At 36.3% G+C, this 72089-nt stretch overlaps 1 protein-coding gene and 1 long non-coding RNA gene across 4 annotated transcripts; both read right to left on the bottom strand.

Moving 5' to 3' along the window:
- Positions 1–22823: 22823 nt before the first annotated feature.
- LOC136218178 (uncharacterized) lies at positions 22824–23467 on the bottom strand. The gene is made up of 3 exons (XR_010683669.1): positions 23348–23467; positions 23008–23209; positions 22824–22926 (listed from the first exon to the last, which is right to left on the bottom strand). It is a non-coding gene; the product is annotated as an uncharacterized lncRNA (long non-coding RNA).
- Positions 23468–52992: 29525 nt separating this feature from the next.
- LOC136216802 (probable methionine--tRNA ligase) lies at positions 52993–58205 on the bottom strand. 3 transcript variants are annotated; one of them, XR_010683383.1, is made up of 5 exons: positions 57812–58205; positions 54106–54196; positions 53877–53983; positions 53677–53774; positions 52993–53167 (listed from the first exon to the last, which is right to left on the bottom strand). XR_010683383.1 is itself a non-coding variant. In XM_066003360.1 (4 exons), exons 2-4 carry the CDS (start codon positions 54191–54193, stop codon positions 53739–53741), a joined length of 231 nt encoding a protein of 76 aa, XP_065859432.1. In that variant the 5' UTR covers positions 54194–54196; positions 57812–58204; the 3' UTR covers positions 52993–53738. The 3 variants fall into 3 exon arrangements, 1 of the variants encoding a protein (XP_065859432.1); XR_010683382.1 differs by having other exon boundaries at positions 52993–53230; positions 57812–58204; XM_066003360.1 differs by having other exon boundaries at positions 52993–53774; positions 57812–58204.
- Between the last annotated feature and the right edge of the window lie 13884 nt (positions 58206–72089).

The following is a 72089-nucleotide window of genomic DNA, read 5'->3' as shown; positions in this document are numbered from 1 at the left end:
GTTCTCACTCCAAAATAATCCAATACAATTTCATATTTCATAATCTGAATTCATATGCATTCTCATCCTACCATGGTATAATTTCACAGCAACATGATTTTAAAAGGAACAAAGTCTTATATCAATAAATTCAACCCTATAGAACATTTGAAACTCCATGTCTCAAATCACCATATATATATATATATAAATCAAGTACCAATTAAATGATAACCAAATACTCAACATTCATTCAACATACATTTAATTATTCTATGACAAAATATCAATAGATACTCACATAAATATATAAATATAAATATAAACATATATATAAATGTAAGCAATTAAGTTTACCTCTCGTCCCAAAACGCTAATTATTTTGTTCGGGTTCTAACTGACTCATTACTGGCTCCCCGGAGTTTCACCGGAGCACGGTGATCGGTCGCCGGAAGTTCACCGTAGATGCTGGAATCGCGAGCCGAGACTATCACGAGATATCCAACGATCAGGTGAGTCTAAAAGTGCACTCCATTCACTATTAAAATCGCCTAAAAGGTCGAGATCTAACACTTTCATGGTGAAAATACCCGCTCCGGTCACCATATTTTTTACTCAGAAAAATATCAATAGTGGTCTTGAAATGTTCCTCACAAAACAAGGAATTTAATGGTATAATTTTCGTTTTAAAATATGGCCAGAATAAGGAATTAAGAACAAAATTAAAGTAAAAAGGAAAAAGAAAAAGAAAGCTGCGCAGGGGAACGTTTTTGTTCAGGAGAAGAAAACCTTTTCTCGCCCTACTCCCTCTAATTCTAATTCCAATAATAATAATAATAATAATATTAAATAAAATGGATAACAATAACAATAATAATAATAAATTATTTCTTAATGGTATAATTATAATAAATACTAAAGTTTTGTTTCATAAAACACCTCTATATAAAATTATGGATGTTACATAATAAGTACTGACATGATCATATTGTTTAGAAGAAAAGAGATAAAAAAAATAGTTTTAGAGAGTGAATGAGAAGAATGTGAGGGAGAGTTGATGTGTGGCGCCTAGGTAGTGTGATAATAATAATATGTGATATGAGTGTGCTAAGTGCTATAGTTATGGATGTGATCTTTCTATGTGCTTTCAAACTTTACTAGATGCTACTACGTAGGGGCAAGTGTACCCCGTCGTATCAAGTAATAATCTGGTTAAGATCGGGTATCGAATCCACGGGATTTATATCTACAAGTATTAAACTACTCGGTTTTATTCGTTATCTAGGCGGTGAATACTTTGGGTTGGTTTGGGTGACAACTACAAACTACTCCTAAACTATGGTGAGACAGACTTATATAACCAAAACTCTACGGGTTATGATAAGATATAAATATGATAAGTAAAGACTCCGAACATATACGATTGGTGGTTTACTCTTGCAAAGACGACTACGTGTAGTTCGGTCTACCCCGTGAAGTACTTAGACGATGTGGTTCTTAGTCAAGGCGTGTCTAATACGGGGGATCAGAAACTAGGGCCCGTAAGTTCCGTGGCTTGTCAATTCATACGGTTTCCGGAATGTTACTCCCGGTAGGGCATCGCCTATATGGTTCCCTAAAGATGACCCGTACAAAGGGCACCGGGTATCGAACTCCCCCTACACAATAATCAATTACAAATATCAAAACAAGTAGCAAACATCAACACGTATAGAGAAACGGGAATTGCAAATCATATATTATGAATGTGGAATGGAAAAAATATGAATACAACCAAGCCTAGTACATAGGAAGAGTGCAAGCTAATCAGCAAGTAAAAAGGGAAGAATCGGCCCTTGGAACTAGCTAACCGGACTCAAGGCCGTCTCTTAGGTCTTGGAGGTGGAACTTCTCGAGCTTGGTGGAGGAGGACGGAACGGAACTTCGACGGAGTGACGGAATAAGTGAACAAGCTCTCAAAGTGGTAGAGTTTAGCTATATAAAAATCTGAATGAGGAAATGAGTGCTAATCACTCTTATTTATACACATCAAGCTCGGGGGTAGAATCGTAATTACACAATTTACAAACAAGAATTCACACTATTTTTGCAGGTTTCACAAGGTACGCCCCGCGTAGAAGGTGGTACACTCCGCGTATCTGCAAAATCAACCCATCCCGTTGATAATTCCTTCCGCGTGGACTAGATTTAGATTTTTTGACTCAACCAAGCCCCACGTATACTGGGATACGCTCCGTGTAGTTGAGCTCCTGGAACTTATTTGCTCAAAATATGCCTTGTACGCTCCGCGTGGTCTGGGTTACGCCCCGCGTAAGTGAGTTCCTGGAACTTTTGTCTTCAATTCACACAGGAGACGCTCAGCGTAGTGTGATTTACTCCCCGCGTAGTTAGTGTTGACCATGTGGGAATGCTCAGTTGACTGCCATGTGTTGAGGATCATTGTTCTACGCCCCGCGTGCCCTGTTTTACACCCCGCGTAACCGTGAATTAGTGCTTGATTGATTTCTTCTTTGTACCTGAAAAATACGATCTTCGAAAACCGAGTTAGCTTGATGTTTGTTTTTCTAAAATTAATCAAAAACTAAAGAAATCAACAAAAAATGTAAAATTGATTTTTATTTCGTAATTTATTTGAAAACATACTATTTTTGTAATTAAACTTATCTATTAAGCTTGAAATTAAACCGTAAATCACACTAAAAGATAGGGAGAAAATGCCCTATCAACCTCCTCGGACTTTAAAGTTTTACTTGCCCTCAAGTAAAAGAAATCGAAAAACAAGGGATTGAGACAATTGAGAAACAAACCTCCGGTTGGTTTTACCAAGTGCGTGATTTCAAAGCTAAAGTTTTACGAAAAGTTTCCAACGAGTACTCACGCAAGCGAATGAGTGACCAAAACTTATTCGAAACCTCCATAATTAAACTTAGTAGGCAATATTAACGGGGATTGGTTATCTTTTGAGAACCCGATTGTACCTCACCAAGGGATTTCACTCTTACGCTCAAACTTTGGTGGGTTGGTGTCTTTGCGCTCTTCTTTGTACTTACTCGAAGTCACCTTGAGTTTGCATTTTCATCCGGGTTTTTTCACCTATATTATGGTTTGGGCAACATTAAAAATGAACCCGAAGGGGGGTCGTAATGCGGGTGGCTTTTTAGTGGTAAGTGGTTACTTGTTAGAAACTCTAGTCCAAAACCTGTTTTCATAATTGCATCGCATTTTCATTTTTTTTTTGTTTTAGCAAGCTTGTAAAATATAACTTGAAATTGCTCGGGTGGAGCTTGAGAATGCCTTTTTGCTCTCTATTTTTTCTTTGTTTTTTCTTTTTCTTTTTATTTGAGAGCGGCACAAAAAACGATTTCAAAGATTTGTTGTGCTTACTTGCTAAGGCTTTGGTTTGTTTCGGGTGGTTACGATGCGATTGATTTTATTGGTATTTGGACAAGAGGAAAAAGGGTTAAATGTTAAAAGGGTGTTAGCAAAGAAGTCGGTTAATAGGCTCGAGGGGGCTTCCTAAAGGTTTATGAAAACGAGAAAAAATAATTTAAGAAAGGAATTAACCTAAGTGGGTCCGTTTTATCATCTATTGACCTTCTTACCAAAATAAGTGTACTTAACAGTTGAGTGAAGTCAAATCTCTCGAAATGTTGTGAAAGAAGTAGAGTTCTCGTACGAACTCTTTTAGGCTCAAAAATACCTCACATGAATTTCGGGTTAAATTGTGTACTTTCAAGTTCTCATAAAATTTTCAAAAAATCCCGTTTTTATTGCCTTTTTAAATTTCATTATAGAGATAACTTGTGGGTTAGGACTCAATACTTTTGTTTAGTACGAACCTTGGCTTTGCATAAATTCCATAGCTTCGAAATCAAGACTTAAATTTCTTAATTAAACTGATCCTTTGTGTTTCGACGTATTTACCTTTGACGACAAATAACAGAACTTTTAATTATTATCCGTAGAAGGTAGTGTGTCGGGTAATTTATGAGATAATAAATTAGTTTAATTATTTTTGTTTATTTTATTTTTATTTTTATTTTTGTTAGTGCAAAACAAACTGTAAGTGCGGGGTTGCACGACCCTCCGCGTGATTAAAATAACGTGTATTCGAAAGACGTCGAAAAAGAAACGAAAACAAAAACAAAATGAAAAATAAAGATAGAATTAAAAAGAAACAAGGACCTTACAGGTCTGTTCTTACGCGGGGCTTACCCAAGGGGACGCTCCGCGTAAGAATTGAATTCTTGTGAATTTCGGGCAGAGGCTCGGATACAAGGGGCGTACCCAGAGAGACGCTCCGCGTGATTCGAGTTCCCAGCCATTTTCCAGGCAGAAGGTTGGTTATGCGGGGCGTGCCTAGAGGGGCGCTCCGCGTAATTCAAGTTCCAAGCCTTGTTCTATTAAATTAACGGTCCTACGCGGGGCGTACCGAGAGGGGCGCTCCACGTGTTCCTTTGGATAAAAAGGGGATTTGGTTTTCAAGGAATGCAAACCGGTGCTACGTTTAGATCGGAGTAGCTCGACTTTCTTGTGCGTGCTTAGGGAGCTTGGAAACGAGTAGATTTCTCGTGAGGCGGGAGAGCTCCTCCTCGGTAGATTTTCAATCATTGGCCATTTACTTTTTGAATTGTACCGTCGGGACTTTGTATATCTATGGCTCTGGATGGATATATGTTGACGACCGTGTGCGGTCCCGACCAGGGGCTTTTCAGCTTTTCGGGGAACAATCGAAGACGGGAGTTATATAAGAGGACTTGATCATCCTTATGGAATTCCCGGAGTTGCACGTGCTTGTCGTGCCATCTTTTTGTATGTTCCTTGTAGAGCTTTGCATTCTCGTATGACCCCAAACGGAGTTCGTCGAGGGTATTAAGCTGAAGGAGGCGATGTTCCCCTGTAACCTGCATATTAAAATTCAAAAATTTCAAAGCCCAATATGCCTTATGTTTTAATTCCACCGGCAAGTGGCATGATTTACCAGAAACCAATCGATATGGAGACATTCCGATAGGCATTTTAAACGCCGTTCGGTAGGCCCAGAGAGCATCATCGAGCTTAAGGCTCCAATCTTTCCGAGAGGCACTAACCGTTTTTTCTAAAATGCGTTTCAATTCTCGGTTAGAGACCTCGACTTGCCCACTAGTTTGTGGATGGTAAGGCGTGGATATTTGGTGTGCAACGCCGTATTTTTGTAAAAGTTGGTCGAATAACCGGTTGCAAAAATGGGAGCCCCCGTCACTAATTATAGCCCGAGGGGTCCTGAACCGAGTAAATATATTTTTCTTAATAAACTTGCCTACCGCCTTAGAGTCGTTTGAGGGTAGAGCCACGGCCTCCACCCATTTGGAGACATAGTCAACCGCTACTAGAATGTAGGTGTTGTTATGCGACTTAAGGAAAGGTCCCATAAAGTCTATCCCCTAAACGTAAAAAAGTTCACAAACTAGGATTCCCTGCTGGAGCATTTCATTTTTATGAGAGATGTTCCCGCTCCGTTGACAAGCGTCACATGATTTGACGAAATCTTGGGAATCTTTGGACATGGTGGGCCAATAAAAGCCGCATTGTAAGACTTTTGCCATAGTTCGACTAGGGCCGAAATGTCCCCCGGCTCTTGGGTGTGACACATTCTCAAAATGTGGCTTACCTCCTCCTCTTGTATGCACCTACGAATGATATTATCAGCGCAAGCTTTAAACAAAAATGGCTCTTCCCAAAAATAATTTTTAGCGTCATGAAAGAATTTCTTACGCTACTCGTAGTTAAGGTGAGTGGGAAGAACATTACCGGCCTTGTAATTTGCCATGTCGGCATACCAAGGTAGAGGGGTTACCGCGTAAAGTGTCTCATCTGGAAAGGTTTCATTGATCTCCACGAGTTCTGGAGATTCGGCTTTCTCGCCTTGTAATCGAGAGAGGTGGTCGGCTACAACATTCTCTACTCCTTTTTTGTCTCGTATCTCAATGTCAAATTCTTGGAGGAGGAGGAGAATCCATCTTATTACCCGAGGTTTGGCATCCTGCTTGTTCATTAAATACTTAAGAGCTGTGTGGTCAGTGTACACGATAATTTTCGATAATACAAGATACGATCTAAATTTATCGAAAGCAAAAACTACCGCTAGCATCTCTTTTTCCGTGATTGAGTAATTTTGATGGGCCTCGTTAAGGGTTTTGCTCGCATAGAAAATTGGGCGGAAAATCTTATCCACCCGTTGGCCCAGACAAGCACCGACTGCCAAGTCACTGGCATCGCACATAAGTTCAAAGGGGAGCAGGGCCGACTCGGGACTACTTGAGGCCCTAGGTGAAATATAAAATATGGGCCCTTATATACAAGCAAAATTATAAAAATAAATAGATGTATTTAAGTATAATATCATCCTCTCTTTTAGCGGAGGAATACCTTACAACTTTTACAAATACATGAAAAAATATATATATATTTATATATGAAATTACAAATTTAATATTCATCTAAAAATTGCTCTAGCCCGTTGAGATGCAAAATCACTAATTAAACTTTTATATTCAATATCCTTTAATGTCTCATTTTCAATAGACAATAAAGCCAATCCATTTAATCTTTCTTGTGACATAGTAGAACGTAAATAATTTTTAATTAACTTTAATTTTAAAAAACTTCTTTCTGCAGACGCAACTGTTACAGGTATTGTTAGTAAAAGTCGATAAATAAAAAAAAAAATTAGGAAACGAGTTTATTCTTTTAATAAAAGATAATATCTTTAAAGGAGAATCATTTTCTATTTCTAAAACTACTTTCAATACTTTTAACTCAGAAAATAAATCATAACCATCAACATCAAATTATCCATCATGCTCAAATAAATCACTTAATTCATGACATTTTTTCTCCAAATCATTGTCATTTAAAGAAGAACTTGTAGTAGAGAAATTTAATTGTAAAGAACTCAATTTATAAGGACTGATCTTGTCTTTTCAAGTTTTTGAACGTTAGAAAACTGATACAATTGAATCTGTTTTCTTTTCCAAGTCTCTGATCAAACACAAAAAGAGGAAATAATGATCTACTTACTAGCATTTAGTCAATTGAGTGGGGCCTCTTTTATCCTTCCAAAAATAAAATATGGCAATATTTTGTACTTTCCAATTTCCAAAACTGACATTTTTTTTTACTTAAAATCTTATATATGTAGCAAATTTATCCCAGCTCTCTTTTTTTACCAATTAACCAAACTAACCTATATATTACTATAATAATATATATGGGGCCCTAATTTTTAGGGGGCCCTAGGCAATTGCCTAGGTTGCCTAGAAGCTCAGCCGGCCCTGAAGGGGAGGCCCCAATTTGGTTTCACCATGATGGGTGCGTTGATTAGTTTTTCCTTAAGCGTGTTGAATGCGTTTGAGCATTCGAATGAAAAATTAAACTTTGCATCCTTGAGGAGTAGTTGTGTCAAGGGGTAGCTATTTTGGAGAAGTCTTTAATGAATCCCCTATAAAAACCCGCATGACCCAAAAAACTCCGGATCCCTTTAACATTAATTGGGGGAGGCAATTTTTCAATTACCTCAATTTTGGCCGGATCGACCGCAATTTCCTCCTCGGACACTTTATGTCCTAACACTATACAATCTCGCACCATAAATTGACACTTTTCCCAACTAAGGGCGAGGTTAGTGTCCTCACATCGTTGAAGGACTCTGTCGAGATTGTTTAAACAATTTTCAAAGGACGACCCGAAAACCGAAAAGTCATCCATAAAGACTTCCATGAAGTCTTCTATCATGTCGGAAAAAATAGCCGTCATGCAACGTTGAAAGGTGGCATGGGCATTGCACAATCCAAATGGCATTCGTCTATATGCAAACGTCCCATAAGGACAAGTGAATGTTGTCTTTTCTTGATCCGAGGGATCAATGGGGATTTGCATATATCCAGATAGTCCATCTAGAGTGCAAAAGAATTGGTGGCCTGCCATCCTTTCCAACATTTGGTCAATGAACGGTAAGGGAAAATGATACTTGCGGGTGGCTTCGTTAAGTTTCCTATAATCTATGCATACCCACCACCCGGTTACTTTTCTTGTGGGGATTAATTTCCCTTATTCATTTTATGTTACCGTTGTGCCTCCTTTTTTCGGGACACATTAGACCGGACTCACCCATTGACTGTCGGAGATAGGAAATATTATACTTGCATCGAGGAGTTTGATTACCTCGGCTTTCACCACTTCTTTCATATTTGGGTTGAGTCATCGTTGCGGTTGCACGGTCGGCTTAACTTCGTCCTCCATGAAAATGCGGTGTGTGCAAATGGTGGGGCTAATTCTTTTGATATCGTGGATGGTCCATCCAAATGCCCCTTTGTGCTTTTGCAACACCGCAATCAGTGCTTCCTCCATTTCCACTGTCAAAAGAGAAGAGATAACAATGGGTAAGAAATTGGGAGGTTGCAAGAAAACATATTTCAAGTTAGGGGGCAAGGGTTTGAGTTCCAAAGCCGGGGGTTCTTCAAGAGACGTCTTTGGCTTAGTCTTGCTGTCCCGGTCCAATCCTTCATATCGGTTCCTTGCCCACAAACATTGTTCTATTTCGGAGGAGTATTCAAACGGCTTATTTAATGGTTCCTCCTCCATATGCTCGCCATTACTTGAAGAGGCTTCTACGGAAGACCTATTACAAAATTCCTCAACAAACATATCAATAGTATCCGTAGAATTTAAAAATTTGCAATCTTCCATGGAATTGGAAGGGAATTTCATGGAATCGTAAACATTGAACTCTACCTCTTCATCTTGCAACCGTAATATAAGTTTACCTTCAAAGACGTCTATGAGAGTTCGTCCAGTTGCAAGAAATGGTCTTCCCAAGAGGATGGGCACCGAGTCATCCTCCGCCATATTGAGCACTACAAAGTCGATGGGGAAGATGAACTTATCCACTTTTACGAGGACATCCTCTACGACTCCTTTCGGTCGGGCGATCGATCTATCGGCCAACTGGAGTGTCATTTTGGTAGGCTTTGGTTCGCCTAGCCCAAGCTTCCTGAAAACGAATAAAGGCATTAGATTAATACTAGCACCTAAATCACATAAAGCTCGACTAAACTCAACTCCCCCGATAGTGCATGGTATGGAAAAACTTCCTAAATCCTTGAGTTTAGGGGGGAGTTTATTCGTTATAATGGCGGAGCATTCCTCCGTTAGCGCTACCGTTTCATTTTGTTCAAGCTTCCTCTTCTTGGCAAGTATTTCTTTAAGAAACTTTGGGCAGGTAGGCATTTGTTCTAATGCCTCTGCGAATGGAATGTTAATGTGAAGTTGCTTAAAGATGTCTAAAAACTTATCATATTGGTGATCCAATTTTTCCTTTTTTTTCCTTTGAGGAAATGGGAGCTTGGTGCGTAAGTCCCAATTGGATCACTAGTTTTTATGTCATTATTTGAGGAAGCTAAAATTTTTGGATCCGAACCGGGGTTGCTTACCTCTTCCGGTTCGTTACTTACCTTTGGAGCGGATTGCACTACTTTGGGAACCGGTGGTTCCAAACCCTTACCGCTGCGGAGTGTTATTGCTTGTGCGGATGTCCAATCTTCTGCGAGCGGTTTTGGTCCGGCGTTCATCGGGGAAGAGCTAAGTCGCCCCTCTTGTTGTTGGCGATTCAATTGGGCTACTTGATGTCCCAAATCCCTATAAAAAGCTTCAGTTTTATCAAGATGGGAAGATATTTCTTTAATGAAATTAATTACCATAACATCTTGTGTGTCGTTAGGGAGTAGAGGGGTTTCTCTTTCATGGACACCGGGTAGTGGGCCCGAATCTTGCTCCATGTACCTGCTTTTATCATTATTGCGGTGACGGTATGTACTCGAGTAGGGGTGAGAATTAGAATTGTACCTTTGGTTACCTCCTACGTAACTTACATTGTTGGAATCACCGGTGAAAGGGCTACCTATATAGCAATTATGTTCGTTATGTTTACCACCATAATGAGTGTGCATCGGAACCTGTGCTCAATTGTGTTATCAAGGCGTCTAACTTGCTATTCAACTTGGCCATGGAATTTGTTGGAGCGTCCTCTTCCATGGTCAAGGCTTGACGTCGTGGTGGCCCGACAAGCCGATCTTCTTGCCATTGGATGCTTTTTCTTGCAAGCTCGTTGATGAGCTCATGTGCTTCGGTTGTCGACTTCCTAAACAGATCCCCACCTGCTGTGGAATCCACGAGTGCACGATTAGTAGCTGTTAAACCGTAATAAAAAGTACTTACCAAACCATGTTTGGGGATATCATGGTGTGGGAAACTTCGGAGCAACTTTCAAAATCGGCCCCAAGCTAAGTGGAGGGCTTCACATTTGAGTTGTCGAAAGGAGGTGATGTCGTTACGCAACTTCACTATTTTGGAGGGTGGAAAGTAGTATGAGAGGAATTCCGTTTCAAGCTCGTTCTATGACGTGATAGTTCCAGCTTCCAAAGAGTGCCACCATTCCAATGCTTGGCCTGTCAAAGAAAAGGGGAAAAGTTTTAAACGTACGGCCTCAATTGGGACACCATTTTACCGAGAGGTGTCGACACACATGAGAAATTTGTCAAGATGTTCATTGGGATCTTCATGAAGTTCCCCTCCAAATTGACCAAGTTTTTGGATCAATTGGATCATGCTAATCTTGATTTCGTATGCTTCGGCTAGAATGGTGGGGATGACAATCCCGCTATGATTTTGGGGTCTATGTGGGGCTAGGATCTCCATCATTGTTCTTGTATCCCTGCCCCCGTTAGTCCGGACATCATCTATGGTTATGTTATTGCAGTTGGCCATCTCCTCTTCGACTCCTACAAAGAAATATTGCTCCAAGATCGGGTGAGTATAAACTATTAGGGAAAATAAAGAAAAATATAAACAAAAAAGAATGTTGTTAGTATATAAACAAAGTATAAACAATTTATACAAAAAAAATGCCTAGACTAACAATAAAATGTTTTGGTCTAATATTGCAAGAAAATATAAATCCCCGGCAACGGCGCCAAAAACTTGATGCGTGGCGCCTAGGTAGTGTGATAATAATAATAATAATATGTGATATGAGTGTGCTAAGTGCTATAGTTATGGATGTGATCTTTCTATGTGATTTCAAACTCTACTAGACGCTACTACGTAGGGGCAAGTGTACCCCGTCGTATCAAGTAATAATCCGGTTAAGACCGGGTATCGAATCCACGGGATTTATATCTACAAGTATTAAACTACTCGGTTCTATTCGTTATCTAGGCGGTGAATACTTTGGGTTGGTTTGGGTGACAACTACAAACTACTCCTAAACTATGATGAGACAGACTTATATAACCAAAACTCTAAGGGTTATGATAAGATATAAATATGATAAGCAAAGACTCCGAACATATACGATTGGTGGTTTACTCTTGAAAAGACGACTACGTGTAGTTCGGTCGACCTCGTGAAGTACTTAGATGACGTGGTTCCTAGTCAAGGCGTGTCTAATGCGGGGGATCAGAAACTAGGGCCTATAAGTTCCGTGGCTTGTCAATTCCTACGGTTTCCGGAATGTTACTCCCGGTAGGGCAGCGCCTATATGGTTCCCTAAAGATGACCCGTACAAAGGGCACCGGGTATCGAACTCCCCCTACACAATAATCAATTACAAATATCAAAACAAGTAGCAAACATCAACACGTATAGAGAAACGGGAATTTCAAATCATATATTATGAATGTGGAATGGAAAAAATATGAATACAACCAAACCTAGTACATAGGAAGAGTGCAAGCTAACTAGCAAGTAAAAAGGGAAGAATCGACCCTTGCAACTAGCTAACCAAACTTAAGGTCGTCTCTTAGGTCTTGGAGGTGGAACTTCTCGAGCTTGGTGGAGGAGGATGGAACGGAACTTCGACGGAGTGACGGAATAAGTGAACAAGCTCTCAAAGTGGTAGAGTTTAGCTATATAAAAATCTGAATGAGGAAATGAGTGCTAATCACTCTTATTTATACACATCAAGCTCGGGGGTAGAATCGTAATTACACAAGTTACAAACAAGAATTCACACTATTTTTGCAGGTTTCACAAGGTACGCCCCACGTAGAAGGTGGTACGCTCCGCGTATCTGCAAAATCAACCCATCCCGTTGATAATTCCTTCCGCGTGGACTAGATTTAGATTTGTTGACTCAACCACGCCCCACGTAAACTGGGATACGCTCCGCATAGTTGAGCTCCTAGAACTTATTTGCTCGAAATATGCCTTGTACGCTCCGCGTGGTCTGGGTTACGCCCCACGTAAGTGAGTTCCTAGAACTTTTGTCTTCAATTCACACAGGAGACGCTCCGCGTAGTGTGATTTATGCCCCGCGTAGTTAGTGTTGACCATGTGGGAATGCTCAGTTGACTGTCGTGTGTTGAGGGGCATTGTTCTACGCCCCGCGTAACCGTGAATTAGTGCTTGATTGATTTCTTCTTTGTACCTGAAAAATACGATCTTCGAAAACCGAGTTAGCTTGACGTTTGTTTTTTCTAAAATTAATCAAAAACTAAAGAAATCAACTAAAAATGTAAAATTGATTTTTATTTCGCAATTTATTTGAAAACATACTATTTTTGTAATTAAACTTATCTATTAAGCTCGAAATTAAACCGTAAATCACACTAAAAGATAGGGACAAAATGCCCCTATCAAGAGTGCGCCATATAACAAACATTTATAAAAATTGTAAAAGAAAAGAATATTTATATAAGAATATTTAGAAAATAAAATAAAATTATTAGAAAAATACTTAAAATGACACGTCATCTTCTAAGTTCCTGCTTTTAATATATGTATAAGATAAATCCAATAGTTAATAAGCACTTAGATAATCACATTTTTTAGAAGAAACGAGGTAGAAACAGTTTTGGAGAGTGAATGTGAAGAATTTGAGGGAGAGTGTGTCCTGTAACAAGCAATTTCTTTTATTAATTAAATTTTAAAAGAAAATAATATGTATATAAGAAGATTAAGAAAAAATAAAATTATTAGAAATATTTTAAAATGACACGTCAATTTCTAAGTTTTAGCTTTTGATATATATGTCCAGAAAACCAATTCCAAGAAAATGATTCTTCAGAATTGGTTAGACAAACTTTTCCGTACGGAACTTAAAAAGCAAACGTAGATATTTTTCAAAAAGAGAGTTGAAGGGATAAGATAAATTGCAATGGTCAATAAAGTACTTAGCTAATCACATTTCTTAGAAGTAGATAGAAACAATTTTGGAGAGTGAATGAGAAAAATTTGAGGGAGATGGCGTCATATAACAAACAGGTTTTTTTTCTTAATTGTAAAAAGTATAGTTAAAGATATAAGATAAATAGAATATTTCGTTTGGTTCACATGAGGTAAGGGAAAAGGAATGAAGAAAGGGAAACCAAAGGAAAGGAAAGGAATAAGCATTGATTCCCCTATGTGTTTGGTTATGTTTAGGAAAGGGAATGCAATTTCAAACCTCTGGAATTTTTGAACTTTCAGATTTCTAGAATTTCAAAAAATTCTTGAACTTCAAAAATTATTAAATTCTAGAAATTTTGGAACTTGAATTTAAAAATTTTGAAATTCTGGAATTTTTAAAATTCCAGAATCCGAAAATTCTAGAATTTTGAAATTTCTGAAATTCCAGAATCTAGAATTTCTGGACAAAAATTCTGGAATTTTAGAAATGCTGAAATTCCAGATATTCTGAAATTCTAGAAATTTTGGACGTTCAAAAATTCTGGAATTTTGAAAATTCTAGAATCCAGAAATTCTGGAATTTCGAAAATTCTGAAATTCCAGAAATTCTGAAATTTTAGAAATTCCAGAAATTTTGGACTTTTTGAAAATTCTGGAATTTCAAAAATTTTAGAAATTCAGAAATTCTGGAATTTCATAAATTTCAAAGATTTGTGGTTCGATAAAACAAAAAGAACAAAAAAATTAGGAAAGGGAATCCAATTCCCTACAAGATTTGGGGTAATGGGTTAACCTAAAGTGGGGTAATCCTATAATCTAAAATGGGTTAAGGGAATGAATTTTTTTTGTTAAACAAACAAGAACAAATGGAATGAAACTCTCCCATTCCCATTCCTATTCTCATTCCCATTCCTAAAGACCCAAAACCAAACGCCCCCTTAGAGTATGTCTAATGGATGGTAACAAAGAATTGGTGCCACCTAGATAAAGTTACACCTTAAAATAACACCATATTAGAGCTATTGTAACTTTTTTACTTTCAGGGGTCAAAAAATAAAAATCTAATTAATTAGGAAAGACTGGAAAGGAAAAATAACAGAATTAAAAATTATTAATTGAAACTCCAGGGTCCACCACTCAAAGTCGAATCTCCTTCTTTTTGAGGCACCAAACAAGCCTTATTTGGAGCCTCCATGTGGTGTACTTTCGTACATCAAAATAATTGGTTGCTACCACATAAAGTAATAAACTAAAAGTAGACATAACCTTCATAGTAGTTGGTTATATCTAATTGATAGAAAGTAACAAAGAAGTTATATGCACTAGAAGTGTTCTTAGATAATCACATTTTTTAGAAGGAAAAAGATGGAAATAGTTTTGGAGAGTGAATGAGAAGAATTTGAGAGAGATTGTGTCATATAACAAATAGTTTTGTTTTTTAAATTTTAAAAGAAAAGAATACGTGTACATAAGAAGATTTAGAAAAAATAAAAAATAAAATTATTAGAAAATCTCCTAAAATGACATGTCAGCTTATAAGTTCGAGCTTTTAATATATGTATAGATATTTTTCAAAAAAAAAAAAAAAGAGTTGAAGTGATAAGATAATCCAAAGAGTTAATAAGTAGTACTTAGATAATCATATTTTTTAGAAGGGAAGTGATAGAAAAAGTTTTGGAGAGTGAATAAGAAGAATTTGAAGGAGAGTGCGTCATATAACGAACAATTTTTTTACATTGTAAAAGAAAATAATATGTACATAAGAAGATCTAGAAAAAATAAAAATAAAAATAATAGAAAATTACCTAAAATGACATGTGGGCTTCTAAATTCCAGCTTTACAGCTTTATTATATGTATAAATATATTTCAAAAAGATAGTTAATAAAGTAAGATAAACCCAAGAGTTAATAAGTAATTAGATAATCACGAAAAAGATAAAAAAAAAACAGTTTTGGAAGTGAATATGAAGAATTTGAAAGAGTGTGTGTAATGTGACAAACAATTTTGTTTTTTTATTAAATTTTAAAAAGAAAATAATATGTATATAAAAATATTTAGAAAAAATAAAATTACTAGAAAATATTTTAAACTGACACGTCAACTTTTAGGTTTCAACTTTTGATATATATGTCCAGAAAACCAATTCCAATAAAACGATTCTTCGGAATTGTTTAGACGAGCTTTTCTGCATGGAACTTAAAAAAACAAATGTAGGTACTTTTCAAAAAGAGAGTTGAAGAGATAAGATAATGAGTTAATAGATTACTTAGCTAATCACATTTTTTTTAGAAGGAAATAGATATAAATAGTTTTGGAGAGTGAATGAGAAAAATTTGAGAGAGAGTGTCATATAACAAACATTTTTTTCTCTTAATTATAAAATAATGATACGTATATAAGAAGATTTAGAAAAAATAAAAAGAAAATTATTAGGAAATTCCTAAACTGACACGTTGGCTTCTAATATATGTATAGATATTTTTTGAAAGGATATGTATATATTGTTGGTCCCGTGTGATTAGTTCCAAGGGGGGGTTAGGAACTAATATAACTTTTTCGCTAATTAATCTTGCTGACTTAGTTATTTCAATAAGTTGAACAACTCAACTTTGGTCAGCTTGGGTGAGCTTAGCGCAAGGCAGCTTTAGTCAGATGCTGACTAAGACTGTTTTACTTGAGAGATGAGAATTGACTCTCTCGTAGTTAGTTTCCAACTCAGCACTTCGATTTACTCAGTGTTAGTTTCTAACAGTTTATATGCTGAGTAAATACAACAATCAACACAAGCACAGATATATATATTTGAGAGAGTTAGAAATTACTCAGTATCACTTATCCTGGTTCGGCCTCTCTGCCTACGTCCAGTCCCCAGAGTCCTCCGGGCTTTTAGAATCCAATACTGAGCTCTTTAAAGGTAGAGCACAAACCGATTACAGGCAGTTGAATATGCAAGAGTACCGTCCTCTATTCTTCTACTCAACTCCTACTAAGCACCACAACCCGGTACTTAGATTTATCTACCACTGAATATTTACAACCAAACACTCAGCACAACACTCTCAATATCTCAATTGATATAATTTGTTCTCTTTCAGAAGAAGATCACCTTAGATGATTACAGACAATCAATCTAGCATTTACACAGGAATAGAAAATGAGTGTAAGATCTTTTTCTTGTTTTGAAGTGCTTTGAACTTGTATTTTTTTCTCTTGTATTTTTCTTTTTGTACTTCGGCAATGATCCAAGGAGTTTGATTGTCTTTATATAGATGAAGACCTGGAGAAGGATCATTTGAAATGATTTAGCCGTTAATTCCAAAACGGCTCTTTTGGGAGACAGATTCTGGTCAGCTTCAGATTTTGCAGGCCAATCCTATCCTTTGAATTCTTCAGGCGTCAGGCTTGTCTTGTTCCTGCAGACGTTGTCTTTTTGTGGCAGTTGTCTTTTAGCAATAATCCATTGACCCATACATCTCGGAATGTGTCTATTGCGTATTTCCGAGGATTCAATTATTGGTGCAGAAGGTTTGCAAAACTTGTCTTATAGTGAACGGATCTCTCATGTTGTCCTGAGAATTTACTTGTCCTCTACTTTATTCATTGTCTTCGTTTGTTGTCAACTCTTATGCTGAGTTCTCTTTTAGTCAGTTTTGTTTTGCACGACAACTAGTGAGAGGGCTTCTAATGCTGCGTTCCATTCAACTTAGCTTTGTTGAATTTCAGGCTTCTATTCTTTGGTACTGAGTTCGATTCTACTTAGTTTATTCTTTGCTCTCATGCTGACTTTGTCCTGTCTTACTTTTTATATCTTTTTGTATTTAAGTTTATACTCAACATTGAACAAACAGATTAGTACAATTAAATCAAAGCACTTAAATCTAATTGTCACTTAATCATGGATGATTTTGTCAAATCAAAATCTTGTGAAACGGTGTTTCAACATATATATTTTCCTTAAATAGAGTTGAAAAGATAAGATAAACTCAATAGTTAATAACTACTTGGATAATTAGAAACAGTTTTGGAGAGTGAATAAAAATAATTTAAATGTCGTGCGTCATGTAACAAACATTTCTATTTATTTTAAAAAAATCGTAAAAGAAAATAATAAGAAAACTACATATCACCTTCTAAAAGTGCCACATTTAGCAATGGTTCTATCTAGCCATAATGAGTTTTTTTTGTATGAGTGAGAATTCATATATAGCATATATATAGTAGGAGAATTCAAATATGAAAAACTTTTTGTCGTAGGATTAATTTATCTTTCTCTTTCCCATATAAATAGTTGGAGCAAACTATCCCCTTTCACATATTCCATTGAAACAAAACATCAATTAGGTTAAATAGAGGTTCTTTTTTATTCCTCTTCCATAATGGAAACAAAAACCTTTAGAGAAGAATAAAGTATCGACTGAATTAACACTTTGTTGCACCTATCAAAGTAAAAGACATAAAAATGGTCCATAATAGCAACTACTTTTGTAAAAAAAAATAAATGTAATGGGTATGCATATGACAAAAGAAGAATTAAATGGTTGGTTGTAGGATTTGTTTTTGGTTCAAAATCTTAGTTTCACGTAGGTGTCTAAATTCCTAGAATTTATATCTTGATATTAGTATATATTATAATTATTGAGTGTGTGAAGTTAATTCAGTGCTATAGGAAAAGTTTGGAGTTAATTCGATAGTTTTATGTGTAAATTAAAAGTTTAGAACACTTTTAAAAGATTATATAAAGATGGAGGATCAAACGTGATATTTACCAAATTTGAGATATATATCTCAAATGGATATCGTTGATCATCATCATTATCTTATCTTTTCTTTTTCTTTTTCTTCTTCTGTCATCTTTATCAGCTCTTATCGTTCTTCGACCGTTTCTCCACCGTTTTTTTATTTACGGAGTCTCGACCGTCCGAATCACTCGAAATTGCAAACATAGCATCCTTATACATAGATCTAAGTCCTAACCGAAGAGTTTTTAAGTTTCGACGGTGTTTGGAGGGAAACGTCTTAGACAGAATTTAGAGAAGAATTGAACGTGTGTTTTCCTCAATTAGTGGCCAAGGTAAGTAACTATCAACTATATTTTGAGTTTTATGTGTGTATATATATATATATATATATATATATAGGGGAGGGATCAAGTGAGAACCCTCCCCTAGGTGAGAACTCACCTTAGGTGAGAACCACCCCAAAACTACGTAGTTTTATACATTAAAAAAACAACAACCTATCCCAATTACAAAACTACAGCGTTTCACTCTTGCAAATTGAGGATCAACAATCGCAGATCATTCTTCCATCATCACAAAATCACGATCAACAATCGCACCTCCTCCATCACTTCGATCTTCATCATTTTTTTGTAATTCAACCTCAGATCTTCCTCATCATCCATCCTCCTTCGTTAATTAGATCAGCCTCCTTCCTCATCATCGTTCCTCATTCCTCATGGCTCTGTCATTCAACCTCAGATCATTTTCTGTAATTCAACCTCAGATCTTCCTCATCATCCATCCTCCTTCGTTAATTAGATCAGCCTCCTTCCTCATCATCGTTCCTCCTTCCTCATGGCTCTGTCATTCAAAAATCGCAAATCAGATTAAAAAGACGATCTACATTCAAACAAAAAGATTGAAAGCAATTGATCTCAATAGCATCAATCAGGTAATGAAATATCCAACAACTATAAATGAATATTATTCTCTGTTCTGTTTCTTATGTTTATAATTATTCAGAAATTTGTTAAATCTGAAACAAATTGGAAATAATTCAGATTCTATCCAGATGGAAACAATGGATTTGCATGAAGACAATGATCTACAGGAGAATGATGATCATCATCAAATTTCTCTGTCTTCAACTATAGAAAGAGGTACATTCCCAATTAACATTCTTCATAATCTAAAAAAGCTAGTTCCAAATAATTGTTCATGTGTTCTATAGATAATAGTACATATTATTCGTTTCTTATTTATAATTAGTTCTAAAAATTGTTGAAAAAATAAAATTGAGTATATTGAAATATATAGTTCAATACATTCTTCAAACTGTACCTAATGTTCTAAACATTTGTTCATATGTTCTATATATTATCACATATGTTCAAAAATTCAACTTAAATGCAGTGTCAAATCAAGAGCAGCCTAATGATTCTACTACTGCAATTATATCCTACACTCAACAAGTAGAATTTGGGCAGACTCCTGAAGGAACAAAAGAATGGAAGCCATGTTGCTCTCCAGAAAAAATACCTACTGTAGGAACAAAATTTAATACTATTGATGAGGGTATTGAATTTTACAAAGCATATGCCACTGAAGCAGGATTTAATATTAGAAAATCTACAGTTAAAAAAAGAAAAAACTCAAATCTTGTCATTTTTCAATACTGTTTGTGCAATAAAGCAGGCCATAGGCAGAAAAAAATTGTTGAAGAAATTGAAGGACACATACCAAGAAGAAGATTAATAACACGTGTTGGATGTCAAGCGCAAATTGTTTTAAAGTACTGCAATGATGGAAAATATATTGTCTTTCGTTTAAAAAAGGAACATACACACCCACTTTACAGTCCACGATGTATGAAATTTCAAAAACAGGGAAGAAATCTGACAATACTACAGAAGAAGATGATTGTTGATAATTCTAAGGTGAGTCATATTCTAAATTTAAAATGTTTACAAACATCTTTACTTGTACATTTCTAACAGTTCATAGTGAAACATAGAACATAACATCTACAATATTTCAAATTGTATTTACTTTCCTTATAAAATCTCTTAATGTCTTTTCTTTAGATGAATGTTGGACCCGTAAGAACATACAGACAAATAAAAGAAAATGTTGGAGGATACAACAATGTAGGTGCATCTAAGCAGGATTTCAAAAACTTCCACAGAGATTTAAAGGCTTACATTTATGAGTCAGATGCCCAAATGTTTATTGACATTTTCAACAAGAAAAAACTTCTATGGTCTGCATTCTTTTTTGACTTTGATATGGATGAAGACGATCATCTCTGTAGAGCTTTATGGGCAGACCCAATTTGTAGAAAGAATTATGCTCTATTTGGTGATATGGTATCTTTTGACACAACATACCAAACAAACAGGTATTATATTATATGTACTGATTTCTTATTGCAATGTTCTAAATATTTATTAATGAATTTCAATATATTATTGGCATGTTCTAAAATCTTATTCTTATATTCTTAATAAGTTTTCTTATTTACAAATTTTTTTATACTATTTCCACAGATATAACATGATCTTTGGCCCCTTTATTAGAGTAGACTACCACAAAAAATGTGTTACGTTCGTTGCTTATTTCATTGCTAAAGAAGATATTGCATCATTTGAGTGGGTTTTCAAAACGTTTCTTAATGCAATGGGAAGCAATGAACCTACATGCTTAATAACAAATCAAGACCCAGCAATGAAGATTGCAATAAAAAATGTTTTCAAAAAAACAGAACATAGATTCTGCATGTGGCACATTATGAAAAAGATGAATGATAAATTAGGTAAGCATTCTAAAACTTTGTTTACAATTAAATTTTTTACTGCTTGACTGTTCTACTATATGTTTTGATCAGGTATTAAATTGTATGTTCCAATATATTATTCGCATGTTCAAAATATTTGTATATTATGAAAATACTAACTCGTTCTTTTAATAGGTCGTACAATTATGCAAGAAACCAATTTCTTAAAAAGGATTCAACCAATTGTTTGGAGTGTTGAGATAGAACCTGCAGAATTTGATGAAAAATGGAAAGCAATCCTTTCAGAGTTTAATTTGGAGAAACATGAATGGCTATGTCAAATATTTGAAATCAGAAAAATGTGGATTCCAGCGTATTTCAGGGACTTATTCCTAGGAGGAATTATGAGAACTACATCAAGGTCAGAGAGTGAGAACAACTTTTTCACTGCTTTTACAAATTCTCATCTAAGTCTTGTAGAATTTTATATGAGATTTGATAGTGCAATGGATGCACAAAGGCATAACCAAGCTCACAATGACAATGATGCCAAACATAAAAGACCTGTATGCAAAACACCAATGGGTATTGAAACACATGGAGCTGATGTTTATACAACCACTGTCTTTTATGAGTTTCAAGAAGAGGTTTATAATGGATCTTTTTTTTTGTGGAATAGAAGGATTCTATAAACAACCTCCTTTTGAAATTTACACTATCAAAGAGCAAAGGACATCAAAAACCTTTCAGGTTATGTACATCAACATTGAAGACGAAACAAAATGTTCGTGCAAGAAGTTTGAGAGACAGGGCTTACTATGCAGACACATGGTGTGGGTTTGGAAGGCAAAAATGCTTGAATCAATTCCAAAAAGGTATGTGCTTAACAGATGGACTACATTAGCAACAAGTCAAAAAAATATAAATCTGCAAGGAAATCTTATGGAAGAATGTGCTGCTACAATTGATAAGAAAACATGGCTGAATCAACTATGGTCAGAGATTAATGTTTGTGTCTATTTAGCTCAAGGTAGTGAGGAAAATATAAAGGATCTTGTGAAGAAGTTTCAAGCAATCAGAATGGATTTAGAAGCTAAAAACACTCAAAAAGACACTGAGAAAAACAAAACTCTTTCAAAAAAATCAAGACATTGAGATATTGATTGGAACTAGCGTACCAACATAAATTAATGTCAAAGCACCGAAAATATCAAAGAACAAAGGTACAGGTGTACATATTCCAAAAGGAAACAGTGATAAAAGATTGAAGGGTGAAAGAGAGAAAGCTGTTGAGGAAAACCAGAAAAAAAAGAGGTTATGCAGAGTCTGTAAACAGCTTGCTAACCATGATAGCAGAAACTGTCCAGAAAAAGAGAACTGATCTCATATATTGATTAGAACATATCATATAAGATTTAGAACATATGATATAAGATTTAGAACATATGATACATGTTTTAGAACATACGATTTTTGTTTGGAACATACAATAATTTTTTTCCAATGTAAGAAGCTGAAACATAAATTTTTTCTTATATGGTACAATATTTTGATGACAAACTGGATCTAACATGTTTATATTGCATCTAAACATGTATAGCACTAAAATTTAACTTCAACCTTCTAATGCTATTCTGATTAATTTACATATGATTACACATATTTTGTTAAACAAGCCACTAACCTACACAACTTTCCACTTTAAACAGATATATACAATCTACTCAAGAAATTCACAAATCCTACACATTCAGTTGAACAAAATAACAATTCAAGGTTTGGCTCAATAGACCTGATTCCACCATTAAATATCTAACTTCCATTTCAACATTCTCTGTAAATTACAATATTCATCACCTGTACCCATTTCCAATCTTCATAATTATCACCCTAATCAATTTTACTGATGTCATTTGGTTCTCATTATATCCTTCCTTTTCAAAACTGAGATATCACATCCAAGAAAAGAAACCACTAATTCATCCAATCCAATTCAAAATATGTGTTTCAAACACTTCATTACTGTTAACAAAATCGTGCATGTTACAAATAATATATTTCATGTTCCAAAATAATATGTCTTACGTTCTAACATATATAATTACAACAATTGCAGAATATACAATTATTTTAATTATTCATTCTTCCATTTTAAGGCCTTCTCATTTACAACAGCAACTTCTTTGTTTCCAGAATTTGACAGAATCTTCCAACAGTATTCAATTCTGAAATTCTTCAACTGATCAACCTACAATATCCCATTCATTATTACTAACATTATCAAAATAATAACAACAGCCTATAATAAATAAGATTAAAAAAAACTCACATTGTTATTTCGAACTCCAATATCCCATTCAGACTCCTCTTGTCCAAAATAGGATTCCATATGTTTCAAAAGTAAAAACACCACAATCATCATTATTGCTTGACTCTTTCCACTTCAACTTCAAATGTTTTGAACCATATGCACTGATATCATTCAAGCAATTAGGGCTCTCTCTTTTTATATAAAGATAATATGCTTTCACCTGAAAAACATAGAACAACATCTTATCAATATTAAAACAAATCATCAACTACTCAGAACATACACTTAGATTTTCTGAACATGACAGTAAATATGTAGAACACAATAACAAAACAAAAAAACAGATAAGTAATATTACCAAAGCCTTTGCAAAACCCTTATATTTACTATGGACTGTTACGCCTTTATCAAGAGCCTTGTTATCAATGACGTCTATCTTTCCAGTAAAATGGTTAATAACGAAAACATAGAAATGGGCAGCATAAACAACTGGAAAGAATACCTACAAAAAAAACCATTAGCAATCATAATAATTACAAACAACAATTAAAGTAAAACACGATTTACTTTTAATATAATTACCAAGTGATAACTCTCTAAACTGTTTATTTTAGCCTCATGAAGTTCATAACTAATTCTCTCAAAAAAAACATTGTGTCTGTCGCTGTACTTGGTACTTCCAGGAACTCCTTTTTCAGTACACAGTAAAACCTATACAAAAATACAACATTCATATTAATATAATCCAATTTCTTTTTAACAAAAAAATATATCAAAATGTAAAAACACATACAAATGGTAGAGTAGAGAAGAAGAATCTATGCACAGAAGTTGGACCCTTGCACTTCTCTTCAGAATTCAATATTCGAGACCACGCATCAACCACATTACTAACCAAATGATTGCTTCCTGACAAGCTCATAATCTCCTCTCTATTTTTTTTTTTGGTAGAAAAGGAAAAGAAAAACGAATAACAACAAACTACCCAGGAATTAGCCTAGGGAAGCTAACCCCAATCCTATCTTCTAAGAGAAGATGAGAGATGAAACTAGGGGAAACAGGAAGGGTAGTAACGCCTAACGTCCCTTCATGGCCCGCCGCCGCCAAGCGATCAGCAACACGATTCTGCTCTCTAAAAATGTGTCTGAACTCTACGAACTCAAAGGAGGAGCAAAGCCTTATAATAGCTTTGATGAGGTTGCGACCGTTAAGACCCATAGAATGATTCTCAGAAATCATTTTGATTGCTTCCAAATTATCAGACTCCACAGAGAGCCTCTTAACACCAAGCCTTTTAGCAAGATTGATTCCAGTAAGAATAGCCCAGAGCTCCGAAAGAAAAGGAAGAACCCAACCCTAAATTCTGGGAGAACCCAGAAAGCCAGACGCCCCCTACATCTCTAAGCACACCTCCAGCCGCAATCTTACCGTTACTGAGGCAGGAACCATCAGTATTCAGCTTCACAACCCCCTCTCTTGGCCTGCTCCATCCCACGAGATGGACATCACAACACTGAGAGGCTCTGGCAAGGGACTCTCCTTTGAAACTATCGATAATAGAGAAAAGTTTTTTCGAGAAGAAATCAGCTAAGTTTGTCATAAAAACAGTTTTATCTCCAAAAATCTCCTCGTTTCTCCATTTCCAAACTTGGTGACAGATAATAGCAAAGAAAATGTCACCATGCTCCATGTATGGAAGCAACTTTCCTCTAACACCATCAGAGAACCAGTCGACCTCAGAATGTGCCATGAAGGAAGAGAAAATATGGTGTGGGAGAATTTTCCTCCAAACCTCTTTACTATTAGAGCAATCTCTAAGAGCATGGCACAAAGTCTCAACATGACCTCTGCATCTACTGCAAGCTCCAGAATCAGTCAAGTGCCTTCTGTGCCTATCCGAATTAGTAAGAAGCCTGTCCTTAACACCCAGCCACAGGAAACTCCTAATACGGAAAGGAACTTTAAGGGTCCAAATCGACTTCCACACATCCGAGGGAGGATCAGATCTAAAGAGAGAGAAAGCTTCAAAGGCCGATTTGCAAGAATAAACTCCATTGTTAGTCAGCGCCCAACAGTGCCTATCCAAGTCTTCCTCTTGATTACTCACCTTCACTCCCCGCATTCTAAGGAGAGTCTCAAGGCTAAAGAAAGTATCAAACTTTGACCAGATCCAGTCCCCTTCCGAGTCAACCACATCGGCAATCCTCCAGTTGCGTATATCACTAGGCGGGGGGGAAGAACACACCTCAATTAACGGTTTATCCCCAATCCAGTTATCAAACCAGAAACTAATGGACTTACCATTCCCCACCTCCAGGCCAACTCTCGAGCAGAACTCATCAAACACAGCACTAAGTCCTTTCCAGAGGAAGGAACAATTAGCAACTCTCTCTTTCGGGCCCCCGAAGATTTTGTCTTTCCGATACTTACCACAAAGGAGGCGAACCCAAAGAGAGGAGGGGTTTTGCCACATACGCCAAAGGAGTTTCATTAATAAAACTTTATTATTGTCCTTTGCTTTCCTAATACCCAGACCCCCAGAATCTTTAGGCTGGCAAACCTCACTCCAAGGCACAAGATGGATCTTCCTGCCCTCCGCAGCTTCCCCCCACAGGAACCTACGATTAATCTTGTCAAGATCATTAAGCACAGGATCCGGAAGCTTACAAGCCTGCATGATGTGATTGGGAGCAGCACAATTAACAGATTGAATTAACGTGAGGCGGCCAGCGAGAGACAGAGTCTTGGCTTTCCAAGTGGCACACTTCGAATTAGCTTTATCCAAAGTCTCTTTGAAGGAGCCTTTAGACACACGCTCACTATGGAGGGGAACGCCCAGATACTTCCCAAGAGAATCAGTAAGAGGAATACTTGAGAGATCACTTAATCTCTTACAGACTCTCTGATTCATATTCTTAGAGCACATCATCCTAGATTTCTGGATATTAAGCTTCTGCCCAGAGGCCGAACAAAAACAATCCAGAATATCCATAATGACTCTCAACTGCTCCTCATTACCCTCAAGAAAGATAAGGACATCATCTGCAAAGAATAAGTGAGTCACCTGGGGACAGAAGCTGTTGATCGCCACAGGGTGGAAACTCCCATTATCAATCGCATCCTGAATCAGGTGAGAGAGCCTCTCCATAGCAATAACAAAAAGGAAAGGGCTCATAGGATCCCCCTGACGGATTCCTCTGCCCGGGGAAAATTCCTCCGACATATCCCCATTGACCATAACTTGAAACACAGGAGAAGAAATACATACCTTAATTAAACTTCTCCAGCTGTCTGGGATTCTAGCTCTCTCAAGGCTCTCCATCAAGAAATCCCAATTAATTCGATCATAGGCCTTCTCTAAATCCAGCTTCAGAGCCACAATGCCTTTCCTCCCCTTCCTAATCTTCATCGTGTGGACCATCTCTTGGGCGATCACCACATTATCCATCATTTGTCTACCAGGCACAAAGCTACCCTGATTCTGACAAATGATCGCAGGAAGAATGCCACGGATTCTATTAGCCACAATCTTTGTAACAGTTTTGTAAAGAACATTACAAAGACTGATAGGTCTCATATGCAAAAAGGAAGAAGGCTTATCAATCTTAGGAATCAGAACCAGGAGGGTTCTATTAACCAGCTCAATATCCTTCGAACCACTGAACACCCCCAAGACAAAATTATAGATGCCTTCCTTCACTACATCCCAATGCTTATGGTAAAAGCCCGCCGGAAGACCATCAATCCCAGGAGCTTTAGAAGCCCCAATGCTGAAGATAGCTTGGTCAATCTCTTTTCGGGAAATAGGTTGAAAGGCCTCCTGACTACAATCCTCACTGCTTAAAGGAAATGTAGTAATAGAGTGAGCCCTCTCCAAAAGAACAGGTTCCTCTTTGAACAGCTCTCTGTAGAAATCCAGGGCTAAGTTCCGAATAACCTCATCTTCATAAACCCAATCACCATTAGAATCCTTAATGGCCTCAATTCTATTTCTCTGCCTTCTGATCAGGGTAGAGAGATGGAAGTATTTGGTATTACGATCCCCATCTCTAATCCAGGACTTCCGAGACTTCTGGAACCAAAGGAACTCCTCCTGCCTAAGCACAGCCTCCAGCTCCTTCTGAAGGGTTCTGAGGAGGCCCTCAAGGCTATGATCAAACCTCCCCTCCAACCTGCGTTGAATGCCCTCCATCCTCTTTAATAACTTGTTCTTCCTTCTGATAATATGCCCAAACACATTCCTATTCCACCCCTGCACCTTATTCCTGAACCCTTCAGCAGCTTGCAGTACATACGAATGAGGTCTCCAACTCTCATGAACGAACTCTTTAAACTTAGGATGGGACTCCCAAGCTAACTGATACCGGAACGGTCTCTTACCCCTAGGATGCTTACCTCTCAAAAGTCTAAACAAAATAGGACAATGATCCGAATGACAGAATGGGAGGTTCAACACAGAGCACTCGGGGAAGGAAGTTAGAGCTAAAACATTAGCGTAGACTTTGTCCAATCGAACAAAAGTATTATTACGCTTCCAAGTGAATTTATGACCAGAAGCCCCCAGATCGGAAAGCCCACATAAATCCATACTATTCTTGTGATGCAGACAGCGATTAACATAATGATTGGATCCCCCTCTCTGATCACTCATAAAGGCGATATCATTGAAGTCACCCGCCACAAACCAGGGCTCCGAAATGCTGACACTCATAGAATATAGAACCTCCCAGAGCCGTTTTCGATTAGACAAGATAGGGTCAGCATACACAAGGGTAATAAAAAAGGAAGTATTGCCGGAAATACTCACTTTACAATGAATGAACTGCTTATCCATGCTAAGAATATCAAAATGAATCCGATCTGGCCTCCAAAAAAGCCAAATCCCCCCAGCCCGGCCAGTTGCCTCCGATCTAACACAGTGCCAGTTCTTAAACTTCTTAACCACCTCATCTGCTTTCTCACCACTAATCTTAGTTTCCAAAAGAGCAAAACAAGATGGATTAAACTGCTTAATAAGATCATTAATATGGATACGGGTAGCCTTGCTAGCCGCACCCCTAACATTCCAAAATAACAAATCCATAGAAAGGAGGACAACTGACCACACCCCTACCCTAAGCTAGGTATTTACTAGGGGCTCCTGAGAGCCTTACCGAGGTACCCCCGGGCCCCCTCTTATCTGGAAACGCCAAAGTGTTAAGGCCACTTTTTTGTTTTCCTTTAAGCTTTTTCATATTAGTTTTGTTAACTCCCATAGATTTCCCAATCCCAGGATCAATACCAGGAACAGGAATACTAACCTCATTTGAATTCTTCATCCTTCTAGCTGCAAGGGTCAGGCTCCCCCCCTGGGCTTCATCCTTAGAGACAAAAAGTGGGTTCACAGATTCAACCACCTTCTCGACTGGATCTACAGACTCTAATCCTGGAATACTCTCATCCATATGATTCTCATCTTGGTCTGACTCTTGAACTTCCTCAATCATCAGGGCCCCAAATCTGGACCCAGGCAAGGCTACTGAAGAAACCCCAGCCTCCTTTCTAGCTTTGAGGACAGGCTTTTCCTTGACATTTGGAATAACAGTAGCTTTAGGAGAAATGGACTTAGAATTTGTGTTGATATCAGGAGGACGATTGTGAACCACTGCAGGTTGATTCCTACGTCTAGCGGGCCTCTTTGCCACCATCCAGGGACCAAAGTTCCCTTCATACCCCTGGTTCCCTCCAGTAATCCGCACACTACTCTCAACCCTCTCTATAACAACCCTCTCCCTTTTAGGGCAACCCTCCTGAGAATGACCATACATGCCACAATCATAACAGATGTTATGTAAACCTTCATACTCAATAAAGAACACTTTATCCTGAACACAGAACTTAGAAAGTAAAGGTTTAGCCAGATCAACATCTATACATACCCTAGCAAACTTACCCCTAATGGCCCCAATTGTAGTCTTGTCCACATGGTGGACCTTACCAACCAAACCTCCTATTTTACTCAGAAAGTTTTCACTGTAGTACTCAATGGGAAGGCCCGGGAATCTTACCCAAGTCAATATCCTGTTAACCGAACAGTCGTGAGGATTAAAATTAGGAACCCAAGGCCTTAAGGCCAAAACATGATTGGAAATGATATATGGGCCTCCCTTGATAACCGAATTATAATCCTCAACCCTAGTAAATTTAATGACATAGTAGTCATTTTCCAGGTCAGTAATACTGACTTTACCTTTCCTTGCCCACTGCGCTTGTATTCTTTGGGCAAAATAGTTAAAACTAATTCGCTTACCCAGGACAGTAACAATCAAAGACACCTTCCACTTCTCTCTAAGCTCACGCTTCTCTGCAGCGGAAAGTCTAATGACCGGACAGAGAGGATCCTCCTGGCCATTATCTTCCTCATCAGAATCCGAGAACATATCATCAGAATCTCCCACCATTAAAACTTCCTCTAAAACCGGCTCTTCCTCAGCCACCCCCATGACCGTGTCCTTCCAAGAGTTTTTACCAATCTCGCTCATCTGAACCCTACGTCTGGGGGAGACCGTCTTCCCATGAGCTACTCCTACAACACCCACCCTTCCCGAATTATTAGAAACATCCAGACCCGAGGCAGCCTGCCTCCCCGTCGTAGCCCCTGCCTGCCCCTCACAGCCCGGAGGAGAGGATCCCGTGCAAGGCACTGCACCGACAGCCCCAGCCCACTGCCCGACCGAGGAGCCGGCAGCGTCTGGGCAGTGCCCGGCACTATCGGCGCATAGCCCTGCGCCAGGCACCCCCGGCCCCACTTCTCCCCTCGAGATTGGGGGAGCCTTACCCCCGGCATCAGAAAACCCAGCCGCCCGTATCTCCCATTGATCCGCACCCAGCCGCGACAACCTTGTCGAATCTGCCGCCTGTGGATCGCAAAGATCCGTCCCCAGCCGCACGGGCGGCGCCCGCGAGAACCCTGCCGATGCACCATCCATGCCCACGAGATCCCTACCGACGCCCCTGGATTCCCCTGCCTCCACCCCGCCAAGCGCCCCGCCCCGATCTACACCAGGTGCACGCTCGCCGCCAACAAAACTTGCCTCACCCTTCTCGCCCTAAACCACCAGGCCACCGCCCCCTTCCTTGCCGCAAATCCCCTCCAGATCCGACCCCCCCTCGCCGGCCACAGCCCCCCTCTCCCTAGATCTATCCCTAACACGCTTTACCATGAACCCTAGCCGAGAGAGAGAGAGAGAGGAGATAGATCTAAAAGAGAGAAAAAGATATAAAAGAGAGAAATAGATCTGAGAGAGAGAGGATAGATCTAAAAGAGAGAAAAAAGATCTAAAAGAGAGAAATAGATCTGAGAGAGAGAAGATAGATCTCAAAATTCTCCATCTTCATAAAAATTCTTCACCATGACAACAGATCTGAGAGAGAGAAGCCAGATCTGAAAAAGAGAAGATAGATCTAAAAGAGAATATTTTCTTTAACATAATAATTATAATAACAATTTATAATAATCTCCTCTCTATTGATTGTGGACAAACAATCACTATACAACAACTCACTTCAAAAAGAAAAATAAAATAAAATAAAAACAATCAGTATACCTTAAAGAAAATTTAAATTAACACAAACAACATTCAATTAAGATCTTACTGTGGGTCTTCATTAGAAAAAGCATATTCAACCAACATTCTCCGCGAACTAAGCATATTGTTTAGTAAATGCTCAGACTCAAGCAAAAATGGAGACTGTAAATATCCAGGCAACTTTGAAATCCTTTTTGAACGATTTCCAACACCAACTTCTTGCACTTCCTTAACTACATCTTTGCCTACTCTCCTATTAACAACACAAAGAAAATAACAAAAGGGAACAAAATTAACCAAGTTCAAAAACAGAAACCACATAATCTTAAATTTTATTCTCATGTTCTAAAATATAAACCATATGTTCCAAACACACATACACATGATCTAAATTAAAAAACTTCTTAAATATCACTTACCTTGCATTACTATCAGAAACATCATCAGCAAAACATTCATCAAGCCCAGCAACCCCTACTCTAAACACTTCTTCAACAAACTCTTCCCGAACTTCATCCAAATCAAATTGACTATATTTCATACCACACCTACTTTTCCACTATAAAATATAAAAAAATTAAAACCATAAAACAAATTATAATTTCAAAATAATGCAACAAAACACATTTATTATAAATGGACTATACCTTTTCAGCAAACTTCAAATCTTTGTCCATCACAATATCTCTCATGAACCGCATTACAAAAAAACCACATGTTTTGTGATATTTTTGCTCTGGCACACCCTACAACACAACAACCACAACATTAAAATAATGTACATCAATCTAACCTTTATGTTCTAAAAAATTTCACACATGTACAAAACAAATATACAAGTTAAGAATTACCAAAAGTGCAGTCCATTTGACTTTAACTTCATCATTCTCAGAGTATAATTGAACATCCCTGTTAAAATAAAAATCATTAAAATCAGTAACATCATCTTAATATTCAAACATAGTTATATATCAAAATAAACTATAAACAAAATACAAACAAAAAAACATACTCATTCACAACATCAATCCATACATCTCCCTTTGGCAAACGCCTTCTCAACGGATCCAACCAATAAGCTCTAAAATTCTTCAAATCAATAATTGACAACGTCCAATGTCCACTGAAAATAATACTATTATTATTTCAAAATACATAAAATTACTTAAAAAAATATTAAATAAAATAACTAAAACAAGCATACCCTGTATTATATGGACACAAAAAGATAGACTTATCCATTGTGGACATCTTCAATCGATTCATCAACTCATTAGAGCGCTGGCTTGCTGTTTTAGAACTTCCAATGGAATAAGTGTAATGAGGATCAACGAAATAAAACAATTTCTCCATTTCTCTTTTCTTCAACAAATTAAACAAGTAGCTACATAAAAACAAAAAAGAACATAGTAAGAATCAACTACAACTAATATAAATAAGACTATAACATTTCAAAAACAAAATACCTCATATAGAAAATTATAACGTTGCAAGTTATCTCTTCCATATGAACCATAGAATATATATCCTGCCTCAACAATAATGCTTTAGCAGAATGTCCAAACAACTCTTCACAAACAACATAGCTAACAAAATTCCCTTTCACCAACTCTGCATTTGCCCATTTGCACAACATCCGTAACTTATCTGGAATATTTCTAGGCAAAGCTTGCAAATCTACATCCAACGCATCTTCTATCACCACGTTATCAACTTCATCATCAACAACAAACCTGTTGACAAAATAAACAAACTTAAAAAATCAAATAGGAATAACATAATCAGAAGCATAATACGTATGTTCTGAACAATAAAGCATATGTTCTAAACAATAAAGCATATGTTCTAAAATATAACAACATTAAAAAACATAAACAAAATATAAAATAATTATTTTCACATACATTACTTCAGGATCAGACTTATTCTTCATATCTGCACCATCCGATTTCTCAACAAAATTTTTTGCTTGTGTAGATCCACCTTCAGTTCCAACAAAATCAGGCAACTCTTGACTCAACAAATTAAAATTCGGAGAAGAATTTTTTCCTTCAGAATTCTTCATTGCAGTTTTACTCTCTCTCTGATCTTTCTTCTCTCTTTTAATTCTTTCAACCAACGCATCTATCTCATCAAAAAAATCAGAATTAAAATAAGGATGACTATCTTCACTAGACAAATCACAATCAACATCTCCAGTCATTCTTGAATCTTTTTTACTTTCCGGTTTGTTCTCATTAACTACTTCTTCTTTCCCTCCTTCACTTTGAGAAACCGGATATTCATTGCCTCGAGAATATTTACTCCACAAGTTGTTGATCAGATTAGACATCTCAACACTTGTACCATCTTCACCAAAAACAACATTAGCTTCTTTCAACATAGAGTACATTTCATTAACTTTAGAACCCAATTCTTTAGCTAATGATTGGAACTTCGCAAGAAATTCATGCATATACAAATCCATAATAAAAATCAGGGCATGTTATAAACAATATTAAGCATGTTCTAAATTTTAATAAACATGTTCTAAAATGTAATAAGCACGTTCTAAAATTTAAAAACATAGATAAAGATGTAATAACGTACAAAAATTTGACCAGGTCCACTAGAAGAAGCTTCTCCACATTCCTTCCTATTTCCCTCCTTCACTTTGAGAAACCGGATATTCATTGCCTCGAGAATATTTACTCCACAAGTTGTTGATCAGATTAGACATCTCAACACTTGTACCATCTTCACCAAAAACAACATTAGCTTCTTTCAACATAGAGTACATTTCATTAACTTTAGAACCCAATTCTTTAGCTAATGATTGGAACTTCGCAAGAAATTCATGCATATACAAATCCATAATAAAAATCAGGGCATGTTATAAACAATATTAAGCATGTTCTAAATTTTAATAAACATGTTCTAAAATGTAATAAGCACGTTCTAAAATTTAAAAACATAGATAAAGATGTAATAACGTACAAAAATTTGACCAGGTCCACTAGAAAAAGCTTCTCCACATTCCTTCCTATTCGCTCCTTCAACATCTTGAGTATCTTCTCTTGGCACATTTCCTTCATCCATATCCATACTTTCTCTTACCAAATTTTCTCCCACCACTATTCTCTCTAACACAATCCCACTTCCAAAGCCCCTCATCTTTTCCAAAACCATCCTCTTTTGTATTCGTTCTTTATTCCAAACAGCTATCAGTGGAAAATCTCTTGGATTAACAACATTAGCTCGTTGAAGCCTATCAAAATAACTTATCTACAAAAAAATAACAAAAATGAACAAGTTATACACAGATTAATAAATAAACAACAAACAAATGTTATAAAACACATAATAAAAAAAAAAGAAAATTAAACTTACCAACAAGAAAGGAAGGGGACCTGTAAAAAAGTAGGACTCCTTTTCCATTCATTGACAGAATCCAACAAATGCTTATATGCAAAAGAACACCAATCCAAATTTGCAATCTCCTTAACATTCCTACAACTATAAAGAAACTTATAGTTCATAGACTGGTTCTTGGTAGAACGAATACAACAATTCACAACACAGAATACAAAATGCAACAAAAATTCATCACACAACGGTTTCTTCTTCAGATCATTCAACTTAGCAATCACAGTACTATTAATTGGACTCCCAATCTCAAGACCAAAATACGACCTCCATTGAGCAAAAAAATCTGAAGACTCATCTTCACCAACATCTTGTGGCTCCTCAATCTCTACACCTCCACAAGGCAAGCCATAAACAGCCTTAAAATCATCCTTAACAAACTTCAATTCTTCACTATTATCTAGCATAAGGCTACACCTATCAACATTAAAACTATTCACAAGTTTTTCACAAAAAGTAGCATTATGAACATCTAAACTTAGATGCAAAAAACCACCAAAACCAATACGCTTAATTGCATCCTTATGAGTCTCCGGAATATCATGAAGAATACCCATAAACTGTTTAGGATGTATTCTTTGACCAAGAGCAACCTTATTCCGTTTGGAAATATTTTCATCATCACCTACACTCAAAACATTCTTCCTCTTCTTTAAAAAACTAGAAGCAACAGACAAGTTCCTGGCAAACTTCACTTTCTTTACCTTCTTAGCATCAACATCTTCCTTTACCTTCTTAGCATTAACATCTTCCTTTAACGCATCAACCGAAGCTTCAGAAACTTGAGAAGAATCAACACCTTTACTAGATATACTCCTTGTTTGACGCCTAAATATACCTTTCCTAGATTCACTACTAGTTTGCTGAATAAACTCACCTTTCATAGATTGACTCCTGGTTTGCCGCCTCAACAAACTATTGGACGGAACGACATAACTAGACAACAAATCATTGTCAGCAGGAATGGCCGGCATTGAAGGTCTTTTAGACATTGAAGGTCTTTTAGAAGTCCTCTTAAATCTTTTAGAAGTATGTCTTTTTTCACTTCTATCTTCAACAGGAACAACAGGTTCACCTTTCTTCTTATTTTTTTTATCTTCATCAGAACAATATTCTTCCATAATATCAGCCAACAATTTCTGATCAACCACATTCTTGGGAAAAATCTCTTCTCCATCATTCCTGCCCATTTTCTAAAAAACAGAACATATACTCAACATTTTAGAACAAACAAATGCAAATATAAAACAAATATACAACGAAACATAAAACAAATGGAATAACTCATCAACCAAACATAAAGTAATTTAACAAAGCAATAACTCAACAACAGCACGTTTGATCAATATTTTAGAACAAAAAATGCAAAAACAGAAAACAATAACAGAACAAACTCAAAAACGTTCTAAAACTAACTACATTTGAATACAAAAAACATATAAAATCATACCACAACAAACTTTGAAAGTTCAAACAAGCGAAAACACCAAACAAACAAAAATAGTTTTAACAGAACAATAGTTCAATATTTTAGAACAAAACACATGCAAATATAGAACATACGAACATAATTTTAGAACAACATAAAAACATTCTCAAACTGAATAGTTTTGAATACAAAAATCAAAGAAAAACATACAGGAACTTCCTTATAAAGATCATACAAACGAAACCCTAGAAAATCAAAAAATATACAAAATCGAACTCAAAATCAACAAAGAATATAAAACAATAAAATAAACGAAACACATAAAGCAACAAACCTCCTTCAGACGAACAAATTCACAAAAAAAAACCAAAAAACGAAAAAATGCAAACAAAAACAATGAACAGAAAAAACGAAAAAGATATGAGCAACTAATCAGATTTAAGAGGAACAAATCCACGGTAGAATCGATGAAATACAGAGCGGAAATCTTCTATAAAAACCAAAGTTGATCGACGCTAGATTAGAAGAGAAATGACAGAAGATAGAAATGAGGAAGAAGAAGAGGAAGAAGTCGAGGAACGAAGAGACTCAACTCTTCAACTTCAGAAACGCGCGCAATCAGATTACCAAAACACAACGTTTTGGTTAATGAAAAACCCCCAAAACTACGTAGTTTTGGGTGGTTCTCACCTAAGGCGAGTTCTCACCTAGGAAAGGGTTCTCACAAGAGCTCTCTCATATATATATATATATATATATATATATATATAATCAAAGAATTTTCAGAAATGGGTTATGCATGAATTTTGTAAAATTGAAGTTTTTCACGATTTTGCTTTTTATTGTGAAATTATAGTTCAAATGAAGCTATTGACTATGCTTCTATGTGAATTTCAGATTTTAAGGATTGATATTTTGAATAACTGTGGTTAATTTTGATTGATTAACTTTGGAATTTTTATTGATTAAGGATTGATATTTTGAATAACTGTGGTTAATTTTACAAAAGAGCTAATTGAAGCCAAATGATTTATGGTTATGAAATAGTTTGGAATTTGATTGTGAAAGGAAATTTGAGCACGTTATGATTTTATGATTTTATATCCATCGAGAGTTATCCGGATCGGTGGTTTTATATTTGAAGACTGTTGGTCCCTTATAACGTGACAAGTTAGTTCCAAGGGGGGGGGATAGGAACTATTTAAAAAATTTGTCCGTTGAGGCTGACTTCTTTTCTTATGAAAAGGTTTACATAGCGTCACTAAGTAGATTCAAGACACAAGCTTAGTCAACTTGTGACTAAGTCTGCTTCTTTACTTGAGTCCGGAAATAGCATTTAGAGTCTATTCCTGAACTCAGCTTTTTAGTAAACTTAACTCAGCGTGAGTTCTTTACTTAGTCAGTTTTATAGCAAGCAATATATATTAAAGGAGTTTAAGGGTTAGAAAGATGTTACTCAGCAGACTTATCCTGGTTCGGCCTCTCCACCTATGTCCAGTCCCCAGAACTCGTTCCGAGCTTTTTGAATTCTCTACAGAGCTCTTTAAAGGTAGAGCACGAAACCTTTTACAGATAGAAGCTGAGTATAACAAGAGTACCTTCCTCTATACCTCTACTCACTCCTAGGGCTGGGCGCGGATCCTGGAGATACTGGACCGGATCGAATATCTGAGGGAAAAACTCCGGAATTGGACCGGACCGTTGACTTTTTTTGAAGAACCGAACTGGATTGGTCCGTTGACTTTTCATCAAAGAACTGGACCGAACTGGACCGAAATTTATCCAGAACCGGACCGATAACTGGATTGGATTGGATTGGATTGGACCAAACTGAAATAACCGAAAGTTTAGCAATAATAAATTTATATTTCATACATTAACTTTATATAAATGGTAATTTAAATTTAGTAAAAATGGTAATGTTAGGCCCAAAACAATTAAATAAAAAGAACAGCCCATCATCCATAAAATATGATTAAAAGGAGGGACCATAGTTTAATTTTAGACATCAGCAGCACATCACATAAGTTAACAGGTTTTACTTTTTTGATCTTTCTCAACCTCACTCATATCATACGACCTAACCTAACCACGCCGCCTCCCTCTCTTTCTCTTCTCTTCCACTTATTTGATCACCGGCTCTCTCTCCACGCGGTTGCCGTCGCCGCCGTCGCCGTCGCCCCAACTTCTGTCTCCGCCTCTCACCGCACAAGGTAATATTCACGACTTCTGAACCTTCCTTCCCTTCCTACTGTCTGTTTGCTAATTTCTTACTTGCTCCTTTCTGTTTCAAATCCCTAATTTATTACTTTGTATGATCCCTTCTGTAATTTTGTAAATCCATCAAAATGCATTGATAGTTCTCTCTTTATGTGCTCCCTTCTGTAATTTTGTAAATCCATCAAAATGCATTGATAGTTCTCTCTTTATGTTGCACAAGCACTTTACATTTCCGCATTCCTTTCATGTCTGGCATTTTACTTACTGTGAAAAATATGTTCAGGAATAAAAGAGGCATTTTACTTTTCATAAAATCTCTGAAAAATACTAAACTTAGAACATTTTAACAGTTTTCTATAGCAGAATGTAAATAATGCCTTGTTTGTTATAAGACTTTGTTTGTTATAAGACCTTAACCTCATTTTGATATTCGTATTTCTAATCCTTAATTGTAGTCATAATGCCTTGTTTGCTATAAGACCTTAAGCCTAATTAATGGAAACATCAACAAACTCTTAAGTACAAATCTTAGAAGCAAAGTCACGATTGAAAGATAAAGACCAACTTGTAATTAAATGATTAGTTAGGAAGATGGAATTTTTACTTGCACGTATGAAACTTGTAATTAAATGATTAGTAAATTTGCAAAGAAATAAATCCGAAATATGATCTTTTGAAGAGAATTTGATCAATTATGCAACTTTGGTAGTTGTATCAGAATATCATAAAACATAGTTATGCAGCTTTTGTGATCAAGCTCGTGACCAAGCTCGGCTCGTGAATCTTGTCATCTTATGCTTCTATTTTATCATAGCTATTGAATAGTTCTATATTAACTATATATTTTTCTTGTAATGAAGGAAAAATGTCTTCTTCGGATAGCAAGAGAAAATCAATCTGTGATAGTTCATCAACAGATGATATTACATACAGCTCTATGCGGCCTCCACGACCACAATCACGTATTGAAGGTGATAGCATGAGAAATGATCCAAATCTCCAAAATGACCTTGTTGGCTCTTCTACGCCTCCAAACTCAACAGGTGCTGATTCTACTTTGCATAATGATAAGAAGTATAGATCTTATGTTTGGGATCACTTTGAGAAAATTCTTGATTCAAAAGGGGTTGAGACAGGGAGAGTTACATGTATTTGGTGTCATAGGAATTATCAAGGAAAATCCGAGAAAGGCACTTCATCATTATGGAAACATTTGAGAGAATTTTGTCAAAAATTTCCACACAAAAAAGACTTGACTAAAGCACAAACCACAAAAGACAAAGCTCAGACAATTTTACTATTTAACAAGCCAGCTGATAAAGAACAAGGAAAATTAGCTTTTCATCATTTTGATCAGGAATCTTGTAGAAAAGATTTGGTTAGAATGATTGTGATAGATGAAATGCCCTTTAGAACTGTTGAGAAACCTGGGTTTAAGACGTTTTGTAACTTTGATTTTGTAGGCTTTTTTAGCCTTGTTGTCTACCGTAACTTTTAATACTTTGATTTTGTGGGGTTTTTTTTATCATTGTTGTCTACTGTAACTTTTAATGAATGTTGTTTACTTCCTAAAAAAATATCATTTATTTCAAGTTATGTAAGATAATAAAATTTTATATTTTATTATCTTGTAAATTAAATTTTTAATTTATTTTTTAGGACTTAAACTATTCGATATTTATCCGAATCACCGAAAAATTATATTGGATTGGACCGGAACTGAATCTCCGAATCCCCGAACTGGACCGGACTGAAAATTTGGGGCAATTCAATTCTTGGGATTTATTTTTTCAATCCAATCCTGGAGATTTCCTTTTATTAATCTCCGAATTTCAATCCAATACTGGAGATTCATGATCCCCGACTTGGACCGAACTGTGCCCAGCCCTACTCACTCCTATATCTACGCTGAGTACTATAACCGAGTACTCAGCCTCTCCTTTCTATTCTTCTAGAAATGATAAAGTGTTTGTCCTAAACAACGATTTCTAAGACACTTTAGATGATTGGAAATCACTCTAGACTTTTACACAAAGATTAAGAATTGGTGTAAGGTATTTGCTTTGCTTTTCTCACAGAAACTTCAAGTATGAATTTGGTCAGCGTTTCGACTAGTTCAAGATCTGCATCGATTGAAGCAAATGGATGGCCTTTATATAGTGACACTTGAGGCACCTGGTCATTTTGAATTTCGAAATAACCGTTGGAGGGAAATGGCTTCCTGTCGTTATCACTCTGGGCGTGCTCAGCGTCGTTGGCCAATAGGATTCACGCATCTTCTGTCTTCGTCAGTCTTCGGCAGAATGTTTCGACATTTAAAGAAAAGTCCACGAGACAGCTTCCTGCGCCTTCTGAACTTTTCCCAAAGTAGAAATACTTTGTCTAAAAGTTGGACATTATCTGCCGCTGTCCAGACTGCATTGTCGTCCAACTCAGTAGCTTCCACTTAAAGCTTTTGCCTCGAAGGCTTCTCGATCCTTCTCTTGCTGAGTCATCGTTTTACTTGATACGGCTTCGTTTTGAACTCTTGAGCCGAATGGTCTTGATGTGTTGATTTGGGCTTGACTTCCACTTTATGGGCCTTTGGGCTTTTTAATCTCAATGTCTTATAAGCAATTAAACTCAACATTGAACAAACACATTAGTGTAATAAATCAAAGCATTTAAATTTAATGTGTTAGAATATTTTTATCATCACTTAAATAATTTTGTCAAATCAAAATCATGTGGAAAGGTGTTTCAACAAACTCCCCCATTTTGATGTTAGCAAAAATATTCAGTTGAAGAACTCAGTGTTGAGCTCCCCCATGATAGTTGACCTAATTTTTATCAAATAACTCCCCCGTAAGGGTTGAGCGGCTGACTTAGTTTTACTCTAAACATTTTAAGGTTTAATCGAGTAAGTCTAAGGTCAGTTTTTAGAAATAGGTCAGCTCATGGAACATATTCTATTTAACTCAGTTTTATGCGGAAGATTTATATATCAGAGAGCGCTGAGTATTTCTTTGTTCAATGTGTTTAAGAAGACATGTAAAAGCGGTCAACACAACATGCAGTCATAAAGCAATGTAGACAAGTAGCACCGTTGATTTAGTGAAGATGCGATTTACTATTCGATACAAAACATAAGTAAGCATCACATAAGATTGGTTAATTTAAAAGGATAGATGCATCAAGGTTTTGTATTCAGGTCAGCACAAAAAAAAAGTACACAAGGAAAGGACTACAAGTTTTAGCAGAAAGAAATCTAGTCAGTCCTAGTAAGTAAAACTAAAGCTATTTCTTCTTATAGTTGAGTTGGGCTTCATGCTCTTTTAGCTTACCCTTTCCCTTGTGTCTTTGCTGACTTCCTGAAGCTTCTTCAGATTTCTGAGTTCTTGAGGCTTGTTCTTTCTCCCCCGTTTTGCCAGCATCGGTTTTGGCAATGAAGGTTTCTTCAATGGCAGCTTGAGTTAGGTGTTTAGAAAATTCCTTTAGCCTTCTTGTGCTTTCATTCATTCCGTCAAAGATTGGGACACCGTCATCCACAATAACTCGAGGAATACCAATAGATGCAGCACTCAGCATACTCAAAACATAGGCTTGAGACTTTCCAACCTAGTGTATGGTTTCAGTGAGCATTGGAAAAGCTTGATGAAACATCTTTAGCAAAGATGAATCAAAATACTCACGCTGAGCGTTGATTTGGCGCACATGGTTGAAAGTTACTCGAGAATACTTCAGAATCTCGTTGGTTTTAAGCTCGTCAGTTGCCATCTCTTGCCTGTTTAAGTTCAGCAGACGCACAACCTCGCTAATTTGCTCAATGGAGCATTGGGAGGAGGTGGAAAGTTGGTGATTTGTTTTCTCCTGCTCAGAATGAAGTTGGCTGAAGAGATGATGTACTTCAGTAGAAGTGGCATATGCTGAGTTCGCAGCTGACAATTGATGAATCTGCCCTTGCAGTGAGTTCATGTGGTTTACCATGGTCAGCTGGAGTTCGGCCAGCTTTGTTATAGAGTCATGCCTGGGCTGTTGAGATTGCAATAAAGTCATGACACTCAGAAGATCCTTCAGACCTTTCATCACAGTTAGAAGCTGAGTGACAGACGAAAGTGGAGTTGTCTCAACATTAGTAGACCCAACTACATTGGTACTGGTTTGATGGAGGTCCTAGATAAGAGCTTGAGCTGAGTCAACGATTCTTCGACCAGACTCAGAGGCATTCAAATAGCTTAAGGATCCATCATTTGTTGACCCAGATGCCGGAGGAGGAGTAGAACCGAATGAAGGTGGTGTTTGGTTCTGCTCATCATTAGAAGGCCTAACATTGTCAGCGGCTGGCCTGGAATTAGGATTGTCAATAGAAATTGACTGGATTTGATTATGCATATTGAGTTATGGAAGTGGAGGATCAGTAGAAAGTGTTTCTCGCTTAGGGTCAGGCTGAAGCTGACTAGGTGTTGGAAGTTGAGGAAATTCAGTGTTCACCTGAGCAGGTAATTCCTTAGCTTGCTCAACATGTTGAGGAGCGGAATCTTCAAGCACTTGCTCAGCATTACTTTGGTTGGCAGAAGCATTTAAGTCGGCATTTTCCTTCGGCTGAGAAACAGAGGCTTGATTTTCTTGTTGCTCTGGTTGAGACTCAGGAGGGATTGAGAAGTACCGAAGATGTACATCTGTAAGGTCAGAGATCTCATCCCTTAGCGGTGAGTCACCCATGAGGTCAATGACGGGTGCTCGAAAAGCCTTCTTCTTCCTCAGTCTCTTTAGCTTTAGAGGAGTAGGGTCACAAGGAATGGACTCAATGGAGTCAGTGGGTGAAGCTTCCTTTTGAACAGCGGGAGCATTTGCTGTGTGCTCAATTTCTTCTTCGTCAAACAACTCAGTGTAGATTGGTTCAAGGTGCTCATCATCAGCTGTTTCTTCAGTGTCATCCTGACCACTTTCTTCTTCTTCAGACTCATCATCCAGTTCTTCTTCCTCAAACTGTTCCTCCAATTCTTCCTCGACAAACTGACCACCCAGTTGGTCTTGTTCTTTCTGATCATCTATCTGTTGCTCAGCGTCAACGTCTTGAATTTGTACACAGTGTGAGTTAGGAGGAACGACGACATCAGTTGGTAGTGCATCGATAGGTCTTAACTCAAAATTGAGCTGCTTCTTCCTCTTCCTTAATGGTTGGTCATCAACCTCTCTTTCTTCTGTCTCAGGCTCAGCTTGCCTAGGTCTTTTCTCAGCTGGCCTAGATCCACCCTGTCCTTGTTGAATCTGAGGCTTAGTTCCTCCACATACAAATTTAACCTTCTTTGGGGCAGAAGTAGCAGCTTTAGAGGTGCTCTGGACAGCCTTCCTCTTTCTTTGAGTTCTTCCCTTTCGAGTCACCGCCCCCTCAGCGTTCTGGACATCTTCCCCTTTTTCCTTTCTTCGGCACAATAGGTTGATCATATGCCAAACCGAATAGGGCACCAGCTGTAATCTCGGTTCCCCGAGTGCTGATTTTCGCAACCATGTCCACATTGTGATCCTTGAGGATTCGGGTGATAAAAGAGCCTAACCTAAGGGTTCCTGTACTTCGTAGAAACCCACCGATTATGAATACGGGCATGTTTATCGATGTGTAGGTCAGCATGTGCCATATAAAACACTGCTCAAAATTGGTTGCTGAGTTGGTGCAGTTGATTTTAGGGAAAAGGAAATTGGTCAGTATGTAATGGGCCATCTTTTGATGCCGGCCTATGGAAGTGCTCGAGATTTCACCTACATGACCCTCAGGTTTACAGAAGGTCTGAACGTAGTCGGTTTTCTCATGGTCACCAGATTTATGAAGTATAGCTCCTTCGTTTTTTAGCTTGAACAATGAGGCAAGATATGCAGGGTTGATGAAGATGTCCTTTCCTCGAACATGAGAAGCTAGGTAGTTCTGGTCATTATTGGCGATCCTGGCGTAGAATTCTCTTACCAACTTAGGGTAAGTATCATCACGAACTGAGAACAACTCGGTCCAACCATTATTCTTGATCCACTCACAAAAAGGTTGCTTGGCGTCCACGAATCCCCTTGAAAACCATCGTGAGTGATCAATCATCCACCTCCTCACACTCTCGAAAACCTGAGAGTATTTGCGTTCCACAACTTTCTTGCCCTTGTCCTTTTGCTGTTGGTTTCCCTTCGAAGAGGTGGCTTGGACAGCTTGAGCTTTCTTGCTCGGTGTTGTGACCTTGGCGTGGTCATGCTGGGTATGAGATTTGGGGTTTGCATCAGAGCGGTTGTTGGGTAAACCGGCACCGGAGATATGTAGAGAACCGTTCGTCATATTCTCAGAGAAGTTTTGGGAAGTTTGGGAATTTTTAGAGAGAGAGTTGATAGGGGTATTTTACCCCTATCTTTTAGCGTGATTTACGGGTTGATTTTGGATAAAATAAATAAGTTTAATTACAAAAATAAAGCGTTTTGATAAAATAAAGAAATAAAAATAAATTTCGTACTTTCAGTTAATTTTCCGTGTTGTTTATTAGTTTAGGAAATAAAAACGTCAAGCTAACTCGGCTCGCAAGATTTGTATTTCAGGTACGAGCAAGGAGCAAAAATCTACTCAAATACGCGGGGCGTATCATCCTTTACGCGGGGCGTGAAACATGGTGTCAGCAATAATTGCCTTATCCGCAGACGCCATGTGGAATTGACTCAGCATACGCGGGGCGTATGCCATCCTACGCGGGGCGTATGCCATCCTACGCGGGGCGTATGACATATGTCGGAAATAATTGGCCTAATCCTGAAAGTCAGACTGCACTGTCTCCTTGAGTCAACTCTTCGTACGCGAGGCGTATCACCATACGCGCGAGGCGTACCAGGCAATTCCTCAATGATAAAAGCTCAGAGACTCATTTACGCGGGGCGTGCTTCAGCTATGCACGGTGTAAAAGCTCCAATTCAAGCAATAAAACTTCAGAGACTCAAACACGCGGGGCGTACTTCAGCTACGCATGGCGTGCTTGAGACAACAAGACATGAAATTGGTCCACATGCAGGAGATTTCTGACGGAATCGGCACTTACGCGGGGCGTATCATGGGATTTCTGCACCAAATAATGTTGCTCCATACTTGTGCTTTGTGAAGTTATAACATTTGCCTTGCTTGATGTTTATAAATAGGAAGCTCTTGAACTCCATTTAATACCAATTACACACTAGAGAGCAAAACTATACTCTTTTGATTATTGTAATTTAGATTCAGCTTTTGTAGTTAAACTCTCCCCCTCGAGAGCTTGTTCGGTTGTTCCGACGTTCCATCGAAGTTCCGTTCCACCACTCGTCACCAAGCTCGAGAGTTCCACCTCCACGACCTAGGAGACGGCTTTAAGTCCGGTTAGCTAGTTCCAAGGGCGGATTCTCCCTTTTTACCTGCTAATTAGCTTGTACTCTTCCTATGTACTAGGCTTGGTTGTATTTCATCTATTCACTTTCCATATTTATAATTTATGATTCATAATCTCTACTTCCCTTTACGTGTTAATGTTTATTACTTGTTTTGATATTCGTAATTGATTATTGTGTAGGAGAACGCGATTTTCGCCGCCATTCGGGCTATCCTTAGGGAGTTATATAGGTGTTGCCTTACCGGAAGTGACAAACTGGAAACCGTAGGAATTGACAAGCCACGGAACTTACGGGCCCTAGTTTCTAATTCCCCCGCATTAGACACGCCTTGACTAGGAATCACGTAGTCTAAGTGCTTCACGGGTCGGTCCTACTACACTTAGTCGTCTTTACAAGAGTAAATTATTATCCGTATACATTTAGAGTCGTTATTTATCGTGGTTATAACTTATCGTTATTTATCCTACTTCATAGGGTTTTAGCTACATAAATCCGTGTCGCCAATAGTTAGAAATAGTGTGTAGTTGCGTCTTACTTCACCCCAAAGTAATCACCGCTTAAATAACATACGAAACCGAGTCGTCTAATACTTGTAATTATAAATCCCGTGGATTTGATACCCGGTCTTAACCGGATTATTACTTGATACGACGGGGTACACTTGCCCCTAAGTAGCCATAGTGTCTAGTGGAGTTAGAACATTTAAAAGATCACATCCATATTCATAGCACATTCACCGCAATACACATTTAGTCATTAGAAAACTCTACCTAGATCCTACGCGCCGCATCAAGAGTATGAATGCCAAAGATTTCTAAGCGTAAAGAAACAAAAGTGGGAATTCATCCACTATTTATAGAGATGTTGAGTTAATCCAAGGCGTTGGGTTGTCCGTTTTACCTCGAGATTCTCAATCGACAAAGATTCTAGCATTTATGACACATACGGCGCGTGTATTTTCTAATTATAGCCTATATGTCATCCTAGGTGGCTATTTAATCCGTGTGCTTTGCATTAAAGTTTGCAACGGCTCTTCACTCAGTGTTAAGAATTTCAAGCGTTTAAAATTCTGAGTAGTCAGTGTTTATACAAAGGAATAATTCTTATGCTTAGTTGCTCAGCTTAAGATAAACACACAGTATATAGTAGCATAAATCATTCAGCATGATAATTCACTCAGCATGCATACTATACTTGAAATTTATTGAAGAGGATTAAACATACCAATGGCTTCTCTAAGTATGTTGAATTGCTCACGAGCCAGTGGCTTTGTGAAGATATCAGCAAGCTGCTCATCCATTGGGACATAGGTCAGCTTGATCTCTCCCTTGAGTACGTGATCTCTAATGAAGTGATGTCTTATGCTGACATGCTTCATCCTGATGTGCTGGATTGGGTTCTTTGATAAGTCAATGGCACTTTTGTTGTCACATTTGACTTCAATTGTTTTGGTCCGAACGCCATAAAATCTTCAAGCTGTTGCTTAATCCATAGGACTTGAGCAACACAGCTTCCAGCAGCAACGTACTCAGCTTCAGTGGTTGACAGGGCTACTGACGCCTGCTTCTTGCTGAACCAGGACACAAGACTGCTCCCAAGGAATTGACATCCTCCTGAGGTGCTTTTTCGTTCAAGCTTGTCTCGTCCGTAGTCACCGTCAGTGTATCCAATGAGTGTGAAGTCATGAGTATTGGGATACCACAAACCTGCATTCACTGAGCCTTGCAAATGTCTAAGGATTCTTTTTACAACTATGTAATGAGATTCCTTAGGGTTAGATTGATATCTAGCACAATAACATACCGAGAACTGAATGTCCAGCCTACTAGTAGTTAAGTAAAGTAGAGAACCAATCATACCTCGGTACAATCTGTTGTCTACTGACTTACCATTCTCATTAGCGCAGAGGACAGTGTCAGTGCCCATTGGGGTAGATATTGACTTACAATTCTCAAGTTCATACTTCTTCAATATCTCCTTAGCATACTTAGTTTGACTGATGAAGATGCCATTTTTCCCTTGTTTGATTTGAAGTCCAAGGAAGAAATTGAGTTCTCCCATCATTGACATTTCAAACTCAGTCTGCATCTGCTTACTAAATTCCTTGCACATTGACTCGTTAGTGGCACTAAAAATAATGTCATCAACATATATTTGAGCCAGCATGGTATCTTTACCCTTCCTCTTAATGAATAAGGTTGTATCAGCTTTACCTCTAACATAATTTCTAGTCAGCAGGAAACTGGTCAGCCTCTCATACCAAGCACGTGGTGCTTGCTTGAGGCCATACAGAGCCTTTTTGAGCTTATAAACGTGGTTTGGGAATTTAGGATCCTCAAACCCTGGAGACTGATTAACATAAACTTCCTCGTTTATAAATCCATTAAGGAATGCACTCTTAACATCCATTTGAAACAGTTTAAAGTTCATATAGCTTGCATATGCACATAAAATTCTAATAGCCTCTAGCCTTGCCACTGGGGAAAAGGTCTCACCGTAGTCAATACCTTCTTGCTGATTGTAGCCCTGAGCTACAAGTCTTGCTTTGTTTCTAACCATGTTCCTTTGTTCATCCAGCTTGTTGCGGAAGACCCATCTTGTTCCTATGGTCTTCTGGCTTCTTGGTTTTGGCACTAGATCCCATACTTCATTTCGTCTGAACTGATCAAGTTCTTCTTGCATTGCATTCATCCAGAATTCATCATACTCAGCTTCAGTGAAATTCTTTGGCTCCTGGATAGAGACAAATGCTACGTTGCTGAGGTATCTCCTGAGTTGATTCCTCGTCATCAGGGTATTCTCAGCGGCATCAAGAATGGCGCTCTCTGAGCGACCTCTTGGTATCCTAATCTCCTTTGGTAGATTGATGTCTTGTGTTGGTTGTGTTTCAACAATCTCTGCAGGTGTAGATTGGTCAGTGAAAGTAATTTGAGTTTCACTTTTACCTTTGGTCAGCCCTTGAGGAAATGACTCAGCGGCAGTTTTTTGGTCAGTGGGTGCTGAGTGTGGATCATCCTCGGTCAGCGGCTGGTATCTTATTGCAGGGTTAGTTTCATCGAACTCAACATGTACTCACTCTTCTAAGACTTGAGTTCGTTTATTGAAAACTCTGTATGTTTTGCTGTTTGTTGAGTAGCCTAAAAAGATAGCCTCATCAGCTTTTGAGTCAAACTTAGTTAGGCTGTCTTTTGGTATTTAAGATAAAACATTTACAACCAAAGGCACGAAAGTATCCAATGTTGGGCTTTCGTCCTTTCCAAAGTTCGTAGGGGGTTTTCTTTAGTATAGGTCTAACTAGAGCCCTATTAAGAATGTAGCACGCTGTGTTAACAGCTTCTCCCCAAAAGTACTATGGAAGCCTATGCTCACTCAGCATTGTCCTGACTATTTCAACCAAGGTTCTGTTTTTCCTTTCAACAACCCCATTTTGTTGAGGCGTTCTAGGAGCAGAGAAATTATGATCAATGCCGTTGGTTTCACAGAATTCAACAAACTGTTGGTTCTTGAATTCTCCACCATTATCACTTCGGATGTGAGCTAACTTAAGGTCTTTATCATTTTCAAGTTTTCTTATTAAATTTGAAAATGTCTCAAAAGTTTCATCCTTGCTACTCAGCAAGATGATCCAAGTGTACCGAGAAAAGTCATCTACAATGACCAAGGAAAATCTTCTTCCACCCAAGGTCAGCGGCTGGACTGGACCGAAGATATCCAAGTGTAGTAACTCTAATGGACGCTTAGTTGAGACAATATTTTTACTATGAAAAGATTGTTTGGTTTGTTTTCCAGCTTGACAAGCGTGGCATAATTGATCTTTTTCAAACTTAAGTTCTGGCAGTCCCTCAACCAATTGCTTTCTTGCTAGTTTGGCTAGGAGGTCCATGCTTACATGACCAAGTCTCCCGTGCCATAGCCAGGAATTTTCTTCCTTTGACACTAAGCATACAGTTTTTGAAAACTTCTTTTCTAAGTTTAGCATAAAGACATTATCAATACGAGGGGCAGTTAAAATTAATTCATTTGTTTTACCCTCGAATATTTTACATCCAGTGTCATCAAATAAAACTTTTCTCCCATTGTCACATAGCTGAGCTATGTTGAGTAAGTTATATTTGAGTCCGCTGACTAGGGAGACTGACTCAATAGTAGGATTACCACCAATGGTTCCTGACCCTACTATCTTACCCTTCTTGTTGTCTCCAAAACTTACACTTCCTCCTCGTTTACGCACAAACGTGATGAACTGAGTTTCATCACCAGTCATATGCCTCGAGCATGCACTGTCAATGTACCACATCTTTGACTTCTCAGCACACCTCAGGCTTACCTGCAATATAGCTAGTTGCTTTTAGGTACCCAATTCTTTTTGGGTCCTTGCTTGTTAGGTTCAACAGGTAAAGCATCATATTTCATTTTATGACGACATACTTGGACAGTGTGCCCATTCTTTCCACAGAAGTCACAGCTGACCTTCCGTTTAGGATGTCTCACTGACTGGTCAGCACCCTAGTGCTGAGCGTGCCAGCACACCTTTGTGGTGTGTCCTTTCTTCCCACAGAAGTCACACTGGACATTCCGCTGAGGATTCCATCTCTGCTGACTAGTACTTCGGTACTCAGTGTTCAGAGGAATATTTCTTTTATTCGGAACCTTAAGTTGGTTCTGAATTGATGTGACATCCTTTCTCAGTTTCTTGGAATCTGATTGGACCTGAGAGACAAACTTTTGCATAATTTCTACATTACTATGCAAAATTGAAGTGTCCTGGAGAATATATCGAAGGTCACTCAGTTTGACCTCCTCAACCTCGTCACATCGCCTGCTGAGTGCTCTAACCTTTTTATTACACTTTTTGACAAGTGTGTAGAGGTCACTCAGGGCATTAACCATTTCATTTCTGAGCAAGGGTAGTGACATTACCTCAGTTGAGTGTTCCTCATCGTCAGATGCAATGGAGGGGTCAGCATGCTCAGAAACATATGGCTCAACAAGTTCGTCAGCCATGAAACAAATCTTTGCTGACTCAGTGGCATCAACTTCTGATGATGAAGACTGATCACTGTCGCTCCAAGTTGCCACCATCGCCTTCTTACTGTTCTTTCTTTCTTTCCTCAGCGTGGGACAGCTTGACTTGATATGGCCAGTTTGATGATATTCAAATCATGTAATGGGCTTTGAGCTGTCCTTCTTGTACTTGCTGTCGCTGGACTCAGCTTTGTACTTATCAAACTTCTTGTAAGGCTTCTTAGAATATTTGTCATTCTTTCTGAACAGCCTCTTCATCTTTCTAGTGAACATAGCCATTTCTTCATCATCTGTTGAGCTCCCATCAGTGGAGTCAGCTTTCATGACAAGAGACTTTTGCTTCTTATCTTCAGACTTCTCCTTCCCCTCGAAGTTCTTCATTGATATCTCGTGGGTCAGCAGCGAGCCAATGAGTTCATCATACTTGTAGGTGGTTAAGTCTTGAGCTTCCTCAACAGCAGTTTTCTTTGCTTGCCAGCTTTTGGGAAGACTCCTAAGAATCTTCTTGACTTGCTCTTCCTCAGTGAAGATCTTTCCAAGTCTCTTGAGCTGGTTGATGATGTTTGTGAACCTTGCGTTAATGTCAGAGATTCCTTCATCATCATTCATTTCAAACAGCTCATACAACCTCATGTGCTGGTTGACCTTGGATTCCTTCACCTTGTTGGTTCCTTCATAGGTGACCTCCAGCTTCTTCCAAATCTCCTGCGCTGACTCACAACCTGAAATATTGTTGTATTCTACAGCATCTAAAGCACAGTGAAGCATGTTTATAGCCGAAGCATGATTTTGTAGCTTCTTGAGATTATCCTCTGTCCATCTAGTCTCAGCTTTGACAATCGTTTGGCCATCAATAGTTTCAACAGGAACAAATGGGTCTTGGACTATAGATAGCCATGCACTCATATTTGTTGTCTGAATGAAATTTTTCATTCTATTCTTCCAAAAGGTATAGTTAGACCCGAAGAATAGAGGAGGCCGAGTTATGGACAGACCCTCAGGCAAAATCTGAGTTGTCAGATTTCCTGTGAGAAACCGAGTGCTGTTCTCAGCCATAGTGGGGATCAACTCAAAGTAGTTAAACCTTGCACAGTGAGCTTTTAAGCTTTGATACCACTTGTTGGTCCTTTATAACGTGACAAGTTAGTTCCAAGGGGGGGGATAGGAACTATTTAAAAAATTTGTCCATTAAGGTTGACTTCTTTTCTTATGAAAAGGTTTACACAACGTCACTAAGTAGATTCAAGACACAAGCTTAGTCAACTTGTGACTAAGTCTGCTTCTTTACTTGAGTCAGGAAATAGCACTTAGAGTCTATTCCTAAACTCAGCTTCTTAGTAAACTTAACTCAGCGTGCGTTCTTTACTTAGTCAGTTTTATAGCAAGCAATATATATTAAAGGAGTTTAAGGGTTAGAAAGATGTTACTCAGCAGACTTATCCTGGTTCGGCCTCTCCACCTACGTCCAGTCCCCGAAACTCGTTCCGAGCTTTTTGAATTCTCTACTGAGCTCTTTAAAGGTAGAGCATGAAACCTTTTACAGATAGAAGCTGAGTATAACAAGAGTACCTTCCTCTATACCTCTACTCACTCCTATATCTATGCTGAGTACTATAACCGAGTACTCAGCCTCTCCTTTCTATTCTTCTAGAAATGATAAAGTGTTTGTCCTAAACAACAATTGCTAAGACACTTTAGATGATTGGAAATCACTCTAGACTTTTACACAAAGATTAAGAATTGGTGTAAGGTATTTGCTTTGATTTTCTCACAGAAACTTCAAGTATGAATTTGGTCAGCGTTTCGACTAGTTGAAGATCTGCATCGATTGAAGGAAATGGATGGCCTTTATATAGTGACACTTGAGGCACCTGGTCATTTTGAATTTCGAAATAACCGTTGGAGGGAAACGGCTTCCTGTCGTTATCACTCTGGGCGTGCTCAATGTCGTTGGCCAATAGGATTCATGCATCTTCTGTCTTCGTCAGTCTTCGACAGAATGTTTCGACATTTAAGGAAAAGTTCACGAGACAGCTTCCTACGCCTTCTGAACTTTTCCCAAAGTAGAAATACTTTGTCTAGAAGTTGGACATTGTCTGCCGCTGTCTAGACTGCATTATCGTCCAAATCAGCAGCTTCCACTTGAAGCTTTTGCCTCGAAGGCTTCTCGATCCTTCTCTTGCTGAGTCGTCGTTTTACTTGATACGACTTCGTTTTGAACTCTTGAGCCGAATGGTCTTGATGTGTTGATTTGGTCTTGAATTCCACTTTATGGGCATTTGGGCTTTTTAATCTCAATGTTTTATAAGCAATTAAACTCAACATTGAACAAACACATTAGTGTAATAAATCAAAGCATTTAAACACTAGTACAAAAATGCTTACTTGTGTCGCACTTTTTCAAGTAGTGCGACACAAGAACTTTGCATCGCTCTTAAGAGCGACACAAGCTACTCATCTATTGTGTCGCACTTGTCACACGCGCGATACAATAGAGCGATAACTCTTGTGACGCGCTTCTAGAGTGCGCGACACAACATGTAATAATTCTTGTGACGCGCTCCAAGGATGCGCGACACAAGCTCCCCGATTAATCTGGTACACTTTGTATCGCTCCTTCCTCACGCGCGACGCAAAATAATAATATTTTTTTAAAAAAAATTACAAAATTTTCCAGCATCTAGCAAAAAAAATTATAATCAAAATTTACTTGATTCTACATGATATTATAGAACATACACATAAAACTACAATCATGTAATCTAGACTGTATGTGTTGAGAATTCTGTATATAAAGAAGGTATAAAACATGCTATCATACAGTATACATGTACAATAAGATAATTACTACACAATATAAAAACAGTAGAAATCGGCAAACCATTAAAATGGAATCACCACCGGTACTTATGGCTATTACACACAAAAATTGAATGAATATTACTGTTTACTAGTATAGAATAACCATCCATGTAACAAAATCTACTAATTAAATTACAAATCAAAGTAGGAAACACATTTATTAACTAGAAATGGATAAAAAAAGAACTTCAAGTTTTCACTAAAATGAATAATCTTTTCAATAGACATGTTCAAGTTAAAAAATATCCTAAGCTAAATATAACAGATACCATATATGGCCTCCCATAAACACCACCATATCCTGTGCCTGTAGATTTAATAGTCAATCAATCATTAGGAGCATCTGGAATAATTGAACCATATCCTGTGCCTGTAGATTTAACAGTCAAACAATCATTATGCCTTTTTTCTTATAAGCAAAGCCACATCGAGAAAATCTCATCATGGAAGCTCTAGGAGCATCACATTTAACACCAGCCCAACCACAAGATCATGAAAGTCTCGTAATATTATCATTAAGAGTCTTCAAAGCATACGAAATAAATTATATGATAATTAAATCATGCACAAGTTCTTTCTTTTATGAGAAAAATTATCCCAAAAAATATATATAAAAGAAAGTCATGGCATAATTAATTCAACCAAAGCTTGGGAATCTATGTCAACTGCACTGATCAGGTATTGGGGAAAAGTAATTCAAAACGAGAAAAGAAAAGGTAAATAACAACTTGAGCCAGCAACTTAAATAAGTCCAATCAGGCTTATCAATCGAGAATTTCAGAAATCCAAAGGACAAATCTAAAGCAGCTGATGTACCTGAAGGTTTAGCAATAAAGCTCAGAACTCGATTGATAAAGTTTCCCAAATTACTGAGTTGCTTACAAATCGGACCAGGTAAACAGTGTGTCAGAAACCTAAGTAACATGAGACCAACCAAATAAGCAATACATATATATATATTGGAAAAACATGACAGAATATTAAACTATAGTCTGAAAAACAGAGAAGACAATTACCTCAGGTCTGTTTGTCAACCAATAATATCTCCAAACTTCTACAGGAATATTTGTATCTTTGGCATCATTACCAAAAACTCCTATGCCTTTACTCTTGGAAAACTTTCCTATATTAAAAAATTAGCAATACAAGACATAAGGTCACCATCTTCATTATAAAAGTAATCATCATTTCTTTTTTCCCTTGATATCACAACAATTGCATATTGGTGTGCCCAATAGCACTAACCTGCTTCATAGTTTAAGTATTCAATAACACTTATAGTCTTCATCAAGGTCCAATTTTCACCAGTCCCGAGAAGAGTAGAAGGAAACATAACCTGTAACAAAGAAATAATTACATTTCATGAAATCAAGATATACACAAGAAAACCCCTAAATCAAAAAAATCAAGTAAAGCAAGTAAATTAATCTAATGAAAGGATAAGAGTTAAGAAATAAATAGCAGTTCAACCACACAGTTGAAACCATCTTCTTTAACAAGGCATTGGTTTTTTTCTGTTTCATCATCCGTACCATCGACTTTTGAAGCTTTAGCATAGATTCTGCCATGTTATTTTTCTCAAGTGCCTCCACCAAAATCTTATACGTGCTATCATAAGGAAGCATTTCCTTTGATATTGCTTCTTCAAAGAAAGAGCAAGCAAGTTCTATCTTCCCATTATTACAGAGTCCACGCACCAAAAGAGCATATGTACCAAGATCAATGCTCACATTGTTCTTGTCCATATGGTCCACCAAAAACTTAAGTACCTTATGTTGGGGTTTAGTGTCCTATAGACAATTGTTGCAGGATACAAACTTAATGTAAATGAATTGTTCTTTATATCATTTGTTTTAATGAGATATATGTTTTATAACTATATATAAAGGCAATCCCTTTTAAGCACTAAATAAAGTCTAATAAAAGGAAATCCGTAAGTTTGTTTAAAGTGATTATAAAGTGTTCATACAAGCATGAAGTGAGACAAAACTTTATAATAAACTAATAAACTTAAAACCACCCCAAATCAAGTGATATGTTTAGGATTGATATATCACTGTTGAGACTTGTATGTAACAATGTCTTCTGTCCGACAGAAAGCTGATCTCACAAGCTTCATATATATAGATATCTGGACAGTTACATAGATCCGATGAAACGTCGTTCATTAGGATTGGGGATCCGATTTGAGATAACAGGATGGGTAGATTCATCCTTGTCACCTGTTCATCTCATTGGTATTAATAGGTATAACTAATCCTCAGACTCAAAGGAATGTTAATTGGTCATCCTGAATTACTGAATGTGAGACTTTGATCCTGCGGTCCCACGATCCTTAACAGAGATGACTCTGGGGTGTGAACTACAAAGGTTGGGTGTCACAGGAGGTAATGTCAGGGTAGTTATACATTGGATTGAGAATTTATCACTCCCGATTAATGGGAGATACATACAAGGATCGCTTGTGGAAGACTCGACTCTAAATCCTTGCAAGGTGATAACTTAAGAGTAAGAAATACAGATTTCACTTAACCTATCTATTTGAGTTGACTCGGCCTATACAAGTAAAATGAACGTCTCGCTATATGTGACTTGACATCACCCATAGTCATAAGATTCAGTTCAAGGATGTAGTTGATAAAGGATCGAATTATACTGTAACTAATACGGAAGGGTTAACGATAGAATCAACCTGTCTTCTTAACGGACTCTGGGGGAATGATTATAGACTTGCCAATAACATACTCAGTACATCATTCCGTTATGCAAGGATTAAATATAATTCTTGAAGAAATTAATTTAATAGTTGCATACGGCCAGAAGTAGTAAGAACCTAATGGATCACACATAAGACTTGGAACCAAAAGAGAGATGGAAGTCATTAATAGATGGAAGCCCAATTGAGCCCAGTAAGGCCCATTTAAATAGAGGGGGCCGAAATTTATATATAATAAATAAGAAATTATTTTAATTCCATTAATCCTAATTTGATTAGGTTTATGAATTAAATTAATTAAGAGATAATTAAGTTAGGAGTTTTAATTAGATTAATATACTCCTATTATTATCCAATTAGGTTATTTATTATTATCCTAAATATATTAGATGTATTATAAGATAATAATTGGGAATCCTATTCCGAATTGAATTCCTATTAAGTAACCTATTCCTATCTAACTAGGGTTTAGATACAAGTTATTATATACCCCCATACTACATGAATTTCGACTAAGCCTAAACCCTCCCCTCATTGTGATTTTCAAAACATACAATTAGAGAGAGAAAAAGAATTCGACTCCCCTAGTTCGTGGACAAGAATTCATACGGCTTCCATCGATCGATTAATTTCATCTATCTTTCTTTCTCTTTGATCTTGTGTTGGTTAATTAGAGGCAATCTATTTTGGTTGCATCTCATACGGTTGATTCTAACTTAACCTCACCGTGTTATACTTCGTGCTTGGAAACTCGGAGAAGAATTGTGGGCTCTTCTTTAACAACGGTAGATTGTTCTTCAAAAGGTATTTCTTCTTATCCCTCTTTATATGAAATAACGATTAACGGATCCTATGGTTAAAAGGAAGTAGGCTAAAATTTTTATATTTCCGCTGCTATACCTTAGCCTTAATTTCCTTCACCTTAATCCTCTTCCTCTTGCAGCAAAGCTTCAATAAAGGTGCATATGTTTCTACATTTGGTTTGCATTCTTTTTCCTCCATTAATCTAAGCAACTTCAATGCATTCTCTTCCTACTTATGAGTAGGAGCACTAGAAATCATTGCATTATATGTCATAACATCTCTATCAAAACCTTGCTTTTCCATATCTATAAACACATTCCAAGCATCTTTTATCCTTCCAGACTTGCTTAAGATAAAAATCAAAGAGCTGTAAAATGCAGCATCAGGGACAAATCCATTTCTTTTCATTTTTTCATACACATCAAATGCTTTATTTATTTGCTTCGCTTTCCCCAAATTATGCATGATAAACCTTAAACTCCATAAACACATTCATGGTATGTTCAACACTTCCTTCCTTAGCTAATGCATCCATTAAAGTATTCAATGCATCTAAGTCTTAACTACAGATGTAGAATGTGTTCAAGGTCTAAACTTGTGGTGCAATAATTTTTCTGAGGTGAATGAAGAGCTTTACAAAGGATATCGCCGAGGGAATTCAGCTGGGAAGATCAATGAGATACTTGCAGGTCACTCTCCTGGCTGATTCATTTCTATTGTGTGGTTGAATTTGATACAATACCATGTATGCGGAATTCTAAATATCATCTTATGCAGCCTATGATTTCTTAAACTCTGGTGGGCATAATCTTAACGTGAACGTATGGTATAATTCTTCCTATAGAGATAATGATATTCAAGGGCAATTTAACTATGTGCGGGCACCACGCGTAGTAAATCTGGTATGTATGGATTGATCGCGTAGTTAATTGGCTTGGTTTTGAATCTTGAGAACTAGAGTTGGAAATCATTTCTTTTTCAACTTACTTAAGACTAAGGAATGAAAGTCATAGGAAAAAAAATGTTGAAAGTTAACGATTGTGATGCTTCGTTTTTTGGTGGGTGGATGAAGGAAACTTTAGCTGTTTACTTTTGGCGGGGAGAAAGAGGGGCAGAGGGCAGCCTTTATCTTGTTTTGGGAAGGGATGTCATATATTTTATTGGCTGGGTGATGCCTTTTCTCCATTATTGACTGGGGAAATTTTATGCAGTCAGTTTAAGAAAGTCTCCCTGCCCTTCCAGAAGAACAAGGTTACAACTATAACTATCAGAGTATTCTCTTTTACTTATTTTCATGTTTCTAGGTACCAAATATTGTATGTAACCTGTTGCAGAAATTCATATTTACCCCCTTCTCTGTAGTAATCCCTAATTTTAGTAAAGCAAATATACACAAGAAAACCCCTAAATCAAAAAAATCAAGTAATCTACCTTTCTCTAGTCGCCAATCGTTTGCTCCTCCTCTCCGGTCGATGCTTATGCCCCTCTAACGCCTCTCTCCAGAACACGTGGTTGGGATTGGTCTTGCTCGCCTCCTTTTCTCTCTACCTCTCTCTCGCCTCCTCTGCTCTCTACATTCGGCGCTATTAGTGTGGGCGACGGTGGAGATGGTAATAACGTGGCTGCCTGTGCCGGTGGAATCCTTCATCTAGGAGGAAAGGGCTAAGGGATTGAACAATTGATAAAAGGACTAAGGATTGGGGTAAGGGATTGAAGAATTGTCGAGAAACCAAACGGTTTTGGGATGGGCAAATTTCATTAGCACCAATGACTTAGGGTTTGGGGTTTTCAGTGACTCTAGTTTTTAGATTAGCGAGAGTAATTTCATTTTTTTTCCTTTTTTGATAAAATTAGCGGGAGTAATTTCAACAAAAAAAGAACTATTAATACAATAACTATTAAAATCTGAAGTTTTTGTAAAGTTAACACACTTCTTGTGTCGCTTTTATAAAAATGTGTCACAAAGATAACACACTCCTTGTGTCACGTTGGTAAAAGCGCGTCGCAAGTTTGCTTTTGTGTCACACTGTAAGACAGGCGATACAAGAAGTAACACGTTTGTGACGCACGCTCTTAAAGCATGACACAAGTGATGACACAAAATACTTAGTTGTGTCGCGTTTACAGAACGAGCGACACTAGTTACTCTGTTGTGTCGTTTTATCTTCAAGCGCGACACAAGAGGTGCGATACAAGTGAGCATTTCTGTACTAGTGAAATTTAATGTGTTAGAATATTTTTATCATCACTTAAATAATTTCGTCAAATTAAAATCATGTGGAAAGGTGTTTCAACAAACTCCCCCATTTTGATGTTGGCAAAAATATTCAGTTGAAGAACTCAGTGTTGAGCTCCCCCATGATAGTTGACCTAATTTTATCAAATAACTCCCCCGTAAGGGTTGAGCGGCTGACTTAGTTTTACTCTAAACATTTTAAGGTTTAATCGAGTAAGTCTAAGGTCAGTTTTCAGAAATAGGTCAGCTCATGGAACTCGACTATATATGTGGTTATGGATTGATACTTAAGGGGAGAAACTCGAGGATGGATACAATGTTTTAAGTTCATTTGGATTATGTTTTCGGCTATGATTGATTTTGATATAAGGTTTTACGTTTGATTGATTACGAGTTGGTTTTATAAAATATTTATTTGATTACAAGTTGGTTTGATAAAACATTTATTTGTTTTGACAAAATGCATTATATGGGTAAACTACACCAATGGTACCTGAACTTTACATAGTTTACACTTTGGTACCTAGATTACATTTTGTCCCAAAAATATACCTGAAGTAACGATGACCGGACAATTTAGTATATTTTTACCGGTTATGACCGGTCAACGCGAGTTTCATGAGTTAATTACATTAATGGTACCCGAACTTTACCATAATTCACACTTCGGTACCTGGATTTTATTTTATCCAAAAAACATAACACAAGTAAAGGTGACTAAAAGGTTTAGTTCATTTGATCGGTTAGTGACCGGATAACATGAACTAAATATTGGGACACACCATACACTCAATTAACATAAAATTATAATATTGTCATTTATGAGCTAAATGACAGTATTATAATTTTATGTTAATTGAGTGTATGATTGGTCTCAATTTTTAATTTAAAATGATCAAAGTCGGGTTGATCAATCACTGATCGGTCAAAGATACTAAAATATTGAGTCATCTTTACTTGAAGTGTATTTTTTGGACAAAATGAAATCTAGGTACCAAAGTATGAATTAGGGTAAAGTTCAGGTACCATCAGTGTAATTTACTCATCAAAATCGCATTGACCGGCCATTAACCGGTAAAATATACTTAATTGTCCGGTCATCGTTACTTCGGGTATATTTTTGAGACAAAATGTAATCTAGGTACCAAAGTGTGAATTATGGTATAGTTCAGGTAACATTGGTGTAATTTACTCTGCATTATATATATAAAGTTATATGAACTTAAGTTTTGAGTATACTTTATAAGGTTTTCATTAAATCCTTTTATAAATGTATATATGTAGCTATGTTAAGTAAAGTTGGTTTTTATAGCTGATAGTTTCTTACTGAGATTTTTGTCTCACTTTTATGTATATATGTAGCTATGTTAAGTAAAGTTGGTTTTTATAGCTGATAGTTTCTTACTGAGATTTTTGTCTCACGTTTTTAAATGTTTTAATGTTTTTAGGTGAGAAAGTACAGGATATAGAGAAGGTTACCGACCGTTTAGACGAGGTTTGGAAGTTAGCTGCTTATTGTTAGAATTATGGTTAGAACTTTGGTATTTCAATTGTAATATAATGGAGTTGGTAAATATATGTTGAGGTCCTCGAATGACTAATGTCGTAGGAATATGAATTATTTTAGAATATATATTGAAGAGGAAGGCCAAAATAAATAAATAAATATGGTATTATGATATTTAGATAAATTAGAGACTCATAAGTATTGATTATGATCTTTCTATTTCACGCCCGATGTCGATTGAGGTCGTCTAGGATCGGGTGTGACACTTAGCATGGGTTTGTTGTACCAATTCAATAATATGATGTAAAGATTAAAGAAATAGTATGGGTTGGTGATTTTTTTATTTGTTTAGGACATAAATTATGGACATGTATGGTGCATGTAGAATTTATAAATAGTCTCAAATATTGTGATAGGATTGTTTGAAATAAAATAGTAAAGTCTTTGGTTTTTTTTATCAAATGTCTTGTTGTACGATCATGAAAATGTCAATTTTTTAACTATAAAAAATCTATTTGATGGAAGTTGCCTCTACTCAGAAGAAGATGAGGAAGTGAGATTTCAACGGAGTTAACACTTTTTCTTTCATCTCCGACAATTATAAGCCTCAACAGATGTTCAACATTTTGTCTCTTATGGATTACGTAAGTGGAAGTGATGATGAGAGGTCTAGGGTTTTGGCTCAATCAAGTTTGTTTGATGCATCTTGGCTTAACAGCAACTCGGTATCAAATTTGGATGATGACATGTGGAAGATAAAGAAAAAGCTAACAGAAAGTGATCTAGGGTACTTGTCAATACTTCTTTTGAAATCAGGTTCAATTAATAAACATATATTTCCATTGTTGGGGGAAGAACAAGTTGAGAAGATAGTGGAAAAAGAGGGATTTAAAGTTTTGATTTAAGATTATGATGTAGAAATTGATTCAAGGGCGGATTTAGGGGGTCAAAGGGGCATTTGCCCCCCCCCCCCCACCCCTCATCCGGGGAAAAAAAAAAATCTCAAAACGACGTTGTTCTGGTTTATGGTTTATGGTTTATTTTATAAACATCACAAAAACGCAGCGCATTGAATTTGTGAATCATAAGCCTTCGCCTCCTCCTTGCGTTCCTTCCTTCGGGATTTCGCAAACATCGCCTTCCTCCTCCTCGCGTTCCTTCGCGATTTTACAATTAGAAGCCTCCTCTCCAGCGCACCACGACCCTCCTCTCCTTCCTCCATCCAGCAGCAGCGCCGGCAGCGTGGACGCCTCCTCCTCCTCCTCTTTGTCTGGCCGACGGCCACCATCTCCAAACAGGTTAGTTTAATTTTTTTTTATCCTTTGTAAATTGTACCCGGTGAATTAATGGTTTTTTCAAGAAATTCATTCAAACATACAGACCATAATAAGTCGCACTGATGGAATCTCAGATACAAAGCTGAGCACCTGCAAGTTCAAAGAAGGAAATTAGATACATTATAAAACCTGAAAAAAACAGCACATAAAATAAGCAATATACATGTAATAGAAGGATCCACCTCCAAACAGGTTGGGAAAATCCTTTAATTTAAATTTTAAGTTAAATTAAATGTTAGGTTAATGGAGATTGTCAATTAGTTAGTTAGTTCTTAATTGTTAGTTAGTTTGATGGTTAGTTTGTTCTTAATTGTTAATCTTAATTTTAGGTTAATGTATATTGATTGATAGATTGGTAGTATTTAGCTCGAAGAATATCTTCATCAATATTGATAATGAAGATATTTTGGATCGTTTTCAAGCTATGACAGATCGTAGATGTCAATTGCCACCTCGTAATCGTCGATCTACTTAACATTAGAAGTTTTTTTAAAATTTTAAGACATTTTGTATCGAATAGCAATTATGTACTAAAGTATATTTTTTTCAATTAATGTTATTTTGTCTAAAAAAAAATTCATAGAGTTTTGCCCCCTCCCTCAAATCCTGAATTCGCCACTGAATTGATTATAACATGTTTTTTAGTAACAGATGGATTTATGAGTTCGTTAAAAGAATGAATTTTAAGAAATATGATAATGTTGCTCTTTACTGGGATTATTTGAAGCTAAGGTTCAACTTTTCTATTCTATAAAGAGCTTAATCTGTGGTTCATCAATGAAATTTTATATATATATATAGAGAGATGAGAGATCAGGTGTGACACATCTCTTATGGTGTGACAAGCCTTATTATGTGACAATGACCAATTGTGTAATTAACCAGGGGAAGGTGGCAAATTTATAAATAAAAGAAAAGAGAAAATTGTTTTATTTTTTTTCTTTAAAATGCATTTTCCCAACTTTTCCAAACTCGTTTTTCAAAAAATTTTATACCGTTGGACTCGTTTTAATTAAACGGTCATTTTAAGATCCATGAAGCTCAAGTAAAAAAAATTCCGGTGAACGGAATCCGGATGGGCGTTTTCTGGCGAGAAAAAAAGTGTCCAGAAAATTCCAAAAAAATTCCAGAAAATTTAAAACATTATCCTAAGAAACTTTAATTCTTGGGTCAAAGCAATATTTCTTACGGTTTAGTCCCAATAAAACTTTTTCCTTAATTTTATCCATTTTACACGCTTCAACAATTTGTTGGGTAAAAAATGTAAGGAATCTCGCTTTAAGCCAAGAATTAAAGTTTCTTAAAATAAAATTTTACATGTTTTGGAAATTTTTGATAATTTTATGGATACGTTTTTTTGTCATACTTACGTTATTCCAAATCAGTGTACCATTTGTTCCAACATAATACTTATATTGTTCCAACAGAAAATTGTTTTATTTCTTTTCTTTAAAATACATTTTTCTGACATTTCTAAACTCGTTTTTCAAAAATTTTATACTATTAGACTCGTCTAAATTAGACAGTCATTTTAAGATTCTTGAAGCTCAAGTAAAAAAAATTCCGGTGAACGGAATCCGGGTGGGCGTTTTCTGGCGAGACAAAAAGTGACCAGAAAATTCTTAAAAAATTTCAAAAAATGTAAAACATTATTCTAAGAAACTTTAATTCTTGGGTTGAAGAGTGATTTCTTACGGTTTAGTCCCAATAAAACTTGTTCTTAATTTTATCCATTTTACATGCTTCAACAATTTATTGGGTCAAAACTGTAAGGAATTTCGCTTTGAGCCAAGAATTAAAGTTTCTTAAAATGATGTTTTACATGTTTTTGAATTTTTTGATAATTTTCTGGATACATTTTTGTCATACTTACATTGTTCCAAGTCAATGTACCATTTGTTCCAAATCAGTGTACCATTTGTTCCAACATGATACTTATTGTTACAACAGAAAAATGTTTTATTTCTTTTTTTTAAAATACATTTTCCTGACATTTCTAACCTTGGTTTTCAAAAAATTTTATACTATTAGACTTGTCTAAATTAGACGGTCATTTTAAGATCCCTGAAGCTCAAGTAAAAAAAATTCCGGTGAACGGAATCCGGGTGAGCGTTTTCTGGCGAGAACCAAAGTGCCCAAAAAATTCTCAAAACATTCCAGAAAATGTAAAACATTATTCTAAGAAACTTTAATTCTTGGGTCGAAGCTGGATTTCTTACGGTATAGGCCCAACAAATTGTTGAAGCATGTAAAATGGATAAAATTAAGGAAAAAGTTTTATTGGGACTAAACCGTAAGAAATACCGTTTCGACCCAAGAATTAAAGTTTCTTACAATAATGTTTTACATTTTTTAAAATTTTTGAGAATTTTCTGGATACTTTTTTTCCTGCCGGAAAACGCCCACCCGGATTCCGTTAATCGGAAATTTTTTTACTTGAGCTTCATGGATCTTAAAATGACCGTTTAATTAAGACGAGTCCAACGGTATAAATTTTTTTGAAAAACGAGATTGGAAAAGTTGGGAAAATGCATTTTAAAGAAAAAAAATAAAACAATTTTCTCTATCATCTCTTTCATTTTATTTACCAATTTGTCATCTTGCCCTTTTTAATTATCATCAAAACTACGTAGTTTTGTTATGTCATACAATAAGCTCATTGTCACAACTTAAGACATTGTCACGCTGGATCTCACCCTTATATATATATATATATATATATATATATATATATATATATATATATGGGTTAAGATGCAAAAATACCCCTAACGTTTTGGATCATGAGCTATTTTATCCCTAACATCTAAAATGGTGCAATTTTACCCCTAATGTTGGAAGCCCATAGCAATTTTGCCCCTAACATTGATAAATTGGGTCAATTTGAGAAATAATTCATCAAACTGTCTTCTCGATCATGAATCTTGTCATCTATACTTCACATGTGTGTCATTTTATCAGTAACAAATTACAAACATACGTTGGGATGTGAAAAAAAAAATATAATGTCTTTTTGTACGAATTAGACAAAAAAAATCAAAAAAATTACCGAATTTATAAATATTAATCTCAAATTCTATTATTAAATTTTAAAAAACATGAAATCTTTTTTTAGAACGAATTGTTATGCAATTGGTGCAGAATAAGGAACAAAAATATCTGTATTTTGTAATAGTGTCTGAAATTGACTCAATTTATCAACGTTAGAGGTAAAATTGCTCTTGGCTGCCAACGTTAGGGGTAAAATTGCTTCTGGCCCAAAACGTTAGGGGTATTTTTGCACCTTAACCCTATATATATATATATATATATATATATATGAGATCCAGTATGAAAAGAGGTTAGAGTGTGACAAAGAGCTTATTATGTGACATAACAAAACTACGTAGTTTTGATGATAATTGAAAAGGGCAAGGTGACAAATTTGTAAATAAAAGGAAATGGAGGATAGAGAAAATTGTTTTATTTCTTTTCTTTAAAATACATTTTCCCGATATTTCTAACCTCGTTTTTAAAAAAAATTTACACTATTAGACTCGTCTAAATTAGATGGTCATTTTAAAATCCTTGAAGCTCAAGTAAAAAAAATTCCGGTGAACGGAATCCGGGTGGACGTTTTCTGGCGAAAAAAAAGTGCCCAAAAAATTCTCAAAAAATTCCAAAAAATGTAAAACATTATTCTGAGAAACTTTAATTCCTAGGACGAAGCGAGATTTCTTACAGTTTAGTCCCAATAAAACTTATTCCTTAATTTTATCCATTTTACATGCTTTAACAATTTGTTGGGTCAAGACCGTAAGGAATCTCGTTTTGAGGCAAGAATTAAAGTTTCTTAAAATGATGTTTTACATGTTTTGGAATTTTTTGATAATTTTCTGGGCACGTTTTTTGTCCTACTTACATTGTTCCGACAGTGTACGAAATTGTTCCAAATCAGTGTACCATTTGTTCCAATATAATACTTATATTGTTCCAACAGAATAAATCAGCGCACCAATTTTTCTAACAAAATAGTTCTATTATTTGAGCATAATACTTATATTGTTCCAACATAATAAACCAGTTTACCAATTGTACCAAATCAATTTTATTATCTATGTCTTCAATTTTATTTTTGTTTCTTATTATTTAATATAGTATCTTCAAATTTATATTAGTTATATTATTTAGAAAATAATTATAATTCTTATATTCTTCCAACAGAATAATTATATTGTTCCAACATAATAGTTATATTGTTCCAACAAAATATTGCAACACATAGTGCTGAAAGGTAAGACCAAAAAGTGCCTAGAAAATTATTAAAAAATTCTAAAATATATAAAACATCATTTTAAGAAACTTTAATTCTTGGCTCAAACGAGATTTCTTACGGTTTTGACGCAATAAATTGTTGAAGCATGTAAAATGGATAAAATTAAGGAAATTATTTTATTGGGACTATACCGTAATAAATCCTACTTCGACCCAAGAATTAAAGTTTCTCAAAATAATGTTTTACATTTTCTGAAATCTTTTGAGAATTTTCTGGGTACTTTCTGTTTTCTCGCCGGAAAACGCCCACCTAATCGCCGGATTCCGTTGATTTGGGACTAAATCGTAAGGAATCTCACTTTGAGTCAAGAATTAAAGTTTCTCAGAATGATGTTTTATATTTTCTAGATTTTTTTAAAAAAATTTTGGATTTCTCACAGAAAAACAAATCGCCGGATTCTATTCACCAGAATTTTTTTACCTGAGCTTTTGGGATCTTAAAATAACTGTCTAATTAAGATGAGCCCAACGGTATAAAAGTTTTTAAAAAACGAGGTTGGAAAAGTCGGAAAAATGCATTTTAAAGAAAAGAAATAAAACAATTTTCACTTTCCTTTTATTTACAAATTTGCCACCTTCCCCTGGTTAATTACAAAATTAGTCATTATCATACAATAAGGTTTGTCACACCATAAGAAATGTGTCACATATGATCTCTCCTCTATATATATATATATATGAGTAGCTACACTCTTATGTGTTTAAGGTAAATATAAAGATAAAATTATTCCATAAAATAAACAAAATTTTCATATAGAATTATCAAATAAAAAAAATCTCAGAATTTGGAATTAAATTGTTTAATGGTTTAATAGATGATTTATTATAACAATATAATTTCATTTATTATTAATTTGTTTATTTATACTATGTATAGTGTTTTTATCAAAATATTTATGAATAAAATTAATAAGAGATTGAATATTTCGTGATAATTAATCTGCTTTTAAGATAATTAATCATTTATTAAATAGTCTTAATAAGTAATTAAATTATTAAATTACTGATTGGTCTATCATAAAAGACATTAATTAACTATTTTAAATATTTTTAACCAAAATTAGGGGTGAGTATGATCCGGTTCAGTCCAAAATTCAAACCAAACCGAATTGGACCGAACCAAATTACCTCTATTTTTTAGAACCAAACCAAACCAAACCAAATTATAATTCAGTTTAGTCTGGACCGAACTAAATTATTTCGGTCTAGTCTGGTTTGGTTCATGTTTGGATCAAAGAAAGCACTAGAGACCTATAATTACTTGTGTTTTCACTAACTAAACACTTATATAAAGATAATAATCATATAATTAGTTTTTCTTTTGTATATATAATTAGTTGAGAGAGAAAAAACATGTTTAATTGTTTTTTCTTTTCTATATATAATTAGTTAATTAAGTTAAAAAACCTTAAAACTAAAAGTAGTACATATTGTATTTCGGTTTGGTTTTATTCGGTTTTGGACCAGACCAAAATGAAAACCAAACTAGCTTATACATTAGGACCGACTCAAACTAAAATATAATTTGGTCTGGTTTTTTCGGTCTTTAAGTTTTCGATTCGGTTCTGCTCACCCCTAACCAAAATAGTTTCCATTAAAAAAAACAAATTACGATTGGATTAATTCTAATTTAAATAATTAATTAGTCATTCATTATTAGAATAAATGGTATTTTACATCTTTTTTCATAGCACTTTTCATTCCTTATATCCATATTTATCGTGTATAAGTTCATATATGAGTCAATAGTGTTGAGAAGCAAGTACGAAGACGAGCCCAATGCATGACTCGCGACACTACAATATTTATTGTAGGTTTAATAGAAATATATCTAGAATTGTTCGATTTTGTACATGCCTATTTAATATCTCTGTATCATCTTCTATTGTAAATATATAATTAATTAATTAATTTACCGCTTTCAACTTTATTAGTATACACATTAATTAATCAATCGTGATATCATATAAAATAAATCAATCACACAAAGTTTTAGATATTTTAATATTGGGAATGAGTAAGTGATAGTTCAAGCGTTCATCTACTATAGCATATTTTCCTGGTTTATTATATCCGGATGGTGACCCTGTATTGTTTTATTTATATGCTTTTCAAAATTACATTTTCAATATCGGACCACGTCTCATTCGTGATATAATTCTGTTCTTTTTATGATCGAGGAGGATCCCTCCCCTCAAAGTTATTAGTCCTATCATGTTTTGCTGCTTTTGCTCTGTCTTGCGATTCACACTAGCCAAATGGACACCAATTATTATGTCTCTTATGATTCGAGTTATGAGCATCATTTCTTTGTTCACGAGATTCTCTTTTATCATGGACTTGGTTTCCTTTATCATACCGATTAGAGTACCTACAGACATTGTCCTTCTCTGCCTTGACGCAATCAGCATAGTGTTTGCTATCATCATAGTAGATGAAACTCTGGCCTCCTCAAAAGTTTGAGGCGGGTCAATTTAGCACTTTTTTAGGCTCACAAGCGATTCCTTTCTCTAGGGTATCCATGGAAACCTCTAGATCTACATATTTGACAACGAAGGCCATTTGATGAAACCGCATGAGGTAATCGAGAAGAGGTTTCGTGACTTGCTTTCAAAAATTATAGAGATCGTTGATTATTCTCCGAGATTTTACTAACCCCACTAATCGAGCCATTAACAGATCTTCAAATGTCGGAATGAATCTATATATTCATTAGCTAACTCTACGTATCATTCATACGCCGCCTCAAGTAGAGTGGTAGGAAAAATCTTGCAAACCACTGCATCATTTTGAGTATATAGGTTCATCATGATCATAAATATCAAACATTGTTCATTTATATCTTCTACACCAAAATAATGAGACAAGGCGTTTTCCAATATGGTGGAAAAGGAGTATCAATAATCCCTTTATGAGAGTGGAGTGTGAGATGGTATCTAATAACCTAACATTTCATCAAACACTCTCTTATCTAGGGAACGCAGAGCATACCTTCCAATATTCCATATCTGAAGTTTTCTCAGCCTTGTCTTTAGGACTAGCATAATTTGAGACTTATTTTTCCTTTTTTTCGTCGAATGCTTTGTTTTTCATGTAGAGTGTCACTATTAAGACTCTGGGAAAGGCTTTTAGGCTCATCTTTAATCCCCACTTTCACCTGCTCAGAGGAGGGGGGGGGGGGGGGATTTGAGTTTCTTGAATTTTTTGTAATATGACAAGTTGTATTGGATTAGGATATGTCGTGAAGTTTCAATTCGTGTTGAGCTTCTATGTCGCATCGTCTCCAAAATCATAAATTTCGAGGTCTTTCTCATCATATTTGAGATTCTGTCTTTTTCCCTAATATAGGGTCGGCTGCATCTTTCGAGCCTTCTAGTCGAGAGGTAAATTTCTTTCGATAATTATCCTTCCATTCTATGGAGAAACGCTTTGAGCTGGGAAAAAGCGATATCTCAAGGTCGTCCTAGGGTCCAGGGCTTGAGGGGCCCAATAAAAATTAATAGGTCTAAATTATATAGATTAATATCATATAGGCTTTAAAGAGCTCAGATTTTAGACTAAAAAGAGGTCGAATTGATTTTTTTTAATATAAGTTGAAGGTTAATTTAAAGAAATTATGAAATATATTTTTGGTTTTGGGTAAACAAAGATGTTTGGTGAATGTAATAATAAGTACCGTATAATTATTAATGGTATACATTTTTTTTTATCATTTATTTCCCTATATTATAAATTTTTACATACAATTTTTTTTTATTAGGGACATTTATTTTTATTTCGCTTAGGACCTATAAATTGTTAGTATCGGCCATGCGCTCACTGCACCAAATGTTGAATCTGGTGCAACTTTTGAGTTGACTTCTTTAGTTATCCGTTAACCTCTACTAAGATGGACCTATAACTACACTCTAATATCAAAATTAGTAACCAATCAAAGTAGAGAAAGTGGAATATAAAATAATAGGGTAAATTACACCTATGACCACTGAACTATACTTATTTTCACATTGTGGTCACTGAACTTCAATTCTTACCGGTACGTGCATTGTATTTTGTGACATTTGACTCTACTTTTTAATCGCTTCTCTCTCTCCTTTCATCTATCTTTCTGAAACCTATAATACCTATTTTACTCTTCTCCTTCATCTCCATAACAATTCATCTCTCTCTAACTCTCATTTCTCTCTAACACTATTAAACTCGGTAGATTTTGAAATCTGGGAAAAAATATAAACAAACCTTTTCTTCGGACTTTTTGATGTCACCGCCGGTGTAAGGAACGACGCGAGACGCCATTGCAGGTTGCTTCTCTTTAAACTGTTCGGGTCGACCCGAAATAAGGAGCCATTTTTGAGCTGGTGAGAGGGAGTTTGAGTCCCCATTTTTGTTGAGGTTGAAGGAATTGAGAGCAGAAATGAGAGAGGATAGAGAGGAGATCTGGCTATCTAAAGGAAGTTAGTTCATAAATCCTAAGTAAAATCACAAGATCCACCGAGATATATCAGCAAGAGGTTGATTTTCCAGAAAATTTCAATTCTAGTGCTGAAGTTAAAATAGGTAAAGTCTACTGCCAGATATATCAGCCTTTTAGCGGCAAATTTAGAACTGAAGTGCAATATCTCACACTACAATATTTCACAAATTTCCAGAATAAAAGTGCTGAAATGCTAAACTTCTAGAGCTAAAGAAACAGAAGCCATGAATATGTTATAGAGAGAGAGAAAGTGAAAGAGAAAGAATTGGAGGGTAAAATGGAATTTTTAGATTTTAGAAGGGTGGAAGGAGAGAGATATCCAGTCAAAAAAATGATGGTCAACGGAGACAGTGGCCACCAGTATTACGGTGTAACAAAGTGCAAAGTACAATGATCAAACCGGGAAGAATTGAGGTTTGGTGACCACAATGTGAAAATGGGTATAGTTCAGTGGTAATGTGTGTAATTTACTCTAACATAATAAAGAGGAGAGAAAGTAAAGATTATATATTTATAAGCTTTCATGAGTGTGAAAATAGCATCTTACCTGTAGCCAATGTGGTGCAACGGTTTCTAGTGCGAGCTTCTCCTTCATCAGTGGGCCTTTCAGAGTAGAATGGGCTTTATAAAGCAAATTGGACCTTTTTAGACTCGGTACAAAACAATAGATATTAGGCCTAATACACAAATAACTCCCTGAACTTGTCCAAATGTTGCAACTGCCCTCTTCAACTTTCAATTGTAACAACTTACCCCTTAAACTTGTTCAATTGTAAAACATAACCCCAAATTGGAAATTTTTTTTATCCCGTACTTGAAGCAACTGTAAAAACATTTCTCCGGATTCGTATCACGCCATAGATCTGATTCTCACACTCCACGAGCGTTGCAGCTTTTGTATTTCACGTGTTTCTTTAATTTCAGTCAATATCAGCAATTTGGGGTTATGTTTGGACAAGTTTGAGGGGTTATTGGACAAATTTGAGGTTTAAGTTGTTACAATTGAAAGTTCGGAGGACAATTGCAATATTTAGACAAGTTGAGGGGATTATTTGTATATTAGACCTAGATATTAATATATATCTTTTCATCTTTTTTTTTTCAATTCTATGTATTTCTAAAAGTTGTATACTATTTTTCCACCAAAAGAGAAAATATTATTTAAATATGTGTAGTTTCAAATTTTATTTATATAAAAATAACTTAAAATTCACATATCGCTTACAGTCTTAAATAGTCTTGAGCTAGTCCTAAATATATATAGGGGATGTTTATTTGCTGCTTTTCGACCTCTTGTTTGCCTTTTCATTTTGAAAATGAGAGTTTTAGATGTTTGGTTAGATACTTTTTGTCTCTCTTTTGTAGTTGGAAATTAGCTTTTTTTTTTAAAAAAAAAAAAAGCAGAGATCTCTGTTTTTTAAAAAAACAGTCTTTTCAAACAGCAAACAGTAACAGGAAACAACAAACAGCAGATAAAACAAATGGACACATACTTAGAAAAATATATTATTTACAAGGTGGATCGGATTGACACGATCTATCAAATTCATAAAATTATGCATGTTATAACGAGTTAACGAGTCAATCCACGACACAACTCATTTAACTATTTACAATCCAAACCCATTAAACTTTACTCTATACTTATTTTGATAGTCCTAGCTAGCAAGTGTTGACTCTACATTAGTGTGGGACATTAGGTTCTTGGAATTTTTCAATGTTATTCTATGATTAAATATGTATGTATGAATGTTGGGAAACCAATGAAAGTGGATAGTAAGTAATACTACCTTTGCAACAAAAAGATAGATTGGACAGAATTTATATGGAACTCAATGGGT

This window comes from Euphorbia lathyris, chromosome 2 (genome assembly GCF_963576675.1).
Source record: "Euphorbia lathyris chromosome 2, ddEupLath1.1, whole genome shotgun sequence".
Classification (NCBI taxonomy): domain Eukaryota; kingdom Viridiplantae; phylum Streptophyta; class Magnoliopsida; order Malpighiales; family Euphorbiaceae; genus Euphorbia; species Euphorbia lathyris.
Note: the sequence above shows the minus strand (reverse complement) of the source record. Positions and strands in the feature narration are given on the sequence as shown.

Excerpts from the sequence above, each read along its gene's own strand:
- LOC136216802 (XM_066003360.1), bottom strand. The coding sequence starts at position 54,193 with ATGTTTCCTTCTACTCTTCTCGGGACTGGTGAAAATTGGACCTTGATG. Across the intron at positions 53,984-54,105 it reads ATACTTAAACTATGAAGCAG|GAAAGTTTTCCAAGAGTAAA; the intron begins GTTAGTGCTATT and ends TTTTTAATATAG. Across the intron at positions 53,775-53,876 it reads GGTTGACAAACAGACCTGAG|GTTTCTGACACACTGTTTAC; the intron begins GTAATTGTCTTC and ends CATGTTACTTAG.